Source organism: Chiloscyllium plagiosum, unplaced genomic scaffold, assembly GCF_037043375.1.
Source record: "Chiloscyllium plagiosum isolate Xiang-an unplaced genomic scaffold, Cpla_swu_hap1 HiC_scaffold_39, whole genome shotgun sequence".
NCBI lineage: Eukaryota > Metazoa > Chordata > Chondrichthyes > Orectolobiformes > Hemiscylliidae > Chiloscyllium > Chiloscyllium plagiosum.
Genome location: NW_028270177.1, coordinates 95248544 through 95320632, shown reverse-complemented (window position 1 = coordinate 95320632; position 72089 = coordinate 95248544). Strand labels below are relative to the sequence as shown.

General features: G+C 41.9%; 1 pseudogene; it reads left to right on the top strand.

Moving 5' to 3' along the window:
- Positions 1-36137: 36137 nt before the first annotated feature.
- Positions 36138-50172, top strand: LOC148138823 (oncoprotein-induced transcript 3 protein-like; annotated as a pseudogene).
- Positions 50173-72089: the final 21917 nt, after the last annotated feature.

Genomic DNA, 72089 nt, shown 5'->3' with positions numbered 1-72089 from the left:
ATCGAGGCTGACCTTAGAGAATCTACAGCGGAAAATTTACAAACAAGAATTGGCAAAGATAATTGGTTTTGAAATGTAATTTTCTTTTGTCAGTCTTAATCTCTTCCTTTATCAGACTGGTATTGTAGAGTGGGAGGAGAAAAATAGGTTAAGCAGAAAGCAGTTCAATATAGTTGTTGGTTTTTATATTGTCTGTTGGTCTTAAAAAAAGAAAATTGTTAATTATTATATAAATAGTGACCTCTGGCATAGTTCTTTGCCTCTTGAATTTGAACAGGTTACAGCACTGCCCGCATGTTTTCTTTGTGGCTGGTTTAAATTAGCAGAGGGGATTACCCCTTGTCGTAACACTTGGAGGGTCTCGAATTTCTGGATTAATTTACCACACACATCTGTGGATGTTGGATTCTTAAGTGTATTCAAGACTGAGATAACATGATTTTATGGGGGAATTGAAAGGTTATAGGGAAATGGCAACAAGGTAGATTAACTTTAAAATACTTTAATCTTCCCGACCGCCTACTGAGAAGATCATTCGAACAAGGCCTTCAACTTCTATCTAATATCAAAGTGCAGAATTTAAAAGGCCTTTCTCGGAAATTAAGAGACAACCTTACAAACACAATTGAACTGTTTCATACTTTTGAACGAAATTTGCAATGTTCCTTCCAATACACAGCAATCCAGTTTTGAAAACAGTGAATACAATGCATTCCTTTGATAGGAGGAAATTTATGTCAGTTGTTGTTTGTTCGTGGCAGGGCTGTTATGATCGTTTTGATTGTACGTGATTACAGAATTATGTTGTTTTGTATTATTAGTCTTTATCTCTTTCTATCTGTTCTCATAATCGCGACATTGCATTTTCATTTAGTTTTGTTTGTAATGCAATACACGCCCGCTAAAATGTGGAGAAGGATGTCTCGCTTTGCGTTCTTGATTTGGCATTGTTTTCCCTTGGTCAGAATAAGTTTCTGGGTGAGGGAGTCTAAACCTGTTTCAATAAGTTGTTAATTATTATAATGATGGAACTCATTTTTCCTGAGAGATGGTACAACATGGAAACAGACCATTCGATGCCACTCATCCATGTCGACCAGATATCTAATTTAGCCTCGCTCCCTTTGCCAGAATTTGGCCCATGTCCCTCAAATCCCTTCCTATTCATATATGCACCCTTATGCCGTTTCAATATTGTAATTATATCAGCCTCCAAAATTTCGACCGGCAGTTCATTTCAATCTCTAGTTCTTGTCTTTCACTTTCTCTATTTCGCCTACTCATGCCCCTCATGATTACAAAAACCACTAGTAGGTCATCCCACAGTCTTTTCCACTCCAAGGAAAACACGCTCAGCCTATTCAAAATTTACCTGTAACTCAATCCCTCAAATGCTGGTAACATCATTTTAAATTTTACTGAAACGTTTCAAGTTTGATAACATACTTTCAATTGGACAGAGAACAAGATCGCAGACAATATTCCAAAAAATGAAACAATTGCAAAACAGACCGTTCGAATTATGCTGGGATTACTGAGTGCGTACTTTTAAATTTCAGATTTGACATTAGATTTTTAAGTTGTATTCTGGAAAATCAATATTGTCAGTATTACGTATTTTCAGCACATGTACAACAATGCAGTCATACTACAGTGAAATAGATCCTTCAGTCTGAAAGGTTTACACTTACCAGGCGTCCCAATCTTATCCTGCCTAGTTTTAGATTATAATTCCTTACAATGTGGAAACAGGCCCTTCGACCTAACCAGTCCACACTGACCCTCCACAGAGTAGCGCACCCAGACCCATTTCACCTCTGACAAATTCACTTAACACAAGGGGCAATTTTTCCTGTTAAATTCACGTGACCGGCACATCATTGCATTGTGGGAGGAAACCAGAGGACCTGGAGGCAACCCACGCACGGGATGTGCAAACTCCACTGTGGCAGTCATCCAAGGCTGGAATCGAACCTGAGACCATGGTGTTATAAGACAGTATTGCTAACCAGTGAGCCACCAACTTTCGTACAATCGATCACAGGTGGCAATGTGTGAAGCTGAATCATATGTAGTTCACTCAGTGCAGTGTAGGCAATACACCATTGACTTGTTTGACTGCTTCTTTATAAAATTTGAACTTTCATTCCAGCACTTACGTTTTTTCCCCTTAAAATTCGTTTTCTCCATTTCGCTTCCTGTTACAGAATGATGACGAAAACAGTATTAATTTTGGTGAAAGGTATCGTGAGAGACGTAGATGAATTTCATTGCTTTTGCTCTTTTCTCAAGATTGTTATGAAGTTGTAAGTATGTGGTATCCCTTTCAGAGAGAATGTTAAGCTGGCAAGCACAGAATGTGCTGACAAATTTTAAAACGTAACATTTGGCTGTGAAACAAATAGCTTGTTCTGAGTTGCCATGGGACATTACAAATTCCAATTTGCCCAATCAGCTTCAATGATGCTCCAAGATATCAAAATCCAATCAAATTTGAATTTTAATGTTTCGGTGAAAACATTCCATTCAGAAGATCTGATGCATTCAGTTATAAAAAATCGGACATTTTGAACAGTTAGCGTGAGCAGCAAAGAACACCAACATATTGTGTCTGCAGATTCGGTCTCTGAAAAGTATCTTCTCATATGAAATCTGTGAAGCATTAGACTGAAGAGAAGAAGACCAAAATATACAGGAAAATCGAAAGAAGAATGGTATTGGAATTCGCATGCTTGGTTCAACTTAATCAGAGATTTTTTTTATCGGATCAGTATATTCATGTGGAGTGGGACCGAGGCAAATTGGTCAGACTACTGAGGTTTACAAGGATAGATAGTTTCGATTTTTTTTTTCATTTCAGTTGGATTTGAAGAATAAATTGTTAAACTTCTCTTTTTTATAGTAGGCCATGGTAGTTATTTTCCAATCATACTTTAAAGAATTACGAGGCGAGGTGAGCTTTTCTGAGTCTGGTTTAAATTAGCAGAACGTTATACAACGTGATGAACCAGCCTAGAAGCTCAAGTCCTTGATTTGAACCGGTCAGTCAGATCCAGTCTGAGATTTGGACAGATTTGAATAGATTTGCGGGAGAAACAAAAAGCCCAGTTGGTTTAAACACTTGCAGGTTAGTGTCTTCTTTTTTAAAAAAATATAACGTAGACTAGACAGTTTGTTTAATTTTGTTTAAATGTGGTTGATTAAATTAAACATGAGAGAAATGCCGCTGAAGATTGCTAAAGACGTTCTGGGGTTTGAAGATGACTCCCAAATTTCTCAGGAAAGTTTAGAAGGAAAGGGAAAGAAAGACGTTACCTTTAGAATTAGTAAACAATACAGAATTGGGTTTAACCAAGGACAAAAGTAAAGCAGAAATTGTAATTAAAACACTTCGGTGTGCCAGAGAAACAGACATGTGCAGCAGCGTTCGAAAGACATTAAATTGCATTTGAGAAAAATGCAGTTACAATATAAACAAACGAAAAGTGAAGGAAAGTGAAAAAATTCAGGATAATGAGAGAGAGGGAGAGTTCTTATCTGAGCAAAGAAAGAAGGAGAGAGGAAAGGGGGAGAGAAATAAGAGAGAATTTTGAACTTGAAATGATTTCAGTTAGTCTGAAAAGTCAAGTTAACAGGATAGAGTTTAAAATAGCATGAATCTCTAAATGTCAAACTTTACTACATTATGATGTGAAAGAGTTTGAAGCGTTCTTCCTTGCATTTGATAATTGGCGACGCAGATGTAGGGATCCGATGTATTGTGGGTAATGTTAGTTCAGACTTAACTGGTGGGCAGATCTGGTGAGGCATTTGCAGCGCTTTCAGATGCGGTACCCAGACGCTATGAGGAGGTCAAACATGTTAACTTAAGTTCTTATGAACTGGTACCAGAAGCGTTTTATTCTGTGGTTCAGAAACAGAAAGAAAGAACCAGGTCAAATTTATGTTAACATCGAAATAACTAAACATAGTTATTTTGAGAGATGGGGACAGGCCTTAAAACGAGATAAGGCCAATGAAGCGCGAAGAGACATAATTCTGCTGGAGGATTTTTTAAAAAGTCCCTTCCAGATGTGACAAGAATTCATGTGGAGTAACGGAATTTTCAGGAAGTAGGATAAGCATTAGAGTCAGCACATGAATACAAGTTGGTGCACATGCCAAGATTCAGGAAAAATAGGTCACCCCGTGAGAGATAGAAGTTACCAGCAGGTGAGATCTGACACTATGAAACAAAGAGTTGAGAACACTCGTAAGTGTATACCACAGTTCAAAGAAGAAGCTCATGAGCTTATAAAGTAGGTAAAAGGCCTCAGGTACTTCCACTGTGATAACATGTTATATGGAATCTCACAGTGCTGGTCGTCACAGAAAGGCACCGCAGGAAGAGTTGTCATAAAAGAATATAAGCCAGTGGCACAGTGAAAGTAGTAAAGGAAAACCCAAGACAATTCATGGAAATGCAGAAGAGTGTACAGCTTAGGCAAGGGCTGAGTATGGAAATAGAAAATGATCTCAATAAATAATTCGCCTTTGTGGACAACGTTTACTCGAAAGAACAGGACGAGAAGGTTCCAGAGGTTATACTGTTGAGAGACGCAGGATCTAACCAGTCTCGAACAGTAAGAAATTATTCTTTCTGAACTGTTATCCGAGAGATTGGTAATTCGTGGGGCAGATGGACAGAAATTTAACAATTCCCGTCGAAAGATCAGGGGGATGCCAAATGATGACTGGGGAAGAATCATTTGAGTGATGAATAGAGTGTCAGGTCCAGGAATCCATTTGTTCTTGAGAATGGTTTAGCAGGGTCCAAAGTGATATTAACACCCTTTTTTTGGAGCTGCCCAAGGAACACCAGAAAACAGAAGAGATAAAAGAAAAAAATACGTGTATTTTATCCAGACTGCGTGGTAAGAAGTTACACTACCCTAAGTTACAGCATGAATCAACAACTAAAGAGAAAGGTAAAGGAACTTTTGTTCAGTTAGAGGCATACTGTTGGACTGAATGAAATAGGACAGTCCTGAACAGGCAGAGGGTCAGTCAGAAATATTTGTTCTGAAAGGCGAAGGGATTTGCAAAAAAATGACGACAATTAAAGACTTGTATTCTGATGCATGCACCCAAAAGGAGGCAGAGAATATACCTGAGGTTTATTGTCTGAAAGAACGAGGGAAGCAGCTGTTGGTTACTGCTCTGCAGAGTGAGGACTCCGATATTGTGGAATTTGATGCATCTCAACGTATATTTAACAATGACGAAGTCCTTGAGGCATGGGTAAGTTAGTAAACTACCTGTCTCAGGAGGAAAGAACCCAGTTCAAATGTTTGTTACAGCAGTATGACTATATATGTTGGAATACGTTGGGGAGGACTAATGCTATTGTGCATGAGGTAGACAATGGGAATACTGTTGCAATAAAGCAACACCCCAATTCGCTTAATGTTTTCAAAGCCAGGCTGTTCCAGAACGTGGTGGAGGCCATTCTCAATGAAGATATCTTCGAACCGAGGCAGAGCTTTTAGTCTTCGCTGATCATCTTAGTTCCAAACTTGCTGAGACGCAATGATGTTGCATGGATTATCAGAAGGTCAACGCTGGAACAAAATCAGACTGATATGAAATACCGAGATTGGAGGACTGCATCGAGAAAGTGCGACAAGCCCGTCAAAGTATGAAGTTGGACTTGCTGCATGGTTATTGGCAACTGCATTTATCACAGAGGACAGAAGAAATTTCTGAGTTCTTAACCGCAAATGGAATCTATCACTTCAAAGTGATGCCCTTTGGAATGAGGAACGCACCCGCCACATTTCAAAGGCCAGTGAACAGAGTTGCGACTGCGTTGACAAACTGTTGAATCTATCTGGACGATGTAGTGATCTTTCGTAAGTCCTGCACATGGCAAATTTGGCAGAGCTATTTGAACGAGTATGAGAAGCAAAACTGATAGTGAATGGAAAGAAAACTGAATTCGCGAAAGCAGAGGTGACGTGCTTGCGACATAACATCGGTCATGGAAGGTTGACGCCATGGAACGCAAATCTGAAAGCCATGAAAGAATTTCGAAGACAAATCTCGAAGAAACAGATGTTTTAATTTTAGGTAAGAAGTGAATTCTATCGGAAATTTGTTCCAGGTTTCAGCGGTGTAGTGGTACTGTTAACCGCTTTCCTGAGGAAGAACACAAACTTTCGGTGGACAGAACAATGCCAGGAGGTATTTGACCATTTGAAAGCATCCTTAACCACCGCTCCAGTTTTAACGACAGGAAACTTCTCGAATCCCTTCAATGTTGCTATCGATGCTTGTGGCATAGGAGTTGGAACTGTACTGCTGCAGGAAACGAGGATAGGATTGAACTGCCAGTTGCTTATTTTTCGTAGAGACTTAACATCCATTCGAGGAAAGACTCCAGGATCAAAAAAGCAACTATTGAGTTTGGTACTTGCTGAACAACATTGAATGTGTATGTCATGGACAATGAGTCCGAGACGGTTGTGTACATGGATGACAATCATCTAACATTATTGAAAAGCTTTAAATACCGGAATGTGAGATTATTTGTTGGGTTAAACGTTGCAGACCTCTCCTTTATGCCTCGGAGATGTTGTCGGTCAGAAGAATGTAACTGCAGATGCGTTGCCGAGGATTTAACTGACAAAACGTATACAAGATTGGTATACATTCAATGTTATTATGTATACATATATATGTTATACATAGTTAAAAATCACACAACACCAGGTTATAGTCCAACAGGTTTAATTGGAAGCATACTAGCTTTCAGCGCGACGCTCCTTCATCACCTGATGAAGGAGCGTCGCTCCGAAAGCTAGTGTGCTTCCAATTAAACCTGTTGGACTATAACCTGGTGTTGTGTGATTTTTAACTTTGTACACCCCAGTCCAACACCGGCATCTCCAAATTATGTTATACATATGTGTGTGAATACATATCTTACACAGGAAGAGGCTATTATGAACTTAGATTAAAGTCATATGCAAGTCATAATAATGTGGCTGAAGAATAGTGGAAGCAAATGAAGCCATCTTTTCATTATGATATTTGTTTTTTTTCACGAAGGCGGTTTTATGAAGGTGCAAGAGGGTACTGTATATTGAAGACAGTGTGGAAGTTGGCACGGGCTGACGGAGAGTATTTAAAATGACACACTTGCTTGAAGCAAACATCTATATTCGTGTTGCTATGGAACAAATACAATTTAAATTCGGCCAATCCCTTTAAATTGTGCCCATAAAACAACTTCCAATTGATTTTGAATTTTACTGTTTGTGATGACATCAAGCGAATGAAATGATTCGATCTTTTGGGAGATAAAGCCGGACATTTTGACGAGTGAGTTGGCGAACAACTCGACTACTAGCTGAAGAGCTCTCCGAAAAGTGCACATCTGCATGAAGTTTATGCGACAGAATATCGAAGCTGAACTTGAGAAAAATCTACTGAAGAAAAGCCACGAAATAGAATCGACACAGCTGACTAGTTTTGAAACGCGATTTTATTTTGTACATTTTGTTTTCTTATATGACTAGTATTGTAGAGTGGGAGGTAAAAGATAGTTTTAATGGAAAGCCTTTGGAAATAAATGTTGGTTTGAATATTCTCTGTTCGAATTAATGAATAAAATTGTTTGTTTTCTTTATTTTTAGCTGTGACCTCTGGGACAGATTTTTGCTTCTCAAAATTTAACAGATTATGGCACAAGGTGTACATTTTTGTGCGGCTTGTTTAAAATGGCAGAGGGATTTACACCGTGTTGGAATAGTATCATACATCCTATAGCCATCACGATATCTCACAGAATATCTCAAAAGACATCACCAATAAAGTAAACCATAACCCATATCATTTCCCATGCACAATGCCACTCTCACAAAAATACACACGCCACGAAATGTCAGATACTTTACCAAAAACAGAACACAACATTCCAATGCCTTACAACACAATCCGTACCAACATATTGACCGTCACACCACAGCACACTATCCTACCCATGACCAACGTAATTATCCAAACACTTAGCACCACATCACACACACACCATTGGCATAATACACGCTATTGTTGGCTGGTCATAAGCTAATTGGTCACTCCAAATAAATATCGTCAGTCATTGCATCCAACTCCCATAGCTCACTTAAATGCATTACTTTCCGGCACTGATACCCACTTTTTCAGTAGCTGCATCCTGCGAACCCTTGTCACAACATCCCACTCTCTTCATTCAAGCCATTTTACGTCAATAATTATATTAATTTCTCACACTTAATCCTCGTTCCTGAATTCAATACTTCTACCGCTGGCATTATGATCACCCACTTCCCTTATGCACCAACTCACACGCTGTTCTGTAACTGCAATCATTGCATGCAGGTGTTGTAGTCCACTTCCTCCAAAAAAATACGTCCTTCTCCCCTGTGCCACTACTTCCACTCATCTCCGTCACTGAATGCTATCAGCTCAATGACTGATACAAATTAACATCAGCCAGAACGCTGAACTCCCTTCAGTCACTACATTTCACTCCTATCTGCAAACCAGTCAGTCATTGCATTCATCTGCCCCTACTGAATCCGTCTCACTACCCTCAGCCACGATATTCCATTTCCCATACTCCACCTCACACATGATTTGTGCTGCACAGGTTTCTCTGAACTTACAGACCAAACTCTATTTATGATGTGTTGCAGGACTCATCAATTTCAATCTGACTCCCTCGTTCTGAAGCTCCCACACTCTTTACAAATTTGAAAGCATGTGTCACCTTCTCAGTTTTGTTGTTGATGCATGACATCACATATTCCGAATCATTAAATTATTGCATTGACCTGTGGAATGTGCAAAGATGCAGGCAAAATGTGATTCCTCTCATACACAAAGAAACTGGTGCAGAAATTCATGTTGACCTCTTGCATACTGTCCCCGTGATATAAAAACCAAGTCAAGTGAATAATTCTCGCTACTTCGCATTCCTTTCAGGTGGCATGTGCGCTTGTCAGCTGTTGGTCTGTTTCAGAATTTGCTGCTGTTTCTGGATTTCTAACAACAGTTGGTTCGATGGGAAATTGAGAAATACGTACCATCTCAATGGTTCGTCCTTTGCTGGGAAGCTTTCTCATGCTAGGTGCGTTTCTTCATTTTTCCCAGAACAGAACACCTCTTCTACACGGCGACTGCAAATTATGCACGAAGATAATACCTTCCCCAACTGCACTTTAGTGACTTATTACAACTTTTCATCATTCACTTTTGTATTTCCTTTTTTCACGGTCCATGTGCAAACACTTAGCAACAAGAAAATCTCCTCGAGAGCCAGCTGCCCATTCAGTGAAAGAATCATTGCATTATTAATATTGTATTTATTTTATATCCTACGTACGTCACGAAGAACAACATCCATCATTGTTCTTCTGTACCATGAATGAAACTGACTTGAACAAAGTGATACATGAGTAGCATGAAGGGAGGTGTTGCTGTTGGGTTAATTGATATTAACGTGTTGTATTTCAATAAGGGCAGGAAATTAGTGAACAATCAAATAATCATCAGCAGAGTCCTCATCTTACTCTCTGACTTTCGAGAAAGGGAATCACAGAATTACATTTGATGATCTCTGCATCTCATTATTATTGGGATATTCACAGAACTTTCTCTCTCACAAGGATATTGATATACACTGCGTGAGATCTACACCAGGTGAAATCACATGGTATTAGTGTGAACTGGCAAGATGAATACAAAACTGGTTTCGTCATAGAAAATAGAAGCCAGCAGTGGAAGGATGCTTTTCGGCATGGAGAATTGTTGCTCGTGGTGTTCCACAGAGATCAGTGACATGACATGTGCTAAATGTGTTGTACAATAATGATTTGGAGGAATAAATACCTGGTCTAATTTGTAAGATTGCTGACTATACAAAGATTGTATAGTGAGGATGTTTGTTATAGAAACAGCATGATATAGATCATTTAGAGCTGTGCGAAGTAAAAACATGACAGATGGAGACTAATCTGGAGAAATGTGAGGTGATGCAGTTTGGAAGACCAAGTACAGGTGGAAATTATACAGTGAATGGAAGAGCACTTGTATGAAAAAGGATCTGTTTGTACAGGTCCACAGATCATTGAAGGTATCAGCACAGGTAGAAATGGTAATAAAAATGGCCTACTGCATGCTTGCTTTCATTACATGTTGCATTGAAAATGAAAGTTGGCAATTTGTAATCCAGCGTTATAGAATTTAGGCCAGTCCACACTTGGAATATTGTGCACAACTCTGGTCACCACACTATAAGAAGGATTAGATGCTTTGGAAAGAGCATAGAAAAGGTTTATTAGGCTGTTTCCTGGTCTGAGGGAAGGAAAGCTATGAAGAAAGGGTGAATAATTTGGATTTGTTCTCACTGTAATGCTGGAGTGTGATGGGTGATCGGATACAAGTTGACGGTGTGGAAACAGTGGAAAGTATGAGCGTTTTTTTCAGGGCGGAGGGGTAAATTACTAGGGAGGCACAGGATCAAAGTAGAAAGGTAAGTTTAAAAGAGATGAGCGAGACAAGTTCTTCATACAAATGATTGTGCATTCCTGGACCGGGTTGCCAGAAGGGTTGTTGAAAGCAAACTTTAAGAATCACCTGGATGGATACATGAATAGAAACACAATACAGAGGTATCGATCCTGGAGGTGAAGACAGTTTTAGTGTGGAAGAGCAAAATTTGTCGATTCAGGAATGGCAGATCAGAAGGCCTATTCGTGAAAATTGTGTCTTGTTACTGGAACATCCGAAGACCACAGTTGCTTACGTTCTGTTCCATCTTCTTTGTAATTACCAGTTCCTTGACTCCAATCATTGTATTTGTCTTGAAAACTTCCCTACCCATCAGTCAGTTCACGTTTATGTGATCCCGAACAATTAACGTCCTTTTCTGCCCCTACTCAATCACTTGCTAATATCTCAGCAAAACTCTAATTCCTGACACCTGTATCAGGACAGGGCTACCATGATATCAACCACGGTTCTTCTGCACAGAAACTGACATCCGTCTCAGCTTTTAATTTTCGTAGCTGTGGATATATTCTATACATCTCCCAATGTTTCTCAAAGAGGTCTGACGGAGTCAGAAGCAGTGGGTTTCCAGTTCACCTGCTCAATCTTCTGTCTCAGATCCAGTCTGTTGTGAGAGGCGTCAGTCTCTGGAGACCCAGCATTTCCCACCTCATAGGACTCACAGTGCAACGATCGCTGTGATTTTGTTTTGTTTTGTAATATCATACATGGAATAATGCAAAACAATTGTGATACCAAAGATGCATATTGAACAATTTTCATGAAAGGAGTTGAACAAGAAAAGTAGAGGAGCATTTCTAACAGAGTTTATAGCAAACTGTTCCGTATTTGTGTTCCGCCAGTTCCGTCATAAGGATGGTATAGCTTTTTTGGAATGAGCAGAGGTTCGGAACATAACACATTTACCATATCCAGGAACTGCGTCCAGATACCACGATAGCTGTCATGACACGAATATACTGCTGTATTTTCACAAATCTGGTGTGTTGAGATAACAGTATCTTTGTAAGGCTGGATTCGATCGAACAATTTTTACCTACTGCAACCAAGGCCATGGCACCAAAATGACCAGCACATCTTTGTTCCAAGTACATTCTGAAAGTCAGCTTTTGTATCAGTTTCAGATTCCACTCTCTCATGTTCCGAGCCTCTGTGAGTTCAATGACATTCTTTTGTCGCAGATTCTGTCTTGGTCTCAGAGTCTGCATTAGTTTCAGCGTTTTTATTAATTTCGGTGTCTGTGTAACTCTCAACATCTGTAATAGACGGAGATTTCATATCCGGTTCTATGCAAGCAAAACTTTTCTAAGGTCTCTATCATTTTTAACGGCTTTAATAGTTATAGGGTTTGTCTTACTTTGAGGTTCTGTATTAGTTTTAGAACAGATAATCATTCCGTTTTATGCATAATATTTGGCGAAGTGTTTTCTCAATTCGCTTACTCTCCCATCCCTGAGATATTGTTTGAACTTTCGACAACTCCGCTGTGCAAACGCCTAAGTTTCTATTTAAATGAAGTATCCACATCCGTCAGCTTACCTCCTCACTGTTTTTCAACGCAGAACTGTGGGTTTATTTGACACTGTCGGCTTCTCAAGAATCCCGAAACATTTCATGTCCTGAAGACGCAGATAATCTGCCAGCGCGAATGGTCTCCAATTTGCACGTGTTGTTAATGCAGTTTTGGAGAGTATTTCGTCTTTAACACGCATGAACAATCCACTATGTTCAGTCTGAGAGTATTCTGTCTTAAAAATAAATCATTATTACTTCCCATTCTTCCTTAATAAAAAAAAGTGTGATGCGCCACAGCCTATGACACAACGAATACGTTACTGTATAATTCTGGTTCTATCCGTTTCTCCATCACAGCAAATATCTCAACGTATACCCTGGTGTGATCATAAAACTGTCATTAATTTCTTGTAAATCTGTCTTCATAATCGACGACGCTTCCAGATCCCCAAATTCCCTTTGCATTGCATCCTGAGTCTCTTTACGCCCTTTTGACAAATACATGTCGCCTGCTAAGTTGAAATTCCTACATAATATCACATCGTACTGGTGTTGTTGTCAGTCAGATATGCAATGGGTCGGGCCCTGATGAAAGTATTATTGCCAATCTTTGAATGTTCTTGCTGAGATTGAGTGAGCAGGTAAATTTATTGGATCTCCAAAAATGACAATTGTGGTGGTGTGGAAGTAGCGTCACTGGAATGTTTTCCTTTATCTAATGGGGCATTAGGTGAAAGAGTTGGCAGGCCATGTTACGTTTGTTTAAGAATTTGGTTCAGCCATGTTTGAAATACTGTATACCGTTCTGGTCGCCAGATTGACAAAAACATGTGGATACTTTGAAGTGGCTGCACAGGAGCTGGTATGGAGGGCGTCATGAAGGGAGGTTGAGTAGCTTATGATTATTTTCATTATAAAGACGGAGGTTGACAATAGTTACAAAACCATGAGACGTATATTCAGGGTAAAAAGCAACAAGGCTTTTCCCCAGAGTGGGAGATTCAATTACCGGGAGTCACGAGTTCAACATGACAAGGGAAATGATTAAGTGAGATATGTTGTGGAACCTTCTTTACCGAGAAGTTGTGGAAGCGTGGATCGCATTGCCAGCGGAAGTGGTCGGGGTGGGAACGATAGCGTCATTTTGTATTATGCAGACGTAAACATGAATGGGCAGGGTGCAGAGGGATAAAGATTTTTTTAAAAAGCCGACAGGTATAAATAAAGGATCTCGAATAGCACAGGCTGACAGAACCGAAGGGACTGTTGCTATGTTGTACTTTCTTTGCTCTGATTTTTTTCTTTGAATGTCAATTTACCATAAATCCATCCAACGGGTAGACACAACAGAAATGGAAGCATAGTGATAGACAACAGGTTTGTGGTTTCACTGTTAGATGTTAATATGGAATCCTTGCCTCTTGGAACATGATGTTGACAATGGACATATCAAACAAAATGTGCAGAAAGGAAATTTCTTGGTACTTCCTTATAATGACTTTTGTAATACGTAAGATGCCAAGAAAAGCTTGTTTTGACGAAAGTGCAGATAAGCGCAATCGAAAACATATCAGAAGAAACATCCAAAAAATCTCTTTAAATGGCCGGCGGACTAGGTTTAATGAATGGCTCCCATCCTGTCCTACGTCTTATGGCGATCTAGCAACATGCTTCAAATGGGTGTTGCGGCCTTTGACAAAAGGAACAATACCTGCTGATTCACATATTCAAGCCCTTGTCATGCTACATTAAATCTTGTCTGCATCCTGACACTCTTCATCATTATTCCATAGCGTGGTCGTCTCGTTGGAGTATCGTCTCGTGGCAGAGCGGTTGTTGATATTGATTGACAAATTGGAAAACAGCACAACCCATATTCATGATCCAGTCCTTTCGCAATTGAAACGGAGGATGCAATTACTCCAGTTATTGCTGAGAGGCTTCAAGTCACATTTTGGAGTGGATGCGAACTTTTAAATATCTGACTTCAAGATTCCAAAAGAAAACTGCATAATTCCTATTACACAATATGTGGCTACCCTATTTTGTCATTTGCAAATTCTAGGAAATAACTGGTGACGACTGTTTGAGGATAAATACACATCTGACATGTTGCAAGTTTTTTTGACGTCCTTTGTTAGAGTCACGACCACTGAAAATGACCATAGAGCACAGAATAGGACAGCAGAGTACCTGTTGTTCAGAAGTGATCTGACGTATTAACCGGTCATAAAAGGCTGCAACTTTGGAATATAATGCAATAATTCTGAAAATTACGGACTTTGTATCGATATGACGAATACAATTGTTCTCTGTCGAACAAAGGTCGACGTCACTGAGTTTATTAGAAAACTTTCTTTTTAATAATTCATTCTGGCATTAATCCGTGACCAGCTGACTTGGGGCTTGTGATCGCTTCAAAAGGCACGATGTACTCAGGGTTGATCACCGTAAAGATAAAATGACGAGCAGATAAAGGAATTTTTCAATCATTGTTGGGGAAAGGATGATTAGATTATGAATGCTGTGGGGCCTGAGTACCCAATGCTCTGCGAGAAACATATGGAGACACAGAACATTCTTCACGAAGTTAAACTTTGTCATGTTGCCGCCCTTACCTGGTGTCATTATCCTAACTAATCGTATTAGCTTACGTTGTCTTTCAGACTAATCATTTTCTGCCACAATAGCCTTCTACCTTACACTTAAGCTATCACATTTCACAACGATTATTTTCAGCTTTAGCTCATCTGTCACGTGATTTGACTAGCCTATCATATTATGTGTCCATTACTCTCAGCATAAGCTCATCTATTGCTCGTCTGTTACATGATTCTATGCATTGCTTCGTCAATTTAAACATACAACTGCCAAAGTAATTTTCATATTAGATGATTCTATGCATTGCACTATTAATCTAAACATACAACGGCCAAACTAATTTCCATATATTCCCCCCTTTGAGATGTATTGGTCTGACGTAGAGAAAGAATACAATGAGCTGGAGGAGTAAAGGCCAAACTGGTAGTTACAGTCCCAAAAGCGGGAAGGAATAATTCCACGATCCAATTCTCAAAGGATTCTCCTCCGTGCCTGGTGTCAATGGGCCAAAAACACGTCACTCAATATCCAGAATAGGAAAAATAACCCAAAGATTCTCACAATCTAAGCTCGCATATGACACAAATTTATTCAGGCGTATTTGTCTGGAAATGGCTTCAGCACGTCAGTAGTTATGAGATCATAATAATTCAGCGTTGGAGTATTATTTGAAGAGGGAGATGTTCGGCAGAACCACAGGACACTGCCGTGCAGTGAGACGTACTAAAACAAGTCTCAGAAGAGGTATAGCACAGCAAGAGACAACTGCAACAATATTCATCATGATACCTGCAACAATCCCAATCTTGGCGAGTCAAGCTCCCCATCCATACTAAACGCCATCCAGCCAGTGAAAAAAACTGATGGCCGGGCCCTGCATTTTCCTTAAGCTCTTGTCTGAGATTCTTCAGCTTATCCGTCGCCTTAATAAATGTTCCCTCCATGTTAGTATTATTGGATATGACGGTGCAGCAATGTTTCCCAAACATCACACCTTTTTTGGCTAACAACCAGTCCAAAGGCTATTTCACCATGTCGTTTTGGTAGTTGCATCCAATTGCTCCTCCAAGGCTGAGAGGGCATGATCAGTGGAATTTATGAATCACTGCTTGTTTTAAAAATGTAGTTAATCCATTCTGCATTTTTGTGAAGTCCTGTAGGAGGATGAAGTGACTCCCACCCTGTGGCGATTTTGCTTCGAGCCTTGAATTTGAATGGTGATGCCACTTGGCTGACTGATACTATCAATTTGCATTGTTAGGTCAGGGGCACACTCCCGTCGCCGCCTGTGTAAGTTGTTCGTAATAGAGAGTCAATGTGGGCCCGTAGTGACACATCAACCTCAAGGTGGACCAGAACACGGGTACAGGTCAAATCCCAGCCAGAAGGAAGGGTGGGACCCTACCCCTCTTCCAAGCCACACGCCACCAGGTGTCTGCTAACGTGATGTGCAGCCAATTCAGAAAGAACCATAGATGTGGGTCATGGCTTCAGAAGTTGTGACAGTCCGAAGGTGAATTGTGTCCCTACAATGGCGTACAAAATGGCCTACCGGCACAGAGACATTCCATCTGAAACAGTCAAATCTTAAGCCTTTATGCACCGTGAAAGTAGCCATGGGGAAGGTCTGATGTCTTTTACTGGTAGACTAAGCGTTACCACAATTACACAACTGTCGAAGTTGCTGCCTGACGTTTTCATTCCGTTGCATATACGTGGAATCCTGCATGAGGAGGCACCAGAGAAGGTACTTGTGTTGCACCGGTGATGACACGTCATTCAGTCAATTGGACGATGGGTTTGTTGTTGTTGCCTTTGAAAGCAAGTGGAAGAGTTATTGGGCAGAGGAGCAACGAAGTATGATGGTTTCGCCTCAGTGCACAGGAAGCAGTCCTACCTCGTCAGCAATGCTGCCGTGTAATTTGCCCATTGTTACCACTGGTTACTACAGTCAGCAACCACGCTTGAGGAGTGGGCTCCACACTCCTCATTCCTCTATACCGTTTCCCTAGGCTTTGCAGGGCATTGGCATTATCAAGCGAGATCCACCATGACTGGCAAGTCGATGGTCTACAAGTCTGTACACTCATAGAAAGGTTCACGACTGGGGAATGTCTCATCATTGACCACACCTGGACCATCCCAAGCCATACAATCAGGAGACAGACCACCTGTCACAGACTAATTTCTGATAGTCTTGGAGGCGTAATTATCGGAGAAAACCTCACTCACCAACTGCTCATAGTCTCGTAAAGGGGTATTGATTTTCAGCATGTTCCCTTCTGGCTCTGCAGCTCCTTCCTCAATCTCACCTACCTCAGCTCTGGTGTCAGTCAACATCTGCGGGACAGCTCTAGTGTAACGTTCCTCCACTTGAACGGCTATGGGCAAGTCGGTGCTCAACGCGGAGGGCCCCTTTCTCCTCGGCTCGTTCCACTTTCTCCGGGAAACGCGCATATACCTGGTCTCCGGGTCTAATATGTCTGTCCTCTTTGTCAGATAGATTCATATATCACAGTTAGTTGTTGCATGTACAACTTAACATCTAGCTACAATTCTTTCAAGCTAGGTCCTTCAAACAGAACCCTCCATTTGGCACTGGCATGGTCGACTGGTAAGTATTTATTGCAATGGCACGTTTTTCATGCAATTCGTCTACATGCGCGAGCAAATTAGTGCGAGCGGCAGCCCATTGAGCCATTGTACTTGCGTAAATTTAATTGAACTTAGAGTTAAAAGTTCCGTTAATCCTTTACATCATGCCTGGTGACTGGGAATGATACACACATCTAAATCTCGGCTTGATCCTCAAATTCTGCAGCACGCATTTAACCACTCTTTGTATAAAGGCAGAACCATTGTCTGAGTTGATATCTGACGCTGTGAGAAACTTGAGAATAACTTCATTCGTTAAAAATTTCACTACTGTGGCTGTCCCTGAGTCTTCAGATGGAGTTGCCTCTACCCATCTATTGAACCTGTCGATTACCACAAACATATATCTTTTTCCTCTCAACGTCTTTGTCATGTCCACATCGTCAATCACCACATATTTAAATGGTCCTTCGAACACAGGTATGTGACCTATAGGGGTCGAGATTCCGTTTTTAACATTATTCTGAACGCATACCTCACATTGTGAAAGGACGTAACCCACAGTCTTATTCTTAGTCCCAAAGTGGTTGCACTGAGTCCTGCCTGTCCCCACTTCCAGGGTCCTGACAGGAATGGGTTATTCAGCATTAATCGTTGAGCGGACACCTGAGGTAGGTTCTGCCCCTAGTGGGTATGCTGGTACTAATCGACCTCTTCCAGGTTGACACATGTGGTATAAGGTTCCGGAGGTCTCACGACATAATTGCTGTTTACCTTTAGCTTGCATTGTGGTTCATTCCAGTTCTCGCCAACCCAGTAGAAAACCACTTGTCATCACATTAGCAACCCGAAATTCCTGGATAAATTCATATGGTTTTGCCTGTTCATGTTGGTGACAGCAGAAGGAATGCATTGCAAAAGCATAGGGTTTAACAAAGATGAGTCAGCTTCTCGATCATTCTTCATTTTTGGGATTTATGCCACTTTTGCCAGACAGGTGGCCACTTCTTTTAGCCCTCTTACAAAAGTCATTCGGATTCAGTTCAATCGCAGAATTATGCTGCCTTTACATCTGTATCATTGTTTGGACATATTGAGCAAATTGGGCCAGTTTCTCCTGACAGGGTTTGGTTTAGGAAGAGAACTGTAATTCCCGCCATAGCCCCTTGTTTCAGATGGCTCATGCCACTAACCCCAATGACAGCAGCTATGAAGGTGGATACCGATATTGGATTCTGCATCTTCAGAGAACGGGAAGGTTTATTATCTGGGATGGGCTGGGAACAGTCAGGAGATATTCGGGGAAAATCCCCATTGCTTTCATCAAATAGTGTCTGTATGCCAGACATAGGCTCTGCATTATGAGTAAATGTAAGTTCTTTGTTTTTACAGCGTTTTTAATTTAACTTTTTAATATATGCATATTCCTCAAACTTAGTGTTCTTTTACATTCTCCCAGCTTTTTGGAGATACTTCTGCTGAATACACCTCTACCCGTATCACATGCAGAGTTATTCCAATGGCCAGTAAGGTGTCTTTTCATTTAGTATTGGCGTTATCCTTCCATTTTCTAATTACGAATGAATCAATGCTGATGCTTCAACTTAACCATGAGGTAATGACAGAGGTCACTGACAATGTGTTAAGGTATAAAACCAAACGATCCTGCCAATTAATACTGATTTTGCAATTCAGGGCTTATCCAATTGGTTTATAACTATTCATGAGTAGAATCATTATCAATAATTGAAAGATGGAAACTGAGCAAGCGACTAAAACATTTTAAAAGTCACCAATGTAAACTGGAAATTTATTTATTCAAAATTAAATTAAAAAATGTAAACTTCACATAGTGTCCAACTCTACAATCCATTATAATTGCTTGGTTCTAATCCCTGCATTCAAATCGCTGATTTGGTACCTTAAACGGTTCGGACCAAACGTTTCTCAATTACAATGCGACAGCATGTGAAAAGACTGCAGCTATATTAAAAGACCTTGTCTATTTGCATGGTATCAAAATACTTCTAATCCACAAATATTGGCCGAACCCAAACACACAGATATGCACAATAGGATTTTAATGCTTGCTACATGATTTTCACAGCATAATGTTCAACCAAAACTTATTTTCTCAGTGAGAGAGGCAAATTAATATAGAATAAAGCTACAACTGGTACTCCATAATCACCAATGATATGTAACATCTTCAGCGGAAAGAAAATAGTCCGAAACAAAAACAAATCATTTCTGCTAGAATCATTTTCTGAAAACTATATTATTGGTTTTTGATATTTAGAATCTGTCTTCATATTTTCAGTTTTACAATATTTAACGAATATTCAAGTTCACGTAATTCCTCCACTCAATCAGCAAATGTGATAGTCTGAGATGATATTCGTCAATGTTAGGTATAGTTTATTATTTTAAATGAAATTGAGCTGGGACCTGCTCTCATCCTAGGCCAGAATGATTCTGCACCTGAGGCCACGACTTAGTGTGGCTGATTTTACTTCCTTTAACCAATTATTTCATTCGTCCAACAAGTTGGGGTGAAAGGTGTGAAACTGATCTTTGGCAGCCACATGAAAATATGGGGAATTTGCAAGCAAGTTTGTGCTGATTTTAAATGGTCCAGGGGAAGACATATTTTTTTAAAAAAATAGGATCGTTATGTCGTCTTCGTCCATATTAAACTGATTGAAGTTAAACAGGGTTGGATTTCATAGAAGCATAAAAATGTGGTTAGTTAGAAGTTGACAGTAGAGCTGACTTGGTCCGTAAGAAGAACGGGTGGGTTAATATTTCATTAGTATTACCATTTATTCATGAAATTGGTTTTTCATAATCACTGGTAGTTTCCTGAATCCCTCAAAATAAATCGTCCTAAATTTCCAAAATGCAAAATAAATTCGAAACAGTCCTGTATGTTGAGCTCCAGAAATAAAAAAAAAACAAACATTCAATCACCATCAACCAAAGGTGCATTCAAACTAGATCACAAACAGTTAACCTTTCTGAAAACTGCAAGGATTCACACGCACGGACACATCCACACACACACGCACACATATTTGAGAAGAGCGATCATTCTTTTAGTATGGGGGAGCACTTTATCCATACTATCATCTTCATCCATGGACTACCCTTCAGATCCTGACCATTATTCCATCTGCAATTAATCCCAACTGTCCCGTGCTGCTAAAGGTCAGGCCTTCCTCTGAACACGCTTTTCTACCCCATTTTGCCCCTTCTATGGCTCATTTTCCATCTGGGCCTATTCAATACTCCGTTTACAGTTTAGAAAATCCACGTAGAGCTTTGTTCTTGTACTGTCCGAAGGAACCTGAGTTCCTCGTCTAAATTTCCCTTTGTGTTTTTGCCTTTTGCACTTGCCCCCAAAACACCTTCTCTGTTTCTGCCTTTCGTTGATTAACCCCTTCACACCCTCCCATCTCTGATTCAGTTCAGCTTTCTCGTCCTTGTCCTCAACCAATTCAATTTCTCCTTCTATTTCCACCGTTCCCTTTATCAAAGGTGATGGCTTTGTGTTTTCTGTTATCGAGTAGGTAGAAGCTTGCCCAGTTCGCCTAAGTCCTGACTCAAATAAAGTTTATCTTTCTGAACTCCACTTTCCACAGACTGCTTTTTTGTTCTTTAGCAGACTCCCTGGTCACTATCAGCTTTTCTACCTCTCATCTGAAAAATATTCATATTTCTGCCTCCCATTCCCTTTTGTACTTCCTTTTTTTAGTTTTATCTTCTGTTTGTGGTTCTTAATTGAAGTGAGCGGCATGGTGGCACAGTGGTTAGCACTGCTGCCTCACAGCGCCAGAGACCCGGGTTCAATTTCCGCCTCAGGCGACTCTCTGTGTGGAGTTTGTACATTCTCCGTGTCTGCGTGGGCTTCCTCCGGGTGCTCCAGTTTCCTCACACAATCCCAAAAAAAAGTGCAGGTTAGGTGAATTGGCCATGCTAAATTGCCCGTAGTGTTAGGTGAAGGGTTAAATGTAGGAGTATGGTTCTGGGTGGTATACGGGTCGGTGTGGACTTGATGGGCCTGTTTCCACACTGTAAGTAATCTAATCTAAAGTAAACCCTTCTATTTCAACCTGTTTATATCAAAGGTGCATTCTTTGGCCGTTCTGATCGAAATTTCTGAGTTTTCTCCCCATTTTTCGGTGAAATTACAATATTATTTTTTGTGACTGGGAATTTCTTACTCAATATTTCAACTGTTCTCCCTTTGGTGATGTTTAAAATTACATCAGTCCAGTTATCATACTGTAATTGTCTTGATACTACTTAACAGTCTAGTGGCGCTTGGGAAAATGTGGTTATTCTCAGTTATTTTTACTTTAGTCATCTATTACCAAATTGCAGGCATTCAATTTTAATCAGGATCAATAATACTAACAATGACGTAGTCTTTCCTGACTTGTTCTGCCTGTATAGAGCCCTTCTATTTCTAGACCGGTATCCTCCCTGACTGCGCAAACAACTTAATTCCCTCCGGCATTATTCGCAATATCATCCTGCCCTGACCGTTCAGACTCTCTTTACCGGCACAGGAGTATCCACAGGGACTTTCCAACCGTCCCATTCAGACCTGTTAATTTTCTCGTGCGGCATCTGCAGGATGGTCCAGCCTGACTGTTCAGACGCTCGTTACACGCAAGGTGGTGTCCACAGTGATTTTGTAACATTTTGTGTAATTCTATCTCAGCCAATCGCTTTGCTCTGCACTTAATCACACCACTGTGCAGTATTCCTGAATAATCCTCGGCGTCTCCTGAAATTTCAATTTACTACCGGACTCTTTGGTTCTTTGGATCAGAGCAACCTTTCAGCTGCTTTTCTGCACGTCTGCATCCCCGAGATCATCCCTTACTCAATAGAATGTAATCGAAAATATCAGAAAAATGCTCATATGTATTGAAGCTTCGCCAAACTTAATTCTGTCAGGCTCAGGAGGATCCCCAATCGACTGGGAAGCGCCGTCTGCCTGCTGCCTCTGTTCAGAAGTGTTTTTTTTTCCCCCGAGTCTACTCGCAGCGCCAAATTTGTTGTCGAAAGTTTGTATGCAATGCTCTGTGACGTTCACAAGGAGGCACAGAACATTCATCGAGAATTTGAACTTTTACTTGCAGACAAAAGCTGAAACAATCAGACAATTGCTTCCTGGCAGCTCCCGATACTTGGGGCTCACTACTTTTTATTTTTTTCTTGTTGCCGTGCTTATCTGGTGTAATCGTAATAACCAATCACACTAGCTTGCATTGCTTTTCTAAATTAATTATCCTCTGCCGCAATGGTCTTCGACTTTACACTTAACCTATCACATTATACTACCATCATCTAGCACATAAACTCACTTATCACATGATTTGATTAGCCCACCATATCATGTTGCCATTATTGACAGAATTAACTCATCTATTGCTCATTTGTTATATGATTCTATGCATTGCTCCATCAAGTTAAACATACAACTGCCAAACGAATTTCCACATTACATGTTTCTATGCATTGCTCTATTAATCTCATTATACAACTGATAAACTAATTTCCTATGCATTGCACTATTAATCGAATTATACACCTGCCAAATCAATTTCTTCATCGACATCTGCCTTTGAAGTAAATAGAATTGTCAAAATATGATCCAGTTTCATTTTGATCAGGATTTTTTGTGCCTTTCCCATGGCTTAGAAAGGAAAGGACTTTTTTTGTGATGAATAACAAACCAACCTTTAATGTGGAATCTGTTTTTCTCTGTCAAAGAGCAATTCTTCTGTAACTAGATTCGACTTTGCCTCTGATATACGGCGTGTAATATATGGTGAGAAAAATGCTGACAGTGCCAGACCGTCAAACTGTCTTATATATCGGGACTTCAATATTGTTGCTATTTCGGAGACATGGATAGAGCAGGGTGAGGAACGGATGCTGCAGGTTTCAGGGTTTAGATCTTTAATTAAGAACAGAGCAGAGGGATTGAATTCAAGAGTCGTGAAGTGATGTTGCAGCTGTACAGGACTTTGGGTAGGCCACAGTTGGAGTACTGTGTGCAGTTCTGGTCGGCTCACTTTAGGAAAGATGTGGAAGCTTTGGAGAGGGTGCAGAGAAGATTGACCAGGATGTTGCCTGGAATGGAGAGGAAGTCGGACGAGGATAGGTTGAGAGTTCTCGGCCTTTTCTCGTTGGAACGGCGAAGGATGAGAGGTGACTTGATAGAGGTTTATAAGATGATCAGAGGAATAGATAGAGTAGACAGTCAGAAACTATTTCCCCGGGTACAACAGAGTGTTACAAGGGGACATAAATTTAAGGTGAAGGGTGGAAGGTATAGGGGAGATGTCAGGGGTGGGTTCTTTACCCAGAGAGTGGTGGGGGCATGGAATGCGCTGCCAGTGGGAGTGGTAGAGTCGGAATCATTGGCGACCTTTAAGCGGCATTTGGATAGTTACATGGATGGGTACTTAATCTAGATTAGAAGTTCGGCACAACATCGTGGGCCGAAGGGCCTGTTCTGTGCTGTATTGTTCTATGTTCTATGTTCTATGTTCTAACAGGCAAGCCGGTAAAAGAAGGGGAGGTGTGACGTTGTTAGCCAAGGTCAGGTGGCTGAAAGAACTTTTGATGAGCAATCGTCTACTGAAGTAGTGTGGGCTGAGGTTAGAGGAGAGGTCACACTGCTTGGAGATTTTTATAGGCCTCCGCAGAGTTCCAGGGAGGTGAAAGAGTGGATTGGCAACAGTATTCTGTCCAGGCGAGAAAGGAACAGGGTAGATATTATGGAAGACTTTAACTTCCCCAATATTGACTGCAAATGCTATAACCTAGTTTGTCAGATAGATCAGTTTTTGTGCAATGTGTACAGGAAGTTTTCCTGACGCTTGTCGAAGGAGTGACAAGAGGGGAGGCCACATTGGATTTGCTGATAGTGAATGAACCAGGCCTGGTGTTCGATTTGGTTGTAGTTGAGCACTTTTGACAAAGTGACTATAATTCAGTTACGTTTTGTTTAGCGATGGGAAGTGATAAGAACATGCCACGGTCAAGAGTTATCGATGGGCAAGGGCAATTGTAATTCGATTAGGAAAGAATTAGAATGCATAGAATCGGTAGCAAAATGCAGGGAATTCATACAATGGAAATGTGGAGCTGGTTAAAGAATAGATGTTGCGTGTCCTTGATAGGTATGTCCCTATGAGGCAGGGAGGCAGTGATACGGTAAGGGAACCGTGGTTTACTACAGAAATTGCATCTCTTGTTAAGCAGGAGAAGAACGCTTCTGTGTTGATGAGCCAAGATGGTTTAGATGAGATAATGGAGAGTTACAGATCAGCCAGGAATAATTTCAAGCGAGACTTAAGAATAGAAAAGAGAGGTCACGAGCAGCGTTTAGCAAATAGAATAAAGGAGAACCCGAAAGCTCTCTGTAGGTATGTGAGGAAGAAAAGGATGACTGGGGTAGTAATAGGGCCAGTCAAAGACAGAAACGGGAAGTTGAGAGTAGACCCGATGGAAATCGGAGAGGTCGTAAACGAACATTTCTCATCGATTTTTACTCAGGAAAAGTAGAATATTGCAGAAGAGCAGAATGAGGTACGAGATATTAGATTGGAAATGACTAACATTAGATACAAATAGTTGGTATCAAGTCGAGAAGGAGTGAAAGTAGACAAGTTCCCTGGGCCGGTTGGGATTTATACGAGGATTCTCGGTGAAGCGAGGGAGGAGATAGCAGAACCTTTGGCTTTGATATTTGAGTCTTCATTGTTCACAGGTTTAGTACCAGAGGACTAGAGGATTGCAAATTCTGTGCCCTTGTTCAAGAAGGGCAGTGGAGATGACCCAGGTAGTTATAGGCCAGCGAGCCTTAGTTCTGTACTAGGAAAGATTTTGGAAAGGATTATAACAGATAAAAATTATGATGATCCAGCAAGCAACAATTTGATTTCAAGTAGTCAACGTGGTTTCGTCAAGGGCAGGTCGAGCCTCACAAACCTCATTGAGTTTTTTTGAGAAGGTGACCAAGCATGTAGATGAGGGTAGCGCAGTTGACGTGGTATACATGGACTTCAATAAAACCTGTGATAAGGTTTCACATGGTAGGCTGTTGGAGAAAATGTAGAGGCATGAAATTGAGGGTGATTTAGCAGTTTGGATTACAAACCGCCTTTCTGAAAGAAGGCAGCGAGTGATGGTTGATGGCAAATACATTGCCTGGGGTCCAGTTACTACTGGTGTGCCACAAGGATATGTTTTGTGACCACTGCTGTTTGTTATTTTTTTTTATGACTTAGACGCAGGCATAGGTGGATGGATTAGTAAAATTGCAGATAATACAAAAGGCGGTCAGTAGTGGACAGTTTGGAAGAATGTTACAGGGTGCAGCAAGACTTGGATAAACTGCACAATCGGGCAGAGGGGTGGCAAATGGACGTCAATGCAGCTAAATGTGAAGTGATGCACTTTGGAAAGAATAACAGGAAGACAGAGTACTGGGTCAATGGAAAGATTTGTGTTAATGTGGATGTGCAGAGGTATCTTGGAGTCTATGTACATAGATTCCTGAAGGTTGCCAACTCGGTTGACAGTGCTTTTAAGAAGGCACAAGGTGTGTTAGGTTTAATTGGTAGAGGGATTGAGTTCTGAAGCCGGAATATCATGCTGCAATCAAACAAAACGCTGGTGCGGCCACACTTGGAATATTGTGTACAGTTCTGGTCACCACATTTCGGGAAGAATGTGGACGCATTTGAAAAGGTGCAGAGGGCCTTTACCAGGATGTTGTCTTTTCTGGAGGGAAGGTCTTATGAGGAAAGGCTGAGAGACTTTGGTCTGTTCTCATTGGAAAGAATAAGGCTAAGAGGGGTTTGATAGAGACATACAATATGATCAGAGGATTAGATACGGTAGACAGTGAAAGTCTTCCTCATAGGATGATGACATCAGCTTGTAGAAGGGCAACACAGTGGGCGGCACGGTGGCACAGTGGTTAGCACTGCTGCCTCACAGGGCCTGAGACCCGGGTTCAATTCCCGCCTCAGGCGACTGACTGTGTGGAGTTTGCACGTTCTCCCCGTGTCTGCGTGGGTTTCCTCCGGGTGCTCCGGTTTCCTCCCACAGTCCAAAAAGATGTGCAGGGTCAGGTGAATTGGCCAAGCTAAATTGCCCGTAGTGTTAGGTAAGGGGTAAATGTAGGGGTATGGGTGGGTTTCGCTTCGGCGGGTCGGTGTGGACTTGTTGGGCCGAAGGGCCTGTTTCCACACTGTAATGTAATCTAATTTAATAACTACAAATTGAGGGGTAAGAAAGATGTCAGAGGCAGGTTCTTTACTCAGAGAGCGTTAAGGGCGGCGAATGCCCAATCTGCCAATGTAGGCAACTCAGCCAGATTCGGGAGATTTAAATAATCCTTGGATAAGCACATGGACGATGATGGGATATTGTAGGGGGACGAGCTGAGAATAGTTAATAGGTCCGCGCAACATCGATGGCCGAAGGGATTGTTTTGTGCTGTATTGTTCTGTGTTCTGTGTTATATGTTCTATTGTCCCTTCTAACAGGTGGCTATGCTCTGCTTTGTGTAAATGTTATTTCTTGTATGGATCGATTCGCAACCGTTGAAAGCTTGATTTGTCTCTGATAAAAGACGTATTAATTTCTTATATGTGATGGATTTCCATACGTCTCGCTAATGTACGCTCGAGCTGCTTCTGATATGGCTTGATGCATTTCTGATGCGTGCTCCGTGTTGCTGTTGATTTATCTCGTGCCTGCAGTCGCCAAATCTAAAACACCCTATTTCCTTTAATTGGCACATATTGCCCTTGTTTCTCATTTTTGTTATTGTTTCGATCTCTGGAAGCAGCCGTTATGAATGAATATAAGATGTGGCATTTTGCCCTGTCCCAAATTGCAAGAATACCTGTCTCAGTCATACATGCCATTCCTATATTTGCCCTTATTTATTTTTCAAAGAGAATTACAAACTTCACGGAATATTATAACGGATAATATCGGGTGAGTGTAGTTTGTCATCTACAGTTAGTCATTTCTACGCATTGCTGCCCAGTGTTCCTCACCATTGAGAATAAACTGACAAAAGGTGATATATTTGGATAAGCTGGCACCATCTGGTGCTCTGGTTGTCTGGACACCACTGCCAGTTCTCTGAAACGTTGATGCCACTCCTTTCAGCGAGATGGTCCAGAAAGAAATTCAGGTTTATCCGAGAGAAGCCAAGTGTCAGGTTTTCCTTTCTCAAAATCGCTCCTGACAGCGTACACCAATTAACTTTCAAATGACAGCCCTCTTGGGGACTTGGACTACAATATGAGAAACAGAGATAGGACTATTGATGCTGGCCTTCGCGTGTATCTCAGTTTTCTGATGGTTGGACCATAAACAGTGCATGGGAAGATTGGGAGGATGGCAGAAAAGATTTGTAACCTTCGGCTCAAATACAAATTACAGTTAATTCTTTGAGAAAATGAAGTCAGTAAACTAGCTCAGCCTCTGTTCTGTAATCACTGGTAAGGCTCAGGACTTTGCTGAAAAATGATATGACACATTGCAACAAAATGCTGACACTGACAGAGGGTCTAATCACAACAGAAAACGTCACACTAATGTAGATACTGATGCCCAAACAGGCTCAGAACGCACAGAGGCATTGATTCAACCAGAGGCCTGGAAACCTGCAGAAGTGTTGGCATTATGGAATTTTGTGAAACTGTTAGATATTCTGACATTTACAGATATACTGACGGTAATGCATATTCTGACTAACTAAGACCCTAACGTTAATAGAGATCTTTACACAAGTTGCATCAGTCTGAGTTAAGCTACTTGTTTAAATTTTAAATTAATTTTGGAAATTGTGTAGCAGTCAACAACTAACTGTTGCATTGGCATTTTCAACTTCTCAACCAAAGAAGTTGTACATGCCTTCCAATCAGCAATCTCATTCTACACAGACCATTTGAATATATCTTCTCCTTGCATCGCTGTTCTAACTCTAACAAGACTCAGGTAGTCTCCGTGCAAGTTACACATGATTGATAGAGACTGAATTCTCTCTCTGAGGTTGCATTTGCTGGACAGTCTTTCCTGTAAAGGTAAACCTGGAGAAAGATTGATTGATCAACCAGTATTTGGGATCCAAGGAGGTGAAGAATGCAGGTGCTGGCTTTTTGGCTTTTAGAATCTAAGCTGCTCAACAGCAACCACATATTATTCTGGGCAAATGTAACAAATTTGGCCCATTGTCTTGTATAGTTGGGCATTGTAAGTACACATTTAGATTGTTTTCGGTGTTCTGAGGTCGCCTGTCTCATCCTGCATGACTGGCAGACTGTTCTAGATTCTGATTAGCGTCTGGCTTAACAAATAAAAAGATTTATGGTTCTCAGATTGCCTTGTAGCTTTCGACCCCAGTGGTAAACTTTTGACCATTTCGTTATTGATCTCTCTTTCAAAAGAAAACTTCGTTGGTGTCAAATCTATCTTTGCACCTTCTAATTTTAAACATATTATTTGCCACTGCTCTATATGCCAACGTCCCCACTTTAGTGCCTGCCCGCGGACGTCTGGGATGGGTGGCATGCTTTTTGGAGGTCTACCATTCATTATGTATTCTCTTGCCTTGTTTGTCTGCCCAGATACAACACGTCACACTTATTTTGCTTGAATTTTATTTTTAATGATACAGCCCTTATGACAAATCTCTATGTCCTATTGTGATCTCTAGTTATTCTCCTCATTATTTACCACCGCATAAAAGGTTTCATCATCCGCAACCTTACTTATCAACTCTTAGACATCTAAGTAGAAGTTGATTACATATAGCAGACAGAACAGGAACACTGACATTGATCCCGACAGAACTACCATGGAGACAGATGAATGAAGGAGTCAGCAATTGATGGCAATCAAATAGTTTGGATTCTTCTCCATTGACCTGATGACCTCAGGCATTTGACAGTATAGCATCCATGTTGAAGAGTCACAGACACCTCCATTCTGAGTGTAACTTTCTGTGTTTTCTGGTGGGTCGGTCATGTGAATGTGAAATTGCTAGAAATTTAAAATCAGTGCCAAAGACATGAGACTGAACGTATATTTCAGTGACATTCCTCCTACTTGTAAAGTCTGAGATGCAGTGTGTTCCATTAAATTTCTCTCTCCTCATTTCCAGGTCCAATGTCTGGTCATTACATCAAGAGACGAATGAACTGCAGATGCTGGAATTCAAATTAGACAGGCAGGAGTCTGAACGAACACAGCAAGCCAGGCAGCATCAGGAGGTGGAGAAGTCGACATTTCGGGTTCACCATTGTTCAGGATTGGGTGTGGTATGGGGTAGCTGCAGCTGAAGGGGTAGCCAGGGTCAGAGTGGTGAAATGAGGATACATAATGGAAGGTAAAGTGTATGACCTGTTTAGTTAATGGGATGAATGAATCCAGTTGTTGACAGCGAGAAGTGCCAGTCAGGAGAAGGGGGTGGGAGGGGAGTCGGGAGATTGGGAGTGAGGTTAGTTGGAATTGTCAAACTCAGTGTTGAATCCTCCGACCTGTAGAGTGCCTAACCTTAAGATAAATTGTTGATTCTCCAATTGACGCTGCGGTTTGTTTTGGACATAGAATAGGCCAAAGATGGGCATGTTGGAAAGTCAAAGGCTGGGGGATTGAAATGGGCAGCGACTGGGAAGTCCGGTCGTCCGCTGCGGACCATCCTGTGAAATTCGGTGTGCTGTTCCCTAAGTTTAGACTCTGTTTCCCCGATGTCGAGAGGACCTCATAGTGAGCTTCTGATGCATTATCCTAAGTTGGAAGAGAAGCAGAACATTTTTAGTCTCATCTGGAAGGTATGTTTGTTGCCCTGGAGGGAGGTGATGTAGGTGGCATACTTGCATTTGTTTGCATTTTCCTGGTTGCAGGGCACGTTAACGCAGGTGCAGTTAACTAAGGAATGATGGAGGGAACGGGTCTTGCAGAAACCTGACACGGGTGGGGGCAGGAAGATGTTCCTGACTGTGAGGTTTGTTTGGGTTCGTGGTTGTGTTTGAGGATAATGCATTGCAGGCGGAGACTGGTGGGGTGGTAGTACGACATAGGACACTCTTTTCTTATCGTGGATGGAGGGAGTGTGTGCAGAGTGGTGGTACGGGAAAGGAGGTGGTGCGGTGGAGGGCTGTATGGATATTCAAAACAGGTCGACACCTGGGATGCTTGCGATTGGGATGTGTCTGCATCCAAGCAGATGCAGCGGACTTGGAGCAATTGTGAGATTGGGATGGAGTTATTGCACAATACGGGGTGGGAGGAGGTGCAGTCCAGGTAGTTATGGTATCTATAGTAGACGTCCGTTTGAATTCTGTCACTGGAGATGGAAATGGGATGGTCGAGGAAGTTGTAGGAGGGCTGTGAGAATGATCAAGTGAATTTCATAGCGGTGTGGAAGTTGTGGGTGAAGTCGATGTTCTGTTCCAGGTCAGCCTGAGTGTAAGACGCTGTATCGATGCAGCCATCGATGTAACCGTGGAAGAATTCGGGTACAATACCTGTGAAAATGCTGAAGCAGGAATGTTTGATATGACCGGCAAATAGACAGGCACAACTGGGATGCATACAGGTACCCATGGCTGGGGACCTATCACAGTCAAGATCAGGTACAATGTTTCAATAACAATCGATGTCATTGATTTTCTGACTTGCAACAGGGCTTGTGTGCTGTAACATTATCCAGAAAGTACTAATTGGACACACTCATGCAAATTAGAAACTGCAGAATGAAAGAGCTTTGAGAAACAAGGAAATAAATAGACACTCCGGACCATTGTGAAACAAATGACGTGCAGTTATTTTTATGCAAATCTAAAGTTACCCTCACTGATGGACTGCCGTTATTTCGTAGTGTGAAAAGGTCGCTGAGCACAGTCTTCAAAAGAAAATAATGAAATAGTCAGAGATTATGGGACAACTGTAGCAGACTCACTAATTCTTCTTTTTGTTGAGTTGTCAAAACTGGCAGAAGTAGATTTATGTGGAATGGCAGAAGGAAGAAAGTCGATCTTCGTTGATGGAGGAGCTCAGGATTTCCCCAAATACTTGCTCTGTAAATATTGCATTTACTTTTCTTATCTTGGCAGAATATTGAGAGAACAAGAACAATTGCCTATTGACATGGAATTCAGAACTAAGGGATTTTACAAAACACGTTCAAGAACACATTCGAGTAAAATGCAGGAAAGTGAAAGATAGACAATAGACAATAGACAATATGTTCAGGAGTAGGCCATTCAGCCCTTCGAGCCTACACCGCCATTTAATATAATCATGGCTGATCATTCCTAATCAGTATCCTGTTTCCGCCTTATCTCCATAACCCTTGATTCCACTATCTTTGAGAGCTCTATCCAACTCTATCTTCAATGAATCCAGAGAGTGGGCCTCCACTGGCCTCTCGGGCAGAGCATTCCACACAGCCTCCACTCTCTGGGTGAAGAGGTTTCTCCTGAGCTCTGTCCTAAATGGTCTACCCCGTATTTGTAAGCTGTGTCCTCTGGTTTGGCACTCACCCATCAGTGGAAATATGTTTCCTACTGCCAGAGTGTCCAATCCTTCCATAATCTTATACGTTTCAATCAGATCCCCTCTCAGTCTTCGAAAATCAAGGGGCTACAAGCCCAGTCGCTTCAGTCTTTCAGTGTAAGGTAGTCCTGCCATTCCAGGAATTGACCTCGTGAATCTACGCTGCACTCCCTCAATAGCCAGAATGTATTTTCTCAAATTTGGAGACCAGAACTGCACACAGTACTCCAGGTGTACAGCTGCTGCAGCACCTCTTTGCTTCTATACTCAATTCCTCTTGTTATGAAGGCCAGCATGCTATTAGCCTTCATCACTACCTGCTGTACCTGCATGCTTGCCTTCATTGACTGGTGTACAAGAACACCCAGATCTCTCTGTACTGCCCCTTTACATAAATTGATTCCATTGAGGTAGTAGTCTGCCTTCCTGTTCTTGCCACCAAAGTGGATAACCATACATTATCCACATTAAACTGCATCTGCCATGCATCTGCCCACTCACCTAACTTGTCCAGGTCACCCTGTAATCTCCTAACATCCTCATCACATTTCACCCTGCCGCCCAGCTTTGTATCATCAGCAAATTTGCTAATGTTATTGCTGATACCATCTTCTATATCATTAACATATATTGTAAAAAGCTGCGGTCCGAGCACCGATCCCTGCGGTACCCCACTGGTCACTGCCTGCCATTCCGAAATGGAGCCGTTTATCACTACCCTTTGTTTCCTAATAGCCAACCAATTTTCAATCCAATCTCGTACATTGCCCCCAATACCATGCGCCCTAATTTTACTCACAAACCTCCTGTGTGGGACTTTATCAAAAGCTTTCTGAAAGTCCAGGTACAATACATCTACTGGATTTCCCTCGTCCAACTTCAGAGTTACAACCTCAAAAAAATCAAGAAGATTAGTCAAGCATGATTTCCCCTTCATAAATCCATGCTGACTCTGTCCTATCCTGTTACCAATATCCAGTAGATCTCGTAGATTATCTATTTGTTCAGAATGTGTAAAATTGTGGAACTCCTGAACAGAAGGCAAAAATCAACTGCTTGCTTGGCACTGAGTAACACTGGGAATACGATGCGTTGTGAAACGGTCATTTTATTTAAATATAAACTCACTATGTCACCAACAAAGAATTATTGGAAGGTTAAATTGCACTTCAGGGGTGGAGTGTAGAGGACCCAGGCTACATTGAAAGCGCATTTCCTGAACTTGGGGTACCCTAATACGACACACATTCTGAAACTTAAACTGTCTCTGAATCTAATAGATTCTGTGAAATCAGACAGTGAAATTTATGTACACCCTGAAATGAATAGATTCCCTTAAATTAATGTCCGTTCTTAATTTAATAAGAAATTTGAAAAGTATCTGCCTAATATTGTGTATGAAACTTTTGCTGAAACGAACAAATCTCCTACATTTAATAAATACTGTTAAAACGACAGTCAGTGACACATTTCTTGAAACTAACGCAGGTTCCAAAACAGAAAATAAGACAGCAGATGAAAGTCATGAAATTCTTGTAAAGTTGCACTTCATGAATGTGATACAGACTCTAAAATTGAAACACTGAAAACAATAAACACTCTGAAAGCAAGGGAAAGAAAGAAGGTCGATGCCTGTTGATCAGGGAGCTCAGGATTTCATGATTGGCATTCTCCGTAAATACTGGGATTTGGTTTATTTTTGATTGCATAATATTGAGAGAAATTGTGATTTGATATGTTATTCAGGAATAAAGGACTGCATAAAACACATGCGGCAAGAAATGCAAATGAAATGCAAATAAATGCAGAGAGTGAATGGGCTGCTGGAGAACCTGTTTTTTCAGAACATGTAAGATTGTGAAACTCCAGAAAAGTAGGCAAAGTCCAATAGACGGACTGCTCTGCATTGAGTACCAATGGAAACACAAAGCCTCGTTAAGTTGTGATTATATTTAAATGCAAACTTGCTGTGTACCAAACGAAGAAATTTTGTAATTCCAAATTGTTTTTTAGACGTGGAGTGGTTCGAGGAGTGAGGCTAAATTGACAGCACATTACCTGAGCGTATTGTAAAGTAACACTGATCACTCGTCAGGAGCCAATCCAGACGAGTCGAAAACATACAGTGAAATTGATATGGACTATGAAATGGACATATACCCTGAAAGTAATGCAGATCCTTAAACGAATGCTAAACCTGAAATGCATACAGTGCCTGAAATTAATGAATAGCCTTAATCGAAAACAAAATCTGAAACTGATATCGACCTTGAAATTATTACTGATGCTGACACTATTAAAAAAACTGAACCTAATACTTCGACTGAATCGAATCACGACTGAAAATTGCAACGTAAGTGACACAGGTCTCGAGACTAATACACACCCTAAAACAGAAACTTATTCAAAAATTGAAAGTGATGTAAACCCTGCAATGATGCAGTCCATGAAAGTAATGCCGACCATATAACTGAAACTGATACATACATTGAAAATAATAAACACTCTAAAAGCCTTGTATGGAAAACAGACCGTGAAACTGATATGGCACTTGAATCACATTTAGACGTTAAACGAGAAAACAGCCCCTTACGCTGATGCACATTTTAATCAATTACACATCCAAATGCAGACACTGAAATACATACAGATCAGAAAGTAATACGTCTCTGAATTTGATGCACGTTCAGAAACTAATGTAGACCCTGTAAAAATATTACAGACCCTTAACCCGACACATACTCAGAATTATTCCCGGCTCTGAAATTGATACAAAGCCAAAAGACAATGCAGTCTTTTTAACTAAAGCACAACTTGCACTTAATAGAAACTGCAAAAATGATAACGACCCTATTACAGACAGGCGCTAAAACTTACACAGAGTCTGATTCGAGGGCTAAACCTGAAATTTATACCATCCTGAAATTAATATATACCCGGGTAGTAATGTATTTTCTGAAAATTTGAAATGTCTTGAAACGGACACGCTCGCTGGCACTATTTTACACCTTAACACGAATAGTGGTGTTAGGCTTGTGCAGACGCTATCACTTTTTGAGAACCTGATAGTATTAGAGGATCCGAAATTGATGAAGAACACGTCAGAGATTAATGGTGAACATGGAACTAAAAGTCATAGATTCAAACTGCAATGTTTGTCAGCCTTGTCAGGGCCCTAGTATCCCAAACGCAGCAAGTACTCAAGTCTGCTGCCCGATGTACTGTCCGTTGCAAGTGCCAGATTAGCGACCATGCAAATTCAGGAAGGCTGGACGGTGCTGGCAACAGCATGGTCATGTACTCTGCCAATTCTAATATTCCTGCATCATTTGTGTGAGGGTGTGGATGTGTGGCGGTAGTCAAATGCGAACATTAGGATCAAGTACAACCAAACAACACGTTCCAACGCCAGGAAAGATGTGTCATTGTTCTCTTTCTGTATGCCATTTCATAAAAGAATATTTAATTTGCATTGAAGTTGCCACAATTTAAATCATTGATTATGTAGCCAACCAGCACTTTATTCAGAGTCTTCTGAGGATGTAGTGTGAGTTGTTGTGCAACTGGCACAATGCACAGCAGAAGTTTGATGGGACTAAAAAGGTACCAGCTGAACTGGAATACTCCACAGCGAAACTGACTTCAAAAGAGACAGGTAAGCCGGAATGAACTAAAGGAACACGCTAACAAGCTCATAAAGCTGTCACTTATATTCACTTGATGGGAGGACTGGTTATCCTCTACCGATTGAAGTCTTTGCAATTGGAGTTGTTTTCAAAGATTACCATGTAATGAAACAGTAAAAGGAGCTGGTTCATTGTTTAGAACATAGCAATCAAGTCAGTTGAGGTTCTGGTAATTGTGATGTTCGGACTACAATTACCTTGCAGTAACTGTTACTTGCACACATGAGATGGAAGTTGTAAGGACGTGTACAGATAGATGCTCAAATGTGAGAGAGGTGCTTCTTATTCTGTTGATGATAATAATGATGAAGAGAGTTCGATCGCACCCTGTCTGTGGTTGTTCCGGTGGAACACAGACGTTCATCTAATTTTTCCTGCAGTTGCCCCAGTGAATGTAAGATGGTTTGAAGCCACCCACTCATAGTAATTCGTATTCAAGGACGACCAATCTTTAATTTATCTCCCATACTGTCGCTCTTCATTGACACTTTCTAATAGTAATTCTCTGTTCCCATTTACAGATTATCACACAGTGGCATGAGGACTCTACTGCTGTTTCTCGGTTTGATGTGTAAGTTCCTGAACATTCATTCAAACTTCACTCTGTTTAATTGTTTTAATCACGCATAAACATAACCTATCGTGCATTTGTGATCGTATTAAAAAACCTTTTGTATTTTCAGTGCTGATAGGAGTTAATCTTACGGAAAAAAAGAAACAATTATGTAATATACTGAATGGGCACTACTCTGTCAAATTGTCTCCCTTGTTATTAACTATTAGCATAAAATTTATAATTATTTCGGAAAGAGCACTACAGTATCCATTACACGACACTAGACTTCAACGAAATGCTTAAGAAGAACAGGAAGCCAACTAGCATGTCGTGACTCTGCTGTGTCTCAGAATGTGTCCTTTGCCAAGTACCAATTTTCTGCAATCACTTCATAACCCTTCACCTCACCTGTTCTGATACGCATCCAATTCCATCTCATAGAGCGGATTGCCACTGTCCCCATTAGATTCTTCGGCAAACGTTCCTGATACCAATAGCTGCGGAGAACAATGTATCTGCATTTCAGAATATCATTAATTTACCTTATAGAGGTTTATTAAATTCTGAGGAGCATGGAGAGAATAAATTGACAACGTCTTTTTTCCTGGGTTGGGGGAGTCCACAAGGAGAGAGCAGAGGCTTCGAGTGAGCGGGGGAAGTTATAAAAGGGACCTAAGGGGCAGCTTTTCACACAGGGGGCGGTACGTGTATGTACATAGCAGCCAGAGGAAGTAGTGGAATCTGGTGCAATTGCAATTGCAAAATTTAAAAGGTATTTGGATGTGTATATGAGTAGGAATTGTTTGTGCTGGGTAGGAATATGTGCTTGGAAATGGGACTAGATTGGGTTGGGGTAACTGGTCAACATCGACGGGTTGGACCGGAGGGTCTGTTTCCGTGCTGTAATCTCTATGACTCAATGACTCAAGCAACTGATTAGACTTTAATATTAGATTAGTTACAGTGTGTAAACAGGCCCTTCGGCCCAACAAGTCCACACTGACACGCCGAAGCGTAACCCACCCAGACCCATTCGCCTACATTTACCTCACACTACGGGCAATTCACCTAACCTGCACATTTTTGGATTGTGGGAGGAAACCGGTGCACCCGGAGGAAACCCACGCAGACACAGGGAGAATGTGCAAACTCCACACAAGGAGTCGCCTGAGGCGGGAATTGAACCCGGGTCTCAGGCGCTGTGAAGCAGCAGTGCTAACTACTTTGCGACCGTGCCCCCCACTTCTTTCTTCTTTTCAATATTTCTGTCAATACGATCACTTTCTCTCGTAATCGACACTGTCAAAACCACTCGTGACTTTCAATGTTTTTTTGTTAAAAACTGCACTCAACCTCTACTTCGCAAATGACGACAATTGGAACTTCAGTCGTTCCAGATTAGTGTGTCACTCGTCCCTGCTAATATCAATTATAGTTTTGATGCTTCTGGCAGCTCATGTTGCTATGTCAAATTCACTGTTCTTTACAACATAATATTAAACAGTTTTTTTTTGTGACCCTCAGTCCCAAACAGCAAAATCGCTGATCCATGTGTGAACCACACAGTCTTCGATCCGACCAGGAGGAGCATTAAATTGGGTCTAAAAGAATGCTTATACCGAGATGAGTGTGGTAACAATCTCCAACAGGGATGGTACAGCTTTAATAGGTAAAGAGTGAGCTTTCTTGGAACGTTAGTATAATTGTAAAAGTCAGGGTGATGGCTCACTGTTTGCACTGTCAATGGTTTCATTGTCCTAGGCACCAGTGTCAAGCTATGAGGGAATTGGTGGGAGTGAAACAAAAACATCTGTAATTCCGGAATACTAAACTTATCTCCCTCATTGTTGAAACTGAAAACATCATGTTTCGCAAAGAGAGAAACATAAATGTATTTTAGGGAAGGACTCGTGATATTTTTATAAAATTAAAAGCAAACTCGTTCATAATCATGTGTAACTCTGTTTTAAACATTTATCACACCACAATTGAAATGCAGCACACATTTCCTGTCTCCAGAGCCATCAGTTAATTTACAGAAATAGCACAGTCCACAGTTTGGTGCTCCACATCAGGAGCACAACATTTTCTTTTGGTCTTGATGTTATTCTGGTTATGCAAATGAGGGGCACCTACTCTGGTATTCACGGTCTTTCATTAATTTACACGAAGAGAACTGTGTTCTCTTTGAAAGTGATTCAATCAAGCATTAATGAGACAATCGCTGTGAGGGTTAATCATGAATCTAATGGAGAAGTCTGAACATGCTCCTGTATCAAGAGAATAATTTGAATGTTCAGCTCACGACCACAGGGACGGGTATTGACTTCAACTTTTGTTACGTGTTTAATGGAATAAAGATCGTAAAACACTTGAGGATAAACCAGGATAGTTTAATGTTGATGAGAGGATATCTATAGGTCATGCTTGAAAGTTCGTGTATGTGTGAATAATTGAAAAGAAAACAGTAGATAGAATGTCCACTTTCTATGCAGTAAATCCTCCGTACAATCTTGCAAATACCTGAACCTGAGCCAAGGGCTAACAGTATATATTCGGGCTGGAGGGAAATATTTCATTCAGAGTGCATGTTTTTGAAAGGGGCACAGATTGTGGAAGTCTCGGACATTTTACCAGTCTGGTAATATATGTGATCAGATCAGGAGCTGACTCTGTAATTTTTATTTCGGTTCTGGTGAATGGATGATTCCAGAGAATGCTATCCCAATTGATCACTGCTGCACAAGGAGTACAGGCTGGTTAAATGGTATAACCACCTATTTATCTACCATATTTAATTCTCCATTACGTACTGTTCATTTTATCTTTTAATCATTTCCGACTAAAACAAAATGAATTGCAGGACGCCATCCCTCCGTGAGTGAAGGGGAGGTAAGTAGGACTATCTGTTTTAATTGGAATAATAATAACTGCTCCTCCAGGCAAGACATCATCATCAAGAAATGTTCCACATTCTTTGTGTATGAGTTGAAGCCGACACAATTCTGTAATGCTGGATATTGTGCAGGTACGTCATAAGTAATTTACCAGCCACAGTGTGGTTCTGAGATTTCACGCGAGTCCGTTAGAATGTTACAAGCACGCCTTATTCGGTAAGCAAAAATGAGATGAGATACTATGTGGTCCTGTCCGTAATTTCTGGAAAACATAAGTGCTCTCCATGTAACTCACACTCTACCTCCATGGGAGCGTACAGAATACAGAAGAGACCAAGTGTCCGGTTGTGAGTTCGCTCGCTGAGCTGGTGGGTCTACATATACTGGGTGGAAAATCTGCTGGCGCTATTCGGATGGGGTTAAACTAACTCACCAGGAGAATGGGAACCTGAGGTGTAGTTCCAATGCGCAGAAGGAGGACAGGAGGGAGGACATGGACAGGATTTCGTGGTCATAGGAATGGGCTGGCAGTTAGCAAATTGGTTTGAAGTGAGTCTTCATCAAAGCCAGAAATATCCGAAATAATGTCGGTGAGCTTGCAGCATGGATAGGTCCCTGGGACTTCAATGCTGTGGCTATTCGTGGATAGAGCAGGGGGAGGAATGGATGTTGTAGGTTCCAGGGTTTACATCTTCCATTCAGAACAGGGAAGGAGGTAAAATAGGGTGTGTGGGAAGTGTGGCCTTGTTAGTCAAGACAAGTATAATGGTAGTCGAAAGAACTTCTAACGAGGACTCGTCTATTGAGAGAGCATGGGCTGTGGTGAGAAACAAGAGAGGAGAGGTTACACTGCTGGGAGGTTACTTATAGGCCTCCGCAGATTTCCAGGGATTAGATTAGATTCCCTACAGTGTGGAAACAGGCACTTCGGCCGAGCCAGTCCACACCGACCCTCAGAAGAGTAACCCAGAAAGACCCATTCCTCTCTGACAATTGACCTAACACTTTGGGGCAAGTTAGCATTGCAACTTCACCTGACCTCCACATCTTTGTACTGTGGGAGGAAATCTGAGCACCCGGAGGAAACCCACGCAGACACAGGTAAAATGCACAAACTCCACTCAGACAGTCACCCGAGGCTGAAATTGAACCTGGGATCCTGGTGCTGGGAGGCAGCAGTGTTAACCACTGAGCCAACGTACCTCACCTAATATGGAGGAGAGTTTCGGCAAAACGATTCTGGGTGGAAGTGAAATGTACAGCGTGGTCATTATGGGGGGCTTTAAATCCCACAGCATTCATGAGAAATGCTATATTTCGAGGACGTCGAATGGATTAGTTTTCGTACAATGTGTGCAGGCAGGTTTTCTGACACAGTATGTCTAAGGGTCGATAAGAGTGACGGCAACAATGTGTCTAATACTTGGTAATGAACCAGGCCAGGTGTTTGATTTAGTATCAGATGAGTACTTTGGAAAGAGACCATAATTCGGTTTCGATTAGTTCAGAGACGAAGATGGATAGAACATGCCGCAGGCATGAGATACAGATTGTGGAAGGGCAATTATAATACGATTAGGCAAGACATCGGATGCAATGAAAGGGGTAGCAAAATACAGGGATAGAGATATTCGAAATGTGGAGCTGGTTGAGGGAACAGATATTGCATTTCCTTGATACATATATCCCAGCCAGGCACGGGCGAAGTGATAACATAAGGTAACTGTGGTTTACTAAAGAAATTGCATCGCTTGTTAAGCGGAAGAAGGAGGCTTATGTGACCATGAGGCGACATGGTTCAGGTGAGACGACGGACAGTTGCAAATTTGCTAGGTAGAATTTAAAGAGAGAGTTCAGAAGATCAACGAGAAGACATGAGCAGTCTTTAGGAGGCAAAATAAAGGAGAACAATGAAGCTTTCTATAATTTTGTGAGGAAGAAAAGGATGACGAGAATCGTGATCGCGCCATTCAAAGATAGAAGTGGGAAGTTGTGTGTGGGCTCTGCCGAGATCGGATTGCAGGTCGTCAACATGGTTACATCAAAGACAGGCCAAGTCTCACCGACCTCATTGAGTTTTTTGAGAAGTTAACCAAGCTTGTCGATGAGGGTAGGGCAGTTGACATGGTATACATGGACCTGAGGAAAGCCTTTGATAAGTTTCCACATGCTAGGCAGTTGGAGACAATGCAGAGTATGGAATTGAGATTAATTTAGCAGTTTTGATTGGAAATTGCCTTTCTGCAAGAAAGCATCAATTAGTGTTTGATGGAAAATATTCAGACTGGCGTCAGCTTCCTAATGGTGTGCCGCAACAATCTGTTTTAGGACCACTGCTATTTGTAGTTTTTATAATAGACTTGGAGGCAGGGGTAGGTGAATGTGTTAGTAAATTTGCAGATGACTTTAATGTCGTTGGAGTAGTGGATAGTTTGGAATAATGTTGCAGGTTTTGGGAGACTTGCATGAACTGCAGAATTGGGCTAAGAGGTGACGAATGGAGTACAATGTTGATAAATGTGAGGAGATTCATTTTGAGAAGAATAACAGGAAGACCGAATACTGGGTCAATGGAAAGATTCTTGGCAGTGTGGATGTGCAGATGGATCTTGGAGTCCATGTACATAGTTCACTGAAAATTGTCAACCAGGTTGTGCTGTTAAGAAGGCATGCATTATGGTATGTTTCATCGGTAGAGGGATTGTGTTCCGGAGCCGTAATGTCAAACTGCAATTATGCAAAACACAAGTGTAGCCGCACTTGGAATATTGTGTAGAGTTCTGGTCCCCCCATTACAGGAAGGATGTGGAAACATTGGAAAAGATGCAGAGGAGATTTACCAGGATGTTGCGTAGTCTGGAGAGAAGGCCTTATGAGGAAAGGCTGAGAGACTTTAATTGTATTCTCATTGGAAAGGAAAAGGCCAAGAGGGGATTTGATATTGGCATACAAGACGATCAGAGGATTAGAATGGGTTGACATGAAAGTCTTTTATTCCAGTGATGATGCCATCAACTTGAACGAGGGGTCATAGCTACAAATTGATGCATGATAAATTTAAGACAGAAGTCAGAGGCAATTTCTTCACTCATAGAGTGTTAAGGGCATGGAATGCCCTGCCTGCCAATGTAGTTAACTCACCAACATTAGTGAGATTCAAACATAACTATAAGCACATGGATGATGATGGGGTAGTGTCGGGCTTAGACTAGTTCATCGTTTGGCACAACATCGAGGACCGAATGGCCTGTTCTGCACCTCATTGATCGATGTTCTGTGTTTCATTATTTCTTTCTCAGACGTTTCGTCAAATGTGAGCCTCCGTTCAACTAATGGTGTACTGTCCCAATTTTTGTTTATTTTTTTGGTCTGTTAGGTGGGTGACATAACTATTGTTTCTTTTTTCTCAGAGGTTGGTGAATGGGGTCGAAATCGATGTGTTTATTGTTGGAGTTCCTGTTTGAATGCCAGGCTTTTAGGAATTCCCGTGCCTGTCTTTGTTTCGTCTGTCCAAAAATAGATGTGCTGTCACAATCAAAGTGGTGTCCTTCTTCGACTGTGTGTAAGGATGGTTGTGATAGCTGGTCATGAATGTTGATACCTAGTTGGTGTTCGTTTATCCTGATTGCTAATTTCCTGCTTATTTGTCCGATTCAGTGATAGTAGCCCACAAATCTACCAATGGAATGGAACTGCTACTGATGAACCTAAAGGACACTTTATGACCAAACCCTAATTCGAATGTAATTTACAAAATACCCTATAAGGGCTACATCAAACACTACACCCTACAGCCAGGAAGAAATCTAGCCTCCTGGATATACAAACATCTACTAGTCATTAAAAGACATGATCATCTATAACTAGTATCTTAACACACGGATAAAAAAATACACGACATCAATATCACATCCATTCTCAGACAGCCAAATGTAAACACGCACGTGAATTCTGCAATCCCTGGCATTCAAACCGAAACTCCATCAATAAGCACATCTGTAGTAATCCTATTTGCCAACCTCTTTGGAAAGAACCGGAAATGATATCACCCAGTTTAACAGACCAAGACACTTAAACAAAAAGCAGGACAGAAGACAGTGCTTCAACAGAGGCTCACTGATTATGTTAAGCCGTGTGGTAAAGAACCAGCTGGTAACAAACCTCCCAGTGCAGGGCGCAAACTGCAACCTGAACTTCAACCTGTTATACAAAAAGTCCCAAAAATCGCAAAGTCCAAGTGTAATTCTGAGCAGTTCAGATGAACATCTGAGATAGAGTAGAACTTGGCGGATGCTGAAGTGAGGAAAAATGAATTGGCAGACTGATAGGAGAAGGATGTTGTAACTCATCCAAGTGTGAAATAGTGCTTGATGGTCGAGCGGTAAAATGCTCCAGCCCAGTGTGATGTTGTTAAAGACTGGAGTAGAATAAAGCACGTGACGGGAGTGGGATGTTGTCAATGAAAGGAATAGAATATAGTTCCCGAATGGAGGGTAATGCTTTTACTGACGGTAACAGAATACTGTGCATGATTGGACTGGGACTTTGTTACTGATGGGAATATAACATAGTGCCTGAAGATGGTGGGATGTTGTGACTGGCATGGGAGGAGTGATGAAGTGAGTGACTTAAGGAAGTGAAGTTGAGTTTTGGAGGGGAATTTGATGTGTTGACCGACAAGGTTAGAAGACCGTGATTAAGGTGAATGGAATTCAGTAAATCAGACAGCAGGATGTCGTGACTGAGCGGGTACGACCTCGTGACTGGTGGAAGTGGGAGTCAATGTCTTAACTCAGTCGAAATCGTGAACTGGGAACTGAGAAGTCACATTTGACAAAAATGGGATTTCGTGAGTAATTTAATGACTGAGGTGATTGGGATGAAGTGAAAGAGTGAGTTGAATGCAATGATGCAGGAGAGAAAACACAGAGTTATAGATTCCAGTCCGACCACAGAGGTAATTTGAATAATGGCATATCACCACCTTCATAATTCTCCAGTCCTCCAAATATAACCCGTAGTCTTGAATATTATGACACTTCAAATGCTGGTTCACTGCATTTTACCTGTTGAGATGTTGATGAGCAGAAAAACTCCCAGCCAATGTATTTCAAATCCCAATATTGCTTCTGTCCATATGCTTCAACTCCAAAAATCTCCTCAGCCTTTACTTTGCACTTGACAGTTGCGTCATTTGTTACATTAGCTTCTATAAGGTTGTCTTTTTTTCAGCTTGTCGATGCCCTATCTTATCTCAACCACGCTGTCACGACCAATTCAGCACCTTCCTCTCCAAAGGGAACAACTCCAGCGTATCCAAACTTTCTATATAGCTCTATTCAAGGCACCTTTGTGGAAAATATTCTGTGCACCGACTCCAGAGCAATCAAATCTTTCTATCGTGCATTGACCAGTATGCTCACAGTACTCCAACATTGACTGAAACACAGTCATTTGCATCTGAAATCTTATCTCCCTGCATTTATGAGCGAAAGAGCTCCTGGGAAATGGAATTAACCAATGTGCTTCTTTAATTATCTCGTCAACCTGTCTTGACACATTCAGGAATCTGGGTCCACACACTGCAAGACACTTCTTTTCTTCTTTGATTCCAAATGTCCAATCATTGATTAAGTTGTGACACGTATTCTTCCTTCTTGGCACACAACCGTCTACCTGGCAAAGTATTTGTATCCATGTGTCACTGAATAACGTGTTCCTCAATGTACTTAATTGGCCAATCTTTGTATCATCATAATTTAATAAAGGTCCTCAGTGCTCACACATTCAAATTTGAAGGTACAAATCTATTTTACTTAAGAATATGAAAAATAAGTGAACCAGCAATGATCACTGTCGTACACACTGCTGCCAATTCAACAACAGACCACCTTTCTCCCATCATTCTGAAAATCGTGGAACCTACTTGTTAAATTTGCCGCGTTTTTACATTTTTACCTAAGTCTCCCATGTTGGATCTTGTGAAAGTTATTGTAGAAATTATTATAAATTATATAAAATGTCAAGCATTTTGTTACCTCGTAGAAATATTCCAGTAGGCTTTTTTTTATAACATCTCCCTTTGGCAAAGAGGCAGTGAATACCCTTTCAATGTTTGGTTCGCCAAATGAAAACTCATGTTATGCTTCACTTGTTCTTTCTTCAAAAGCCTTCCTAATAATTACATGAGGGTTACTGGTCAATTGCTCCCCAGTATTTGTTTACGAGATTATAGTCGAATGTAAGTTTTGGCGTTAGTCGTTCTCGAACCTTCTTTCATCCTCTCTACGACACGATCTCAACTGGAAAATTTGGCTCAGGCAATTCGAATTAACTTCCTGAGCAACCGTATTGTTAAAAACTGAATATTTGACCACTGTTAATTTTTTTAAAAAAGTCCTCCCATACCTCCTCGCCTCTTAACATAAATTCTGACATTTTGTGCTTGTATTGTCCTCCTGGTGAAAAAAAAAAAGACATCTGTAAAGTAATGTTTCAGCGTTTTGCCAATGTGCTTCAGTTAAAGCAACAATTGCCACCTTCGTCCACCAACTCCTTACCCAGAATTCATTTCCTTTTGATATATTCATAGAATCTGTGTATACTCCCCTTAATGTTACCCGCCAGAGTTATCTTATGCACTTGTTTATCTCGATAAACTCTTCTTTCTCATCCATCAAACATTTCTCCGTGTCGGTATTGACGTGGTTCTGGCAATTTCTTGTCAATTTTATGACACCTGTGCTCTTGTGACGACTTCGGGTTTGGCACTGCTCTGATTCTATCGTCCGACCCCACTAAGAGTATTTTATTGAGACACGCAGTGCAAGTATGGAGTGGGTTTATTTGCGAAGTAGATGCATTATCTAATGATTATGTAATGTTTCAAAACAGTACACGATGCATCACCTGTAAGCTCATATGCCACCATCCTTTCTTCCTATTGCAGAAAGAGTACCAACTCAAAGACACAAGGATCTATCGACAACATTTTCGATTGACATTGCCTCGCCTGACTCTTCAGGGTCTGAGACTTCTACTTTGAATTCGTTTACTCTTCCATCCAACCCGACGGAATTTTATAACCTTCAGACTGATGCTGAGCAAGGTGAGGGATTTGTAGGTTATGGTACAAATCAGGGAAAGTATATGAACACCAAGCTGTGTGGCGTGATGACTTGCGAGAAAATGCAGATAATTTCAGTGTCGTTTTGACAAGTTGAGTGAGTGTGGAAAACAATGCAGGATGAAGTCAATTGTAGCAGCAAAAAGGCGAAGACAGTTTAAAATCAAAATGGCTGTATATTGAGACAGTGCAATGTGCAAAAAGATTTGATTGTCCTAGCTGCAAAAGGAAGTCATGCAGGTAAGTCAAGAAGCAAATGAAATGTCGCTTTTCAAAGCAAGTCGTTTTGAATATAGGATCTGGCATGTCTTGTGATAATTGTACATGCCTTAAATGAGAACACGACTGAATATTGTACGCAGTTTCGGTCTACTTAGCCGATCAAGAATGGACTTACGATAAAGGCAGTGTCAGTAACTTTACCTGACTGATAGCTTGGATAGCTGACCTAACTAAGAAGTAGTGAGTCAGGGTATTGTGTAGCGACTGAGGGAAGTGGAATGCAGTGGCTAAGTGGAGTTAGATGTAATGACTGAGGAGTTTGGAATGTATTAACTGAGGTGCATAGAATGTAATGGTTCTCAGTAGTTACCACGAGAATGATAAATTACTGGAGAGCCTGATTGACCGATTAAGTTTATACTGACAATGGTAATAATACCAACTTCGCAAGTCCAACTTTGCCGCACTCGACCGATAGTCTTTAATCGTATGTTCCTTTGAATGCTCATCCAAGTACTTTCAAAGTTTCGTGACGTTTCCCACCAGTACAGTTATTGCTGTTTCCCACCAGTACAGTTCAATCAAAACCGAAACACATCAAGCGAAAACGATATTCTTTCAACATCCTGTAAGCTTTCTGCCTTTCACTTCAATACTTTTCCCCTGATATGGATATTTCTACGAAGAGAAACAGCGGCTTTCTTTTCACCCTGTTCATGCCTGTGCTTATCTTGTCTACCAGTCTGGGATCCCCATTCAAACTTTCACGCTCAAAACAAAAAACGATATGCATAACCTCTTCATAGCTTCATCCAAGGCAACCTCCTGACAAACATTCTTTTGACCCTTTCCAGTGCAACCACATCTTCCGACAGTGTGATGACCAAAACTGCAAAAGTAGTTCAGCAATGAACTGAGCAAATCTTTCTGCAGATTCAAATTGACCACCATGTTGTTTTCACAATCGGATGCCTCAAAATGACAAGAATCCAATGCGGCTTGTCAACTACCCGGTTGAATTCTCCTGCCAGATTCATGTATCTGTGAACAAGGGCTGTAACATGAGTTTTCTCCTCTCAGAACTGAAAATGTGTTGCTGGAAAAGCGCAGCAGGTCAGGCAGCATCCAAGGAACATGGGAATCGACGTTTCGGGCATAAGCCCTTCTTCAGGAATGCTTTTCCCCTTTTCCCTTCTCTAATACCAAGCCTTGGTTGTTGGTTCGTCACATTTATCAGGTTAAAAATGTCACCTGACAAAATCCATTCATCTAATATATGTATAAATATATTTAATGTCACCAACTTGGCTAAGCTTTGTATGCTGTGGTTCTGTTCGCCGAGCTGGAAGTTTTTGTTGCAAACGTTTCGTCCCCTGTCTAGGTGACATCCTCAGTGCTTGGGAGCCTCCTGTGAAGCGCTTCAGTGGTGTTTCCTCCGACATTTATAGTGGCCTATCCCTGCCGCTTCCGGTTGTGTGGGACAACACTACCATTATAGGGCAAGCAAAACAAAGAACAGCCAGGGAATTCCTAGAAGCATGACACTCATCCACAAACTCCATCAACAAACACATAGACCTGGACCCAATATACCGGCCACTACAGCGGACAGCTGAAACTGACAACCGGAAGCGGCAGGGACAGGCCACTATAAATGCCGGAGGAAACACCACAGAAGCGCTTCACAGGAGGCTCCCAAGCACTGAGGATGTCACCTAGACAGGGGACGAAACGTTTGCAACATAAACTTCCAGCGCGGCGAACAGAACCACAGCAACGAGCACCCGAGCTACAAATGTTCTCACAAACTTTAAGCTTTGCATAACCTGCAATCTTATTTAGCATGCCCGTGTGACTACTCTCCGAAATTCGCATCTGCAGATCAAAGTTGTTTGTGAACATCTCAAAGATTAAGTGACCCAACAATGATAACAGTGGTACCCACTGATACCTGTTCCACACACTGGCCTTTAGCATAACCAACTGCTATGTTTTTGGGCATTTTTATTTAAATCAGAATTGCCAAATTCCGCTGCATCCTTTGCAATTATAACTTCATGCGTTTTGGCTTGGAGTTGTGTCAAATTTATTTCCGAAATACTGATTAATTGATAGCCTGCCAAACACTTGAACACCTCTTCAAAATAATTAACAAGCCTTCTGAGCCATGACCTCCAGGTAACAAAGCAATGCGGACTTAGCTGATTAAATATTGTGTCTCATTTAATACTCTTCCAGTGTGTGCCCACTAGACACAAACTGATCGTTTGTTAGGGACTGATCGTTCCATGGTTATTCACTTCATCTTGATTTACTTGCCGAATATCTTTGGATTAACCAGAAAGTTGTTCACAAGTGTTTTCTCATGTCGAGTATTTGCTCATTAATTGTTTTCTTGAACATCCACCAAACTTACTCTAGCAATTGAGGTTGCGTCCTGGAAATCATTGACTCACTTGTATTATCTGTATTCGTGTGATGACTCCTGTTAACTCAATGCTATGTATACAGTTCTTTTACCACCATTGACGATCAAAAATATTAAGTGGGGCATACACTGCAGGGTGGATCAGTTATTGTAGAACCTTCAAACTGGTTCACGAAGCTTCGTCTTTAATACCAAACACCACCTTCAGTCCTTCCTTTTGAAATCCTCTGCATTTGGGTCTTCCTATCTACATCTATTTCCCTCCACCTGTGTCTCCCTAACCCTTCATGTGTCATTTATTGATCACTCTGATCATGAGGCGAAGGTGAAACGGGAAGTCTGGAATTGCGTAAGCATGGAAATAAATTGCCTGTGAAATGGAATCAAAGAGCAGCAGGCCATTAGAAGCATAGAGTGAAGCATGGTAATTGAGGGAAGAGAGAGTGCAGATAAGAATAGTGAACTGAAGGCAGAATAGCAATATACAGATGTGCAGATAGAACAAACAAGTACGAGCAAGACAAAAGTGAATCCAATCTGGTAGGGACATTTTATAAATCAATACTATATCCTGTCCAGAACTACATGTGTGTGTAATTTGTTTGATGTCGTAAATATTGCATTTAGGCTCTCCGCATCAATGGGTTCATGTGATGATCACTTCGGATGCAGAGATTGACAACAAAAAGGCGAAGAAAATCACGCTGAAGACGGTAAGAGATTCCACTATACAAAGAGGGCAGACGCAAATTACCCACATCCAATGCCACCCCACGAGTTCGACCATCATCCTCGCCCCCGCAACTGCATATAATAACTGTTTTGGGGAGGAGCTAAGCAATGATAAACCTCTCATATTTTCTGCTTGCATCACACGGACAAAAGATCGAGAGGAAAGCTGAATGACCTTCTTATGATTTTTGCTTCTTCGCTTCCTTTCATGTTTTGATTTCTCCATCAAGTTTTGTCTTCTATTACTGTCCTATTATATATCACTCTCGCCAACCACCCCCCCCCCCACCCCATGTTTCTCCCCTTTCACTGGTGTTACGGAAATGATGCCATCGCCTCTCGTTTTTTTCTCCTCTCCTTGTCCCTGTCTCTCATTCCAGTCCACTTTGTGTGCTTCTCAATTTGCGCCATTCCCCTCCCTGCTCCTGTCTCCATTTGACAATACCTTTTGACTCCGCTTCGTCTCCTAATCTCAGTGTAAACATCTTGTTTTTCATTGTGCATTAAATCTTCAGGAAATGGTCAATGAGCGAGCCCGGAGGAATGTGGAATTAGTCCAGGAGGAGGGACACTGTGTGGCTGTGGTCGCTTCAGGACCTGAAGGAAACTGAGTGTGGTCATGAGGCCCAAACACCCAGGCATCGCCTTGCCATAATGATCACTGGATTGCTACAACCGAATTGGCCTTCACACTTCTGACATAACCAAAGCAAACCATTAGCAGTTAGTTCTGTTGTTGAATAGAAACGTGCTTCCTTTATAGTGGTAACGAATATGCTTTATATTGCACTTTTCCCCACCGTATGCTACATTTAAGCATAGATGGCCCTTTTAACAAATGGCGAACAACAAGTGCAGGGCCCTCGACCCTTCCAGCCTGCTCAAATGATCCAATGTGATCCCCGATCTGATTTTAACCTCAGCTCCAAATTCAAAGATAGTCTTTCATCCACTCAGTATTCAGTGATCATTCAACAAAAAAATTCTATTGCCTGCATTCGCTGAATTTTGAGGAAGGGAGACCCCGAAAACTCACCGAAGTTTAACAGAACAACTGGGACATTTTTCATTTCTGTCTTAAATGGATGACCCATTTTTAAAAGACAAATCTTGATGGATCCCATTGGTTACACAAGAGGGAAAATTATGTCCGGCTCCACCCATTAAATTAGATCTTATATGCTTTGAATATGTCACGTGTAGTTTAGCCAGCCACAATCATATTGAGTGGCAGAGCAGGCTCTCAGGTCAGAGCCTCTACTATTGTTCTTTGCTTGCAACTTAGCTATACACGGAAGGCAGCTGTCTGACAGCAGGAAATACACAACACAAAGAATAACCTTTTCCCCTTTGGTACACTGGCCAGACAGAAAAAAAATGTGGTAATCAATACCGAATATCAGGGGTTTTGTGCTCGGTGGTTTTTGCAAGGGGCGAATTTGGCAGTATGCGCGTTCTCAATTCAAAAACCCAGTTAACTGACTTTCTATGAAATACTTTGGTAAATCTAAGTCAAATTCGTTAGGCTATGGGTGGGCTTGCTACTTCTGGCACATGGGATCAACATTTTCAGGATAGCCTGTGAGAAATTCTGGCTTTCAGTATTCTATGTGATTCCGTAATAAAGTCTTTCAAGATTTATCCCTGTTAACATCCGGAATGTCGACATTCGCTAATGATTTTGGCCTCCTCAATAGCCAGTTTTGAATTTGCAATTTGCAGTTGCACAATGCGTTCACCAGGTAGACAGTTAAATAGTTTGAATGGATGTTCCAGTTCCCTCCGACAGTCTAAATAGCTGCAAACTAGTTGAATTAGCCATGCTAAATTGCCGATAGTATTCATGGCTTTGTAGGTTCGGTGCAATGGTCACTGAAATGCAGGTTTACAGGAATGAGGTATGGAGTTGAGAGTGAACGTGATGCTCTTTGGAAGGTGAATGTGGCCTTGTTGGGCCGAATGGTCTGCTTCCACGTTGTCGTTAATCTACGATTCAGTTCTACGATTCAGAATTGTCCGTACAACTTTACTTTCTGTAAATAATTTTTGTCTGGTTGATACTTTGCAGACGTGCTTTCAGATGCTCCCCACCTGCATTTAAATACTCCACTTACCTTTCAAACACGAGTTGCAAAATTTCGACTCTATTATTTTGAACTGTCTGCTTCGACTTTCAGTTAGAATAAAGGCCGTGAGAATTTGTCATAAAATAACAGATGAGGTGATGTCAAGCTAATCAGAGAATTTATAACTGCAAAACAAAGGGATGGATCTGAAAAGTATCCACAAATGAAATCACGTAGGTAAATGTCAAAAAATCTAGAAACAGCAACCACATTGCACGGAATGCATTACAGAATTTGATAGCAGCTCGGGAGAAACCAAAGAACAGATCTGTACACAAATTCGAGACAATTGTAAAAGCAACATTGTTTTGAAAGTCTTGGATTTCTAACTGCCAACATTTAATTTGGTAGTCTTAGCGAGATTGGTCTCCAACGAGAGGAAATGTTAAGATGTATGCGTTTTCCTTGTTTATTCTCCCTTATAGAAAAGAAATGTTAATTTGAAGATGCCTTCATTCGATATTTTTCTCTTCTTTCACCTCTTCTCTCATAAGTTCATAACTTCATAAGCGATAGGAGCAGAAAGGGGCCATTCTGTGATAGCAGATATGCTCATCACCCTTACTTTCCTGCCTTCTCTCTATATTTCTTCAACCCGTTACCAAGTAAAAAGCCATGTAACTCATCCTTAAATTTGCTAATTGTCACTGCATCCACTGTACTTTGGTGTATCGAATTACTCAGATTTGGAAGAAGGACTTTTTCCACAATAAATGCACAATTCCTCTGACGCTTTAAGTTGCTTTGTAAACCTCGATTCTCATTTACCATCCACCATTTGCCCCGCATGTACAGTCCACCATCCAGATGGTTTCCGAGTTGTCATATTTTACCAGTAAAGTGTGTATGAACCATCGCAATCCTCTACCACAGATAGTACGGCATGGACAGACAGGCACATCACCCCCATTGCCTTCATCCAGGGATTCATACAATCCTTCCAGCTAAGACAGAGGTTCACCTGCCTCTTATCTAAATTAATTTACTTCATCAGGTCCTCCCGATGTGGTCTTCTCTTTGTTGGGCAGACCAAATACACACTAAGGAACAGTTTCATCAAATATCTCAGCCAGACCTGCAGGGGCCGACCTGATCTACCAGTCTCCGCTCTTTTTAGTTCTTATTCCGACTCCCTTTCCAACATGGCCAGCTTTGGCGTCGTCTATTGCCACAGCGATGGCATTGTATACTGGTGGAACAACACCTCATCTTCCATCGAGGCAGCATGCAGCTCAGAGTTCTCAAAGCTGAATGCTTTAATTTCAAATAACGTTCTTTCCCGTAACCCAACACCCATCATAGCCTCTCCCTTTTCCCTTCCATTCGTCTCATCGGTCCTTTTTTCTAGCCATCAAATTGATTCCTTTCTCCCATGTACCAAACAGGCTGTACCCTCTACCTGTGCTCACCCATCCCCACCTCACCACCCTGTCCGCCCACCCCGTTGATACCCAGCGCCCGTTACACCGACCGCCAGTCCAGAAGGCGGGCTACACCCGAGAAGATACATTTTCCACCTCCTAATGCTGTCTGGTTTGTTCTGTTGATCCATCATCCTGCTTGTCCACCATGGGGACAGACAGTGACAGATACGGAGACACTGGTTCATTCACAAACTTACACACCATGCATCACGCACTGAGACAGATTGGATTCATACGCATAAAGAGAACAACATGAAGATCCATGTAAACGCAAACATAAACATACACAAACAATCACCCTCAAAGATTTGCAGACAGAAAACGGAAACTCGCAGCACCCAAAAACACATTCACAAGCACATAGATCCTCTCACAGGCAAAGAGATCCATGCAGCTCGAAGCATGTGATGAACTATGTTTACAGAGACCTCGTCGATTTTTTTTCGTTAATCTGATATTGCAAAATCGGTTTTGTTTGCAGCTAATAACTCTAAACTGTAAGCTAAAGTTGAGTTTTAAACCACGTGCAAGTGTTAAAATGAAAACACAAGTGATAACAAACAGGGTTTTGTATATTCGGGAGTTCATGCTTGAGGTTCAACGTGGGCTGTGACCTGATCAAAAGATACTACATAGGAATTGGTTCGAGCAAAGTCTGGACAAGACCTCATATTAAAGGAGATGGAACACGATGAATGGTAGGTGGAATCTCATAGCAACGATCGTTGTTCTCTCAGTATATCGGCAGACTGCTAAATGGATTTTGGACAGCTGCATTTAAGAAGAACAATTCTTTGTTGCAATTACAGCATGCAGCTTTGAAAGCTCCCTGCCTAATATCCCCGGGAAGGCTCTTACAGTTTCAGAGAATAGAAAATGACGATACATGAGTTATGTCCTCTTTACTAGGTGAATTATAATACATACCATCATAAAAACAATCTGGAAGTAATTATCTATGCCTGCGGAACGACGCATCGTGGAAACCTGCCAAGTAATAGGGTCTGATTCGTGTTTATTTTTATTTGACTTCTCCCTTTACTGTGATTGTGTATCCTCCAGTCTTGCACGTATTCTGCTGAAAAGAAAGCCTTTTTGGTTCATTGCAATGACATTGTTGTTTCGCTTTGCGCAGCTGAATTTGATATTTTTTTGACTGAAATTTTTAAGTATTTTGATTACAGTTTATACAATTGCCTTGAATTGAGTATTCGCAGAGACTGAGGTTGGAGATTTTAAAGTCCGATTTGGATACTTTGCCATACATTTGAGGATAGCAAAATGTTGTAATTTGACGGTGTTGCAAATACAGTGGGAGAAAGGGTCACTTATTTCGGATGTCTACTTCTCTCTCATTGGAACCCACAAACACAAGGAAAAATGCGCTAAAATGCAGAAATTTTAGCATGCGTGCAATCGTGCATATTAGCGTACAGATAAATGCACATATTATTTTCGTTCCACACATAAGCATAGATACTCAGGCACCAGCAGGCAATCACACAGTTAATCAAACACTAACTACAAAGCCTCACAGTCTTACAGTGATATACATAAATGCACGGAACAAAAGGCACATAAGTATGAAAACATCCAAAAGGATGCAGATGTCGTTGTGCACATCGACACAGATATAAAGACACATGTGCAAAAACAAATACACGTGCAGAAGCAGAGAAAGACAGAGGAAAGAAGTCCCAGCCAACCCGTCGCGATTGTGATACCAATGAAAGTAATGTGGCAGAAAAAAGTTCTCTCACACAGAAAAAAAATGAAAAATGAAACACATATTGGCAAATTAATAAATACGGGCTTTCAAGTCTATACACAGGCGTGCGTGAACAAACATACATGGATATAAATTGGTGGAAAGAAGATAAGGACAGACGTATGCATTAACTTTTTCTACATGCAAAAATTAACACGCTCATCAATATATATGAATACAGAGAGAATATCACACAGTCACACACTGAGCACTAATACATGCGAAGAATGCAACATCTATAAATGTGAAACACATACGTACTCTCACAAGCAAGGTTGCATTCGCGCAGATGTACAAACATTGACCCACCTATAAATTCATTATAAATATGCAACAAAATATATATACAGAGTCCTGAAGAAGGGCTTATGGCCGAAACGTCGATTCTCCCGCTCCTTGGATGCTGCCTGACCTGTTGCGCTTTCCTAGAAACACATCCTTCAGCTCATACGCATAGAACCACTTATAAATGCAGAGAGTGACACATGCAGCAAATGCAAATGCAGCATTATTCATCATCGTAGCAAATGTCCACACATAGACAGCCGCAACACAAATACATGCTAAGCAGATGCAGAATCAAAGAAGAAGACACCGAGGACAGGTTTAGAATCAAAATAGTGCGATTTATCAAAGACACGGAAGAGGGATCACTGATGGACTGAACGCATTGATTGCAACAAATTAGACAGGTATAACCTTTTGTGAGCCAATGAAATTCTCAGTTACGGAATGGAATTTGAATTTTTTTAATCTTAATTCCAAGACATGCAATGAAGTTTCACTCAATTGATAACGTAAGCCACCTGTCACTTCGAAGACACATGTTAAGAGTTTCAAGGAAGGGAAATGTGGTCACAAATTCGGCATTTTCCATTTGGTAGGATACGGAACAGTTCGATCAAATCGATTCGCCAGTACGCACAGCAAGAAAATGTGATTTGAATTATGTACTTGTTGAACAAAACCTTCCGAGACAGCCCTTGAGCATTAACAGTTTATTACGAAATGGGGAGAGCACTGTCCAAAGTACGGCTCGGCAGAACTCCGAAGTACAACAGAACGTTGCAGGATTATACAGAAAACCAGGCATGAGCACAGACACAGGCTGACCGTTAATTACAGGATATCAGTTTGGTGTGAGGGGGTACTGAGTCAGATGACATCTCTCAAAGTCAACCCTAATTGATATGACACATTCCACAAGTGGACTGGAGTGAAATTTATCACATCACGTTTGTTGCAGGGATTTGCAAAAAATGTCGGACAGAAGTCTTAACTGGAGCAACAACATATATTAGCAATATATCGTAAACTAAATGACGAGCTAAGTATGCTTCAGCAACTAAGCTATATGTTCCAGCAATACATCAGAGTGAGGAATCTAGGAGCAGGCAAACAATGGCGTCTTGAACAGATAAACTATACATTAGCGTTGCATCATAATGAGAGCAAAGCGAGGGGGCTTTGAGACAGGCACAGCTCATATACCAAGGAGTTTTTTCTGCTGGCTTGAGGGGCACTTAAGCAAAATTGTTTCTTAAACAGGACGGAAATAACACCCAATAAAATGGCTTCCACAATCGTACATTTTCTTTTCACCATCTAAAGAGCAGGTCAGGATCTTCAGCAAAAGCGTGAAGGTAGCGAGAGCCAAGGGGCTTGTTTAGACGTGGAGGTTCTAAATCACACAGGTAGTCCCACGAATCTGAAGTGTCAGCGCTGTTAGGGCTGGGATCTGGGGCTCAGGGCCTGTGCCAGTGAAGGGGGATCGTGACCAGCTGGGCTAATTATGCGATGAAGAGGAGAAGTGAGACAAAGCACGCACACACTGCTTAATGAAACTAACAAGGATCGCAAGAAGAGTACAGACAACAAGGACAATGAGCACTTGTCGAAGAGCACTGGCCCAGGATCTGAGCGACGAGCCCAAGCAACTCCACAAGTCCCACCTGGAGCTGGGTTGCCACTGAGGCAGTGCTCTCTTGGATCGATTTATATGCGTCCACTCGAGTGGTCCTTGAAGTTTGAATACTGTGCGGGTGATTATTAGAACAAGATCCTGGCATTCCCACATAGGCTCCAATTTTCTGCGGTCCCCATTCTTAGGCTTAGTGTGCCTGTGACTATAAACATTAAAGACTATTAGTTTACGTATGCAGATATTTCCCACTTTTCTAAGGTGTTGTGAAAGTCGTGTCAGCCGTTGGGACGATTCATTGACTCAGTTCAACTACTATAATTAGACGGTATTTGTACCAATGTACTCGAGATAATTTCATAAGAACAAGTTAGAGGAAAGTAAAAAGGACCACCAGGCAAGAGAGTGGATTTGGAACCCTCCTTTCCCAAGTGTGTACAACTTTACACATAATCAGCTAAAACAGGCAGGAGCAACGAAGGAACACAAACTTTCACCGCTTTGGGCACCCATATCTTGGTTTGAGTGCCGAGGGAGCACCCTATTTGAGTTCATAGCTTGTGGTCTTCAGCCTAGTCTTACCGCTCTGACTGCTGTGCCTTACCCAGATCTGGCATTTCCGTCCTTACCTTGTCTCTGTGAGGATAAAACTTTCTATGTTCCTACAAGGCTCCGTAATCGTGGCTACTCCAAAAGCACAACGAGAGTCATCCTTTTGCTGGAATGCAGCATGTCAAACCTTACGTTAGCTCCAAGGCAGCTGCAAAGACAATTCTCTCCTTAGTAGCTACATTTCCAGTTGGTATGTTGGTCTCAGTTAACCTTTTCGGGGTTGGCACATGGGGCATAGGAATCGCTAGGTTGTTGGACGTCTTCGGTTTTGCTTGCAACCTCGATCGTGGTTTGGTCTCATTCTGGACATCCAAGTAGAAAATCACTGCTCACTGAAATTGCGACCGGAATTGTTAGACGAGTTCATCTCATTTGTCTGGAACATGTCGGCGACACCAGAAGGAATACATCGCAAAAGCATCGCATTAAACAAAGGTGAGTCAGCTTGTAAATTGAAAAGCTGATTGCCTGATAGAAATTCCTGAGCAGGCAACATATCGCAATATTGACCTCGTGACTCCCAAGGTTTGAGATTGCATTTCAGTTCATCACGAATATTTGCAGGTTGTTGTAAAACTCGTTCTAATGACTGTATTGAGTGGTACACCTGTATGTCATTGTCAGGGAATGAAGCCTTCATATCCTCATAAATACAGACGGGCCTGATAAGTGGCATTAACACATCCGTATTGTCCTTCGAATATATTGAGCAATTGGACTTGTTCTCCTTGCAGTCAGGGGCTTGGTTCATTAACATTCATCTGCTTATCGAGACAGCCTCGGTTGTGGATTACTCAAGCCACGTACTTTTATGATGTCGGCTATGAAGATGGTTACCAATGCTGGTCCCTTCATCTTCACAGAAACGGGCGGCACGGTGGCACAGTGGTTAGCACTGCTGCCTCACAGCGCCTGAGACCTGGGTTCAATTCCCGCCTCAGGCGACTGACTGTGTGGAGTTTGCACGTTCTCCCCGTGTCTGCGTGGGTTTCCTCTGGGTGCTCCGGTTTCCTCCCACAGTCACAAAAAAAAATGTGCAGGGTCAGGTGAATTGGCCATGCTAAATTGCCCGTAGTGTTAGGTAAGGGGTAAATGTAGGGGTATGGGTGGGTTTCGCTTCGGCGGGTCGGTGTGGACTTGTTGGGCCGAAGGGCCTGTTTCCACACTGTAATGTAATCTAATCTAATCTAATCTGTAATGTAATCTAATAACAAAAAATCTAATAATTGGAGGTGCGGAATCAAAGGTCATGTGGATAAGGCAAAAGCAGGATACTGAATGTGGATGATCAGCCATAATCATTGTCGTGGAAATTAAATCGACTGGACTCAATTATTGGCAAGAGCAAAGGAAGGAGCTTCATTCTAAATTCTGCAGAATTGACTCCATTACACTACGGGTCCGGGTAATAGTCGTGCCTTAAGTAATCCTTCGTAGAGACTCATTATCAGAGATTAAATACAGCACGAAAAGGGTTCAGTGAACTTTCACGTGATATTAGAGCAAAACCCCATGGAAGGTGATTGCCGTCTCCAGAGTGTTTAGGACACAGCAAGTTTGAGGGTAGTTTTAGACTTGGAACCTCCACTGGCTGAGTTGGACTCGCCAAAGACATGCCAGGCACGTGGTTTCTTGGTTTACGAAAACCAAGGCATTGAGGTAGACGCGGCCAAAGCGAGAGGGGACCTCTGGAGGTAAAAAGCAAGTCAAAGGGAAAAGATAACAGAGAGAGAGAGCTGAACACTTTTCCAGTTACACTAAAAATGGCAAGAGCAAACAAAGGGAGAGTCCACACAGGACTTGGAATGGCCAACCAAAAATACAATATATGCTACTAATTACGGCCCAGAATCTGTAAAGCAGTCAGAATTGTGGATTGAAGAATGTGGTTTTCCTGAGGGAGGAAGTTTTAGTAAACGACAGCTGGAAATATTGAGTTCGAAGTTGGAGGACAGGGAGAAAGAGAAAAGGAAGAGAAAAATATATCCCGTGAATTGGAGTGCTTATAACATGTGCAAGGCTGAGGCTGATATCAGGGAAAGGAAATCACAAGTAAAAGATAAATCAAATACACGGACGAACACCAGCACACATGCAGACGCGCGGAAAACAACCTCACGAAGCTGAACTGTGTTTAAAGTCCATTTCAGTTTCTGACCTTGATGCCTGCCCTCCGAGACCTACAGCACCCCTACATGATCCACCTGGCGAAGATTCCACGTCAGCGGCCGCTGCCTCAGGATCTGCTGGATCACTGATAGCCCGCCATACCCGCAACCAATTGAAGCAAGAAGCCCAAAAGAAGGACGACCACTCCAAGACAGAAAGGCATTCAGGGCCTGTTTGCGGTCACCCTCCGACGGATGATGAGTCAGACGGTGAGGGTACTGGTGTACGATCATCGAACCAGGTAGTTCTGCAAGCACCAATGGTTGAAATTTTAGGTCCAGAGGGGCATCCAGTGTTGGAAAACCGGCCATGGACCATGAAGGATCTGGAAAGTGCCGATGGGCAGTTGCCTAACTCACGCGAGGTTCGAGGTAATAAGTTCGCCGAAGAAGTTACAAAGTTCTGTAATCAGTTCCGTCTCACGTGATATGAGATGAGATGAGATGTCTCCTGGGACGAAAGGTAGATGCCAATGTCACGAAAATCAAGTATACCTGGCCAAATTCAAACCTTCATGGCAGGGTAGCTGACACACAAGCGGAGCAGAACGAAGACTTCAATGCTTTTGTTGCAGCGCTGGCAACCGCCTGTAGGGAGGCATTCCCAGTGCGAATGGACATGACCAAAATTACAATGTGTAAACAACGGGAAGGTGAGACCGTGTCCCAGTAACGTTCGTGCCTCACTGAAGTCTGTAATGCCCATAGTGGACTGAGACCACCCGACAACATCACTGCGGCAGAAACCATGCCTTATGAGGCACACCTGAGGACCAGCTTCATCAATGGAATGAAAGACGAAAAAGCAAAAACATGTAAAAGTGACATGTATTACCTAGGACACGAGAAAGCTGAATTTGATAGAACAACGCGCGATACATGCTGAAAAATTGCTTACCCAAGAAAAGTATAAGCGGAAATTAAAGATGGAACAGCAAGCACATAAAGCTCAGCTTACAGTGATGCAAATGGTCACCCAGCCGTTAGAGGGAGGGGCTGCAGGAAGACAGAGAGGCAGAGGTGGAGTTCGCGGCCCGGGCAGGGGTAGATCTGTTGGATGCTTTGTTTGCGGAGCAATGGACTGATGGGCGAGACAGTGCCAACACAGACAGCCTCAGTTGGTGCTGGAGGATGGTCGACAGGGTGACTGACAGGGGAAGGCTGAGGTGGAGACGAGAAGCCCACAACACACAGAATCAAGTGAAAGCAGCACTGCAACAACCAACAGGAGGGAACTGCATGATCTAGCACCTGGAGAGTGGGTAGTGGTGAAAGAATTCAGGAGGAAAAACTGGAAGGTGAAGAGGTGGCTTGGACCATTTTAAGTGATCCGTGCAACACAGACAGCAGTTAAGATCGCAGAAAGAGCCACGTGCACACACGCCAGACATTGCAAGTGTGCAGCTGGGCCTGAGTAGGCATCAGACAGCACCGGAACCATTTAAGGGCAAATAGTGATTAGAAGCCTCATAAAAAATATGGGCTGCCCCAGCTCAAACTTTTAGCAAGTGCCCTGGTCGGACTATTCATATGGGCTGAGGCATTGCGTGGACCCCACCGTACCATGGCGTTGACGAGTGTGACGTGTGCGCATGGGCTATGTACAGGTACACCCGAGCAAGTGACGATACCACCACAAAGCTCGGTGGTGTCTAAGGAAAGGTCTGGTGTTTCCTTAACATTGTTTGATATATAGCTACTCTGGCTCTGTATTTTTGTTTGTTGTTGCTGTCGTTGTCCTTGATGTCATAAGATGACAAAAAGATGGAAAACGTAATGGAAAATTATCCATTTACTGTGAAATTTGAAAGAGAATGCTTTTCTAACGCCTGCAGTCAGCTTATCACTGTTCGAATTATGTCCACATCCAACACGAACTTGCGATAATCGAACTTAGAAAAAGCTGAAGAACTGATATGTCTAAGACCAGGGGATGAGAGAATAACAACTTGAATTCTCCCAGTCTTTGCCCTTGAGAGCGTGATAAGAAACACGATAAGTAAAGCATCAAAACAATGCTCAGAACTCCTTACATTGAGGCATCTGGCTTAGTGTAATGGAGTTAATTCGGCAGAATTTAAAATAAAGTCCCTTTCTTTGATCTTGCTAATAATTGAGTCAAGCCGATTTAATTTCCACGAAAATCATAATGAATGGTGGTGCTGGCTCGTAGGGCCGAATAGCCTACTCCTGCATATATTGCCTATTGTCTATTGTCTGTTGAGTGCTGAAGACTATCAGGACATATAAGGGGTTCACTGGCTCTCCTTGAATAACATCCCTTTCCCCCATCCATATCAGTGTCATCCCCATCCTGAAGTAGTGTCGGTGTGTCAGGCATAAGCTCAGGATCCCGATTAGTACTTAGATTCTTTTACAGCGCTTTTGCTTCAACACCATTTTTTATACATTCTATTACATCGCTTGCTTCCATTGCCAATTGGATGTGCAGTGCTCAATTTATCATATGGGATGGTTGAGGTAAACATGAGTCAATGTTGCCATGCTTTCAACTAATTATGAGGCAACAACACAGATGACTGAAAATGTATGATAGTGCATAAACCATTCAATCTTGCCAATTTTGTTAACGCAAGATGGAAACTGAACACGTGACTGAGACATTTCACTATTAATTAATAAGAACAAATAGATTTTAAAGTCACTAAAATGATTCAATATGCCTATAATTGCAGTCATGAAATTGTATCAGGATTGTTCTATTCGGAGAATATCACACTTAACTTTTTAAATCATAAGTTTTGTTCCGATTTAGTATGAGTTTTGCCTCGAGACTTCAATATGAAAGTGAAATAAACTCATTCCAGACCCAATTGTATAATATAAAATGCGCACTGTTTCGAATCCTAAAATCCATTATAAATAACCGGTTGCAGACTCTCCATGTGAATCCCAGATTTAGTTCCTTAAGCGGTTCTGATCAGTCATTACTCAGTCATTGCGTCATAGGGTGTGAAATGACTGCAGCTGCATCAATAAAGTCATGTCTACAAATGCTTTGTATGCACAAATGAAAACTTAATCCAAAGATACAGATATCAACAATACTATCTTAACTTTTGCCAAATGATTTCTTTCTCAGAAAATCATGTTGAACTGATACTTATATTTTTAATGGGGAAGGGAAATTAACATCGAATAAAGTTACGACTGACACTTCGTATGCACAAATGAGATGCAGCAGTGTAAAATTTAATTCTGTTCGAATCATGCTTTTGAAAACTCTATCACTGGTTTGGGATATTACATCCATCTTCATACTTAGAGTTTTACAAATTTTAAATATTATTTTTGTGATGTTCACTGCAATTCCTCTACTGAATGATCACACGTTAAAGTCTGAGATGATTGCCCTCAAAGTTACGATTAGATAATCTTGTTTAAGTAATAAACAGATACCTACTTTCAAACCGGAACAGAATCATTCTGCAAGCGAATCCAAGGTTTACAGTGGTACAACTTTAACTGACCTCACTCAATCCTTCAATTAGTCCAACACCTGGTGAAAACAGGGAGTGAAATCGATCTTTGTCAGAAGCAGAAATTATGCAAGAGTTGCGAGCAGATTTACACTTGTGTCAAATATTGTAAAATCTGAGGAGAATTTTTTGTTTAAAGATTGTAATGTCGTCTCCCGCCATTTTGAATTGGCTTGAATTTCATGAAAATAAAAAAAAAAAGTCGAGTTAACAATTGATAGTCTTGCCATCATAGTCTAGGAGAACAACAATCCTGAATCTCGAGCGCCAGGAAACAAACAGAAAAATTCAATCAACAACAAGCAAATGTGCATCAATAAAAGACCACAATAATGTAATCGTTCTGCTAGCTTCAGAGTCTCGGGGCTGAGAGGGTCTCTCTCTCTTCCTGGCAACAATTTTTCTATTTCAGTTTTTTTAAGATTCTGGTGATTCTTAGTGTCATGAAACATTCACATTCCAGAACAGTCAAAATTTGGGAGTTCCAATTCTAATAATGTTTTCAAGCCTAGGTGTGCGTGCTTCTATAGTAGTCGACGATGAAGGGGAAAATACAATGGAGAATGTAAGAGTCGCCCTCTGTGTCCCATTGGCTCAACTCAGGAAAGCCTGGACTTTCTGTGGCAAGCAACTATAAATAATGCATGTTTGTACAAGCCAATTAAACTTGTTAGGCACAAGAGCTTACTGGGCGTATTGAAACATGTCACAAACCTCAACATAGGTCCAATGATTGTTAAATGGTGTTTCACCGGTCATAATTCTGGGCAAGCAAGTTCTTTATTAGAAATATCTGTGAATCGTGAGATTCTTTTACCAACACTTGCAGTCCAGACACTAGAGCCCGGTTGAGTACTTGCACTCATAAAATGTGGAGAAGTAGCAAGAACTGTAATAGCTTTTTAAACAACATTCTTTCTCTGGCCAGCTTTCCTGGTCGTTTGGAAAGTGACAACAGCAACAATCCAGTTTGATTGGTAATTTTGGGATATTTAGGGGAACAGGGTTCGAGTCCCGTGGGAAGGTTTTGAATGTGTTCGCTGAACGCTGATTTTGATTGCAAATGTACGGGCTGATGGCTCTTAGCCACATTCATAAATTCAACAAGGGAAAAGATTTGGCGCAAAATAGCGACTCCCCAGCTCATTGGATGCTGCCAGACCTGCTCTGCTTTTCAATTACCACGCTCTCAACTCTAATCTCCAGCATCTGTAATCTTCACGTTCTCTAATGAAATCGCCTAACTTAGGTTTTGCATTTAGTTGTCTACCATCGCGTTTCAGCGTGGCTTTCGTGGGGACAAAAGCATGGGGTTCGGTCTGCACAGCAGAACAAGATTGCCTTGACCCCGTCACCGCTCTTTTGATCTTATGTGTAGAGTGGTTTGATCCAATCGTCACCTGCCTCGTCGTATGCGCAGAAACGTTACCTCTAGGGAAACAAAGAGGACACAAACAAAGACAAAACACACAAACTGTGGTTCTATAGCCAATTCTGAAGGACACCAAAAGTTAGTAGTGTTCAGCACAGGTTAGGATAATGTACTTAACCGATATCTGCAATTTTAATTCGCCCCATGCATCACTCCCATTTACACTTACGCAAATTTAACCTGTTGAAAGCACTAATTCATTTCTGCAGAAGACCCCGTAATGAAGGGGACCATGCCAGCTACACCAATTTTTCAAGAAAATCTTGAGAGGCAGAACTTGAGCATTGGCCTGTTTATTACAAGACTCATCATGGAGATATCCTCGGCCTTAAAAGTGGCTCGGTTGGATTCTGAAGTACAGCACAAAGTTACAAGATTATATAGAAAAGAAGACAAGACTGAGACACAGATTGACCATTAAAGATAAAGTGTCAGAATGGTCTGAGAAAGTACCGAATCAGGGGTCAGCTGTCAAGGTCAAACCTAAAAGATGCTACACGTTCTGCAGGTAAACAGCAGTCAAAGTTATCACCTAACATGCTATTATCAGAAGGTCCGTGACAAATGCAGGACAGATTTCCTTAATGTGACGGACATCACTTACAGGCAAAATATCGTTGAGAGAGAGAAGCTGATTGACAAGAGGAGGCGTCTTTGACCAATTAAGCTGGACAGACCAGCAATGTATCACAGTGGGAGAGGAACTAAGCTATGTGCGAGACAGCCACCCAAGGCTACATACCAAATACTATTGATCTGTCGGGTGAGGGGTCCTTCAACAACAGGGTTCCTTAACCAGGAGGGAAGCCATAGCCCAGAAAACGGCTTCCACAGATACCAATGCATAAGCACTTAAAATAGCCTGTTTTATCTCTTCATAATGCCTCGACCCCTCATCTGACAATGCAGCAAATGCCTTACTGTCTCTGCTGAAAACTTTATTCTGGAAAACCCATTATTCCTCGAATCACGACATTTGCCTAGCCAATTTTTACATTGAAATAAAGAAGGCTTCAACATATTTCTCATTACATCATGGTAAAGTTTTGACATATATTTAAATATCAATACCTTCTCTTTTAATCTCCATCCTGTTAACTTGTCTTTGTTGACTGAGTCGCAACTTTTCAAATTCAAATCCTCTCTCTCTCCCTCTGTGTCTCTCTTTCGTCTCTGTCTCTTTTCTCAGTTAAGAACACTTTTTATCTCTTTTTCATCTCTCTTCTTCCTGTTTCTTCTCTCTCCCTCTTCCTTTTTCTTCTCTCTCTCTTTCTCTTTGTCTCTCCCTTTTATTTGTCTTGGACCTCCATTTTCGTCAGTTGCTATTTATCTTTTCTCTACATCTACTGCACTGATCTGCTACTCTGACACACGTAAATGTTTGAGTAATTCCCTTACAATGAGGAGAAAGTGAGGGCTGAAGAAGGGCATATGTCCGAAACGTCGATTCTCTTGTTCCCTGGATGCTGCCTGACCTGCTGCGCTCTTCCAGCAACACATTCTCAGCTAATTCCCTTACAATGTCAGCTTTACATTTATCATTAGTTTAACGCAAATCAAACTTTTTATAATTTTAAAAGGACTGCCTTTTTCTTTCGTTGTTCACTTACTTGGCAAATTTGATAATCATCTTAATATCGCAGAAGCTCTTTAGCAATTTTAAGAGCAATTCCCCTCATTTCTTATTTAATTACCCACATTTAATCACCGAAATTAGATCAATTGTGTTGCCTATGATTTATTTAATGATCAAGACACTAAAATGTTAATGCTTCAATCTCCTGGGCTTTTTCGGACTCCTGATCTATTCAAATCTATCCAAATCGCTGACTGGATCTTTTTAAACGTGTTCAAATCACGAAACCGTGACCCAAACTGTTCAAATTCTGGCTACGACCCCCTAAACTGTTACAGCACACGGTAAACCCCTTTGCTGAATTAAACTAGCAACACAGATAAGATTCATCCATTGATATCATCTGTTAAAATTGGACAGGCAAAGAAGTATCCCAAACGTCACTACTTAAAGTAAAAATTAATAACTTTATGTTCAAGTCTAATACAGAATTTTAACTAACAACTATTTATAACTCCTTTCTCTTCAGCCTGTCTTTTACTTCCCACTCCACATTACTTGTCCGATAAAAGAAATCCCAATTATAATTTACATAAAAAGGTAACGTGTGAAAATCAGGAGCTTTGCCGAATTTCCTCTGTCGATCTGTCTGTCTTCTTTTCTGCTTCTTAGGGATTCTGCGTCACAGGTCTTTGATAGATAAAAATTGCTTTTTTGAGAGCAATTCTGCTGGCAGTCTGTATTAGTTGGTGATTTGCTGCTCTTTGACATTCTGGCTAACTGTTTAAAATGTGCGATAGTTTTACGCTGAACTATCGGTTTATTTCATTGTTTTTAATATTGTCAAAATAATAAAAGCAAACATGATTGCACTTTGGTACCTTGGATTTAATTTAAAATGATTGGCTGAATTTAAATTTGATTTTTTTTGGCTCATAGCAACTCACCGACAGGTGGCTATTCCAACATATGCTACATTTTACATTTTCCTACACCCGTGTCCTTGCTAAACGTTGCTAGTCTTTAAACTCGTTTAAAGGTACAATGCACCGACAACTTCTTAACAGTTCTAATGTCAGCTTTCAATATTGGGATTGGCATTGGCCTGCTTAGCCGTGTGCATAGACCCCACCAAGTGGATAATGGTAGAATAGATAACGTTCTGGCTCTCAGCTTTCTTCAGTCTTTGAAAGCAGTATTGAATGAGCAGAAAGCAGTTCGGAAGATAAATGGCGTGTTGAACAAAATTTCAAGGGGATTTCTGTAGAGGAGTAAGGGTCTCTTAGTGCAACTGTGCAGTGTCTTGGTGAGACCTCATCGCCGACATTGTGGAGTTATGAGTGCAGTTCTAATTTCCTTACATAGTAAAGCACAAACCTGACATTGATGGATTGCAGCAAAGAAAGACCAGACTGATCTCTGGGCTGACAAGCTTGTCGTGGGATCAGGTTTGGGGTCATATCCCCCAAGCTTTCGGAGAATGACTGGAGATCTCAGGGACAAACTCACAAAGATTGAGACACATTGGCAGCAAGGATGATAATTCCCCGGGCTTGTACTTCTAAAACAAGCAGCTACAGCATTAGGTAAAGGCATTGAGATTAGAATAAACGTCGGCACTCAGACACTGGCGAAGCTCGGAATTCTCTCACAGATGAGGCAATAAAAACCAAGGCATCGAATGTAAGGATTTCTGGACACGATAGTAATGGAAACAATGCAGGATATCGCTTTTGGGTAGAGGATCAGCCATCATTATAGTTAGGTTTTATAAGATGGCAGCTGAGTTCCTTTGGAACACTATGTTATACAAAACCATGGAATTCATGTCATGAAACGTAGGCGAAAAAACATGTCTCGGGCGAAATGCCACAAATCGCGGAAAAAATCAAAACAGAAGTAATGGTTACCTTAACACAGTGTCGTTCAATATTTAAATTATATATTGTAATGAAACATTTCTGTAAATGAAGCACTTTAAGACGACAATCACTGACTGCAGCATTGTACCTTTCACGATGCGCTTCATCAGAGAAAATGCAAACCGACTGAGCACATGATGCCTACACAGAATTCCAGTTCTCTGTAAATTTTGGTCCAGTGTGAAATTAAGTTCCTTCTAAATGTACAAGATATTACCACTTTCAAGCTCATTTCTCAGGCTTATCGAGCTGATTCCTTTCCTGTTGTAGCTGTGCTTGCATTTTCCTGGCAGTGGATTCTGAGGTTGCATTTTGCTGCTCAGTTAGCGCCAAGAGAGAGTTGTGTAGCAGTCAAATGGAGTTCGACTTATATATATATATATAAAGTTCGTCAATTCACTAATTGCTTTAATCCACATCGTTTAATAAAAAAAAGTTACAGGAAAACGAATTGTATATTGAATAGTCAGCAAAATCCGTTGAATTTTCGTTGAATGTGAAGACAGAGCCTTCAGCCCAACAAGACCATCCAAATAGTAACTCATCCAGAACCATTCCCCTCCTACTCTACATTTACTTCGGACAAATACACCTTAGCGACATGAACCTGTACACAATTTAACATGATCAGTTCACTGAACCTGCAAGTGTTTTTGTTGCGAGTGGAAACCGGGGCACCCAGAGGAAACCCAGATAGCCACGGGGAGAAGGTGTAAGTGCGCCAAGATGGGATTCAAACCAGGGTCTTGTCGCTCTAGCTCTCTCTCTTCCAAACACCTCTGTCTCTTCCCATTCTACCACTCTCTCTACACCCATACAGTCTCACTCCCTCTGACACACTGTCGCGCTCTCTGTCCTCTCAAACAATCTCTTTTTCTTTGCACTTGCACACACTCATCTCGCCCTAAGTCTATCTCTCTTTCTCTGTCTGCTCACCGCACTCTCTTGTCGCACCCTTCCACTCTTTCTCACACACTTACACGAACTCCTTTCCTTCCCACTCTTTTTTTCTCCCTCTCCGGCACACTCTCTCTCCCATCTTATACTCTCTATCTCTACTCTCCATTCTACCTACCGCCTCCCACTCTCTCCCTCTCTCTCTACGTGCCTCGCATTCTCCCAACACCCGCTCGCTCTCCACCCCACTGCCTCTCTACCCCTCAAATATTCTTCTCTGTTACGTTTCCCACTCTCTCTGCCGCCCAAAATTATATCTCTCACCTCCACTCTCTCTATCTCCGCTCTCCCACACTTGTTCGCCCACTCCCACTCGCTCCCCATTTTATCCCCTCGCACTTTCTCCGACTGCATCTCTCTCACCCGACTATTTCTCACTCTGAATCTCACACTCCCCCTCTTCTTGCGTCCTCTCCTCACTCCCCATTCTATTTCTACCCTCCAACTCTTTCTCACCTCCCTCGCTGTCAACTCACTCTCTCTGTCCCTCATTCCCTCTCTCTCCAACCATTCTCTGTTTCACTCCCGTCTTCCCGTTCTCTCTGTCTCCAGGCACACTCTTTCTCCCCCTCCAATTACCTCCAACCTACACAACCTACCCACCCACTATCACTTATCCTCTACAACCCTCCCACCTCTCTCTATCTTTATCCTGCCATGCTTTCTTCACTAGCCCCTCTTTCCCTCACGCTCTCCTTATCTCACTCTCTCTGTCTCACTTAGTCACACACTCTTTCGTACTTTCTCTCTACACCAACCACTTTCTCTCACCCTTTCCTTGGTCTCACGCCCTCTCTTTCTTTCTGCAAATCCTTTCCCTCCATCTTTTCCCTTCCATGACTCTCTCTATCCCCTCTCATTCTCGCGATCTACAAAATCATTCTCTCACTATCTGCCTGCTCCATCTCACCCTCTCTTTCACTTAAACCTCCCACTCTGTCTCAGTCTATTCCCACTCCCCATCTCTCCTTCATTATCTACGCTCTGCCACCATCTGTCCTCTCATACCTTCTATTTTCTTGCTGTTTCTAACCACTCCCACTCTCCCTCTTCCCCCACTCTCTCTCCCCACACTCTCTTCTCCCTCACCCTCTCTTTCCTCCCTCTCGCTCTAGCCTTCACTCTCTCGATCTTCTCCACTCACTTTTCTCCCTCCCACTCTCTCTCCCCACCCTGCACTCTCCCTCTCTCACTATCACTCCCTTTCTCCTCCCTCTAACTCTGTTTCTCCTCTGCTCCCAACATGTCTCTCTCTCTTGCGCACCACTGTAATTCTCACTCTCCCAATCTCTCTCTCCCCATTCTCTCTTTCTCCTATCTTCCAACTCTGTCTTCACTCCCCAACTCTCTGCATCGCTGCGCGCTCTCTCTGCACCCCTTTTCTCTATTTCTCTCCAACCACTCCAACTGACTCTCTTTCCCTTGCCTCCTCCCATTCTGTCTCTCTGTACATCTATCATACGCTCACCCTTCCTCCCTCTCTAACACTCCCACACTCGCTTCACATCCACACTCTCTCCGAAACTCATTCGCTCTCTCACCCACACTTTCTCTCTAACTACCTCCCAGTAAACCTCTCTCTCTCACCTACTCCCTCTCCCTCCCATGCTCTCTCACCCTTCCACTCTCTCGATCTCCACCTCCCTCTCTCTCTCTCTTGCTGTCTCTTATCCCTCCAATTCTCGCTCGAGTTCCCATCTCCCACGCGCTCTCTCTTACCCATCTTTCGCTTTCTCTCTCCTCCCTGAAGTCTTTCTCGCTATTTCCTTCCTTGCTCCCTCTTTCTATCTCTTCCCCTCCAACTCTTCCCCTCTCCCCTTTACCACCCTATTTCTCCTCTCTCTCTCTTCACTGAACACTTCCACTCTCTCAGTCTTTGTCTCCACCTCTCACCTACCTCTCTCTCTTTCACTGTCTTTCTTCCACTTCACTCTCTCTCGCAATATCATTCACTGCCCCCACTGTCGCTCCACCTCATTCCCTCTCTACGCCCTCCTCTTTCTCTATTTCTCTCCTGTCCCACTCTCCATCTGTCTTCAAAACCTCCCCTCTATGTCCCTCCCACTCCATCTCTCCTGCCACTCTCTCTCGATGTCTCTCTCAATCCAAGAATCTCACTCCCCGCACTCCCACTGTCCCTGTATTTCCACCCATTAACCTCACTCACCCCAACCAACTCTCTCGCACTGTTTCCTCCAACCACCACTCCCTCTCTCCGCATGCTCCCACTCTTTCTCTCGTCCGCCACACTCTCTTTCTCTTCCTCCCTCTCTCTCTCGTACTCTCTGCCCCCAGAAACTCGATCTTTGTCCCGAGCACACGTTCTCTCACTCCACTAATGTCTCTAGATCGCTCTCCACCACCACCCTATCCTTACCCTCCCACTCTCTGGCTAAATTTCTTCGAATTCGCTCTCACTTTCCTCTCTGACATACTCTCTATAACCCATTTCCAATCTCTCTGTCTCTTTTTCTTTACCCCCTGCCACTCTGTCTCTCTCTACCCAACTCCCGCAATCTCTCTCTCTCTACCCCTCACACTCTTCCTCACTGTCACCGAACCTACTCTCTCCCCCTCCAACTATCTCCGCTCTGCTAACTCTGTCTACCCTTCCAGTTTCTCCGTGTCTCTTCCCTCTACCTGCACTCTCTCCCTCTTTCTCTCCGTCTCTCCGCCTCACCCACTCCCATCTCTCTCTCGCTTCCTTTCTCCTTTCCCACTCTTTCCTTCCCCTTCCACTCTCTCTATCTCCTCTTCCTCTCTGTCTCCACTTCCCATTCTCTGTCTTTCTTCCACCCTCTAACTCTCTCATGTCACTCTTTGTATCACCACACACCTGCCTCTTCACGTCCCACTCGCTGCAACCAGTGTCTTTCGTTCTCTAAAACCATCCCATCTCTCTTGAACCTACTATGACTCTCTCTCCCACTCTACACCACTCCCAGTCTTTCTCTGTCCGTGCGCCTGCCACTGTGGTGCTCTTTCCCACCCCCTTCCTCTCTCTCTCGCTCTCCTCATCACACACTCGCTATCTCCAAACCAGTACTCTCTTGCGCTCTTTGTCTCCGCCCACCACTCTGTCACATCGGTCCCTTCCTCTCTGTCAATTGGTCTATCTTTCT